At 50.2% G+C, this 61792-nt stretch overlaps 2 protein-coding genes and 1 long non-coding RNA gene across 7 annotated transcripts in view; 1 reads left to right on the top strand and 2 right to left on the bottom strand.

Moving 5' to 3' along the window:
* Window positions 1-2540: 2540 nt before the first annotated feature.
* On the bottom strand, window positions 2541-19054 carry GIMAP8 (GTPase, IMAP family member 8). Of its 3 annotated transcripts, none has more exons than XM_035021372.1 (5): window positions 18922-19054; window positions 12849-13503; window positions 9384-9429; window positions 6590-7216; window positions 2541-4674 (listed from the first exon to the last, which is right to left on the bottom strand). In XM_035021372.1, exons 1-5 carry the CDS (start codon window positions 18954-18956, stop codon window positions 3986-3988), a joined length of 2052 nt encoding a protein of 683 aa, XP_034877263.1. In that variant the 5' UTR covers window positions 18957-19054; the 3' UTR covers window positions 2541-3985. The 3 variants fall into 3 exon arrangements, with proteins under 3 accessions (XP_034877263.1, XP_034877262.1, XP_034877261.1); XM_035021371.1 differs by having other exon boundaries at window positions 12849-13506; window positions 18922-19052; XM_035021370.1 differs by lacking the exon at window positions 18922-19054 and having other exon boundaries at window positions 12849-14468.
* Window positions 19055-19110: 56 nt separating this feature from the next.
* Window positions 19111-30509, top strand: LOC118021239. 3 transcript variants are annotated; one of them, XR_004682146.1, is made up of 4 exons: window positions 19111-19340; window positions 21804-21881; window positions 22826-23105; window positions 27111-30509. It is a non-coding gene; the product is annotated as an uncharacterized LOC118021239 (long non-coding RNA). The 3 variants fall into 3 exon arrangements; XR_004682144.1 differs by lacking the exon at window positions 22826-23105; XR_004682145.1 differs by lacking the exon at window positions 27111-30509 and having other exon boundaries at window positions 22826-23525.
* Window positions 30510-48576: 18067 nt separating this feature from the next.
* ZNF775 (zinc finger protein 775) overlaps window positions 48577-61792 on the bottom strand; it is a 32975-nt gene continuing 19759 nt past the window's right edge. Inside the window, exons 4-6 of the mRNA XM_035020329.1 lie at window positions 55693-55806; window positions 52509-53401; window positions 48577-50828 (exon numbers count right to left, since the gene is read on the bottom strand). Coding sequence (XP_034876220.1) covers window positions 52771-53401; window positions 55693-55806 — 745 coding nt within the window. The 3' untranslated portion in view covers window positions 48577-50828; window positions 52509-52770. The remainder of the gene's footprint in view (window positions 50829-52508; window positions 53402-55692; window positions 55807-61792) is intronic.

Below are 61792 nucleotides of genomic sequence, written 5' to 3'. Positions count from 1 at the left end.
TGAGTTACATGCAGCCCAAGATAGAATGCAGCGACAAGGGCCGCAGTTCATCCTAGAAATCTTCCACTTTTAGTTGCCTCACAGGAAGAGAGACCCAGTGGAACCCTACAGGAACTGGTCTCCAAACATAGATGGAGAAGAGGCTCCGCAGGGAGCGAGTGTGACAGCTACAAAGGTGCACCACTCTCGAAGGCTCTCCCTTCAAGAAAATTTAGTCAAGTAATCTTTGACAAGGAAGCCAAGAATATATGGGGAAAGGATCGTCTCTTCAATAAATGGTGTTGGGAAACTGGATATCCACATGCAAAAGAATGAAACTGGACTTGTATTATTCAAAAATGATCTTGAAGTGAATTAAAGATTTAAGTGTAAGACCTGAAATGGTAAAACTACCAGAAGAGAGCTCAGGGAAACACTCCTTGATATTGGTCTGGGCAATAATTTTTTTGCACAGACAACAAAAGCAAATATAGACAAGTGGGATAACGTCAAAGCAAAAGAAACAACAAAATGAGAAAGCAACGTACAGAATGGGAGAAAATATTTGCAAATGATGTATCTGAGAAAGAGTTAACATCCAAAGTTTAAAAGGAACTCAGACAACTCAATAGCAAAAAAAAAAAGAGCAATCTGATTAAAACACGGGCAAAGGACCTGAACAAATATTTTTCCGAAGAAGACATACAAATGGCCAGCAGATACATGAAAAGATGCTCAACATCACTGATTATCAGGGAAATGCAAATCAAAACCACAAGGAGATATCACCTCACCCCTGTGAGAATGGCTATTATCAAAAGGACAAGCGATAACAGGTGTCCACAAGGATGTGGAGAAAGGGGACCCTATACACTGTTGGTGGGAATGTAAATTGGTGCAGCCACTGAAGAAAACAGTGTATGAATCTTCAAGAAATTAAAAATAGGGATGCCTGGCTGGCTCAATTGGTAGGGTGTGGAATTCTTAAATCTCGGAGTCATCAGGTTCAAGCCCCATGTTGGGTGTAGAAATTACTTAAAATAAAAAAAATCTTTAAAAAAAAAAAAAGAAATTAAAAAGACAACTACCATATGATCCATCAATCCTACTTCTGGGTGTATATCCAAAGAAAATGAAATCAGGTGTTGAAGGATATCGGCACCCCTTACCCTGTTCATTGCAGCATTATTCACGATAGCCAAGACATGGAAACAACCTCAGTGTCCATCAACAGATGAATGGATAAAGAAGATGTGGTATATATCGACAATGGAATATTCTTCAGCCATAAAAAAAAAAAAAAAAAGGAAATCCTGTCCTTTGTGTCAGCATGGATGGATCTTGAGGGCATTATGCTCAGTGAAATAAGTCAGAGAGAGTAAGACAAATACTCTATGATCTCTCTTACACACGGAATCCAAAAAACTCTAACTCATAGAAACAGAGAGTAGGATGGTGGTTTTGGGGGGCTAGTTGGGGGTGTGGAGGGGTGAGAGATGTTAGTCTAAATGTGCAAACTCCCAGCTATAAGATGAATAACTTCCGGGGATCTAACGTACAGCATTTAAAAAAGAAAAAGAAAGGAAAACTTCCACTCTCCTCCAAGGAGGGCAGTTAGCTGGCAATCTCCAGCTGCAACACTTTCAGGACCCACTTCAGCTTCTGGGCCAAAGCCATACCCTTCCCAGGCAGCCCTTAGCCAAGGGCTGAGCACCGAGGAGCCGCCAGCATCCACCCAATGCAGGATATCGTTGCTATGCGTCAGTCTTTGCCCTAGAACTCCCTATTCAGACGGAGCCGACTTGTCGAGGGTGCTACTCTCCCTACCCAGGCAGCACCGGACCCCTTCCCTTTGGCAAGTGTCAGATCTGCATTGCAGTGTGAAAGCTCTCTCAGCCCGATTCTGCTTCCTCTTTAGTCTTTAACAGTCATTACTTCGTCCCCTGCCCCTGGGGAAACCTCTTGCACTCCTAACTCCCAGCCTGTGCCCCTTGGGGGAACTGACACAGCAGTGTTGTCCAGCCCCTCAAGCGTGGTCCTAAAGGAAAGTGGGGATGGATGTTAGGTCCTACCTGGGAGAAAATGTCGCATGGCTTAGCCCACACATCCCCTGCCTCATGCAGGTCCCAATGCCACCTGCTCAACCATGGGTAGGGCACTGGGCTTTGTGCCTACCTTCCAACAGAAGGGAAGCTCTGGAAAGAGGCACAAAATGCCCTCCAGACTTTATTCCTCCCATGCTCCTGGTTCTAATTTATTTGTCCTTGCCACAGTGAAATGCCTGGAGTGGGGGATTCCTGAGCTGGCAGACACCCAGTAAAGAAGTGGCTGTCACCCACTCTGAAGGTCCTCATGCACCAAAGATGCAAAAACCTCACCAGAGTCAGGGTGTCTATAAACATCTGCATGGCCTCTCCATGGAGGCGGGCTCTTCCTCCAAGTCAGAAAAATAGCAACCAGGAGGATGTGAGTTTATAAAATAATTCACCTTTATTATTTCATTCAACCCAATATATTTATACACACATTATCCAGAATTTGTCATATTCAGGGTTATGGAGAGTACAACATATTAATGGTGACAGTCCATGCTCTGATAAATGGGTTAAACTTGAAGGCAATGGATAATTTGAAAAAACAAAAGCAGATTACATAGATCCTGTCCTCAAAGCATACACAAAATGGTTAATAGTGATAACATCTGACCGCGCTTAGCTGGGAGAAGACGCCATAGTTCTCGCCTCGTATATCGCCCGAACCAGGCAGCCCTCAATACCATCTGCTCGGCCTCGGCAGAAACCACCATACCTGGACCCGAGAAGTGATCGTAAGCGTGGAGGCCACACCAGCCTCGGACTGCCTCCCCTTGGACTTCCTGACATAAGACACAATAAGCCCTTAGTGTGGTCAAGACATTATTACTTGAGTTCTATGAGCTTTACCCTAATTTCGAACCCTCAGGGATTAAAAAAGGAGAAAAGTGCAAAGGAGTGTTCTTTTTTAAAAATTTTGTGTACCTATTTATTTAAATTCAATTAATTAACATATAATGTATCATTTGTCTCAGGGCTACAGGTCAGTGATTCATCAGTCTCATACAATACCCAGTGCTCATTACAACACATACCCTCCCCAGTGTCCATCACCCAGTGCAAAGGAGTTTTCGATAAACTTTTCTAGAGGTGATCTAGACTTCTACTTAGAATTCTGGAACTTTGCAAAATGGGCTAATCACCAATTAGCCAACTGGCAAGCACCAATTGGCTAATTGGCCATTTCACCATGTGTCTGATTTTTGTTCTACTCTATTTCACTGCGATGGTTAGCAATAAAGTCTTTTAAAACCTCCCAGACTCATGTTCATTTCCTAAGGGACAAGAAAGAAGAGTAGACTGGGTCCCAATTTCTATTCAGGCTTGGAATAGCCACCCTGTAAGGAAAGGGACATGCTGGCCCTGAGTCCTATCCAATGGTGCCAAGGCAGCCCTGGGGGGAAGCGGGGGGCACGCAGCAGGCCGGGCAAGCAGTCCGGGGCATGTGGAGACCCACATGAGTCTGGCTTCTCCATTCTGCCATGCCAGGAGTTGGCGGGGACACTGCTCACGGCTCTGCTCTCATGGATCCGGATCCCCTGATCCTTGGGTAGGTCTCTGTATTTGACGGCAGGCTGGCCTTGGCCTTGGTCGCAGTGTCTGTCCTGATGCCAATCTACATACACAGGCATGGTGATTCATGTGACTTAATTTTGACCCCCCAAACCACCCAAGCTCTGAAGCTTCTTTCCAAATTTCCCCACCTAATTTCTTCTTTCTCCTTTAGAATCAATCCCCTGCCGAGCCTGATGATTCATTTACCCACAAAAAGCTGCAGCAGCACAGACTGAGCTGCATGCACCTGCCAAGCCTCCAGCGTCCTGGAGCCTCCTCCCATCCCAGCAGTCCTACCACACCCCGTCCCCAAGTGAGGGTGTCTCTACCTTAGAGAGACCCCCAGGCACGTCAGCTGCCTATGATAAAATCTCTTTTAAATTCTTCAGTAAATTGGTGGACTTGGGCTTTTCCTGGGCATTTTTAATGATTTTGCTGACTTTCTCCCATTCGTGGGGGTACCCCTCCCCTCCATGGCTCTTTATCAGCTCATCAGCCATTTTCAGAAGCTCTACTGCCTGGTTTTCCCTGGCTTGGCCCGTTTCTCTGTTATTAAAAGCACAGACTCGCCCCCCACACCTTTTAATGATGTTCTTAAGAGTTTTGTTATCTGTATTCTGGACATAGTCTCTAAGGTCCCCTGACTCGAGGTCCTCCTTCCGAGTGAACAGCACGATCGTGTACTTCAAAACTTCCTCTCCGAAGATGTTCTCCAAGTCCTGCACCGCCCTTTTGTCCTCTGGAGTGAACCGTCCCAGCTGGAACACCAGGACCAGAACCTTGTTCCCTTCTTCACAGCAGGACAAACAGCGTCTGACCTCCTCCTCCAGTGGGAACGGACCCTCCTCGGCACTGGTCATCAGGCAGAGCAAGGGCGTGTCCACAACCACCACCTGCAGCCTGCCCCACATCCTCTTGCTGCTCTGGCACGTCTGGGTGACTGGCTGTGCTTGGAACTGAGAGCGGAAGTCGGGGTTCCCAAGAATGGTGTTCCCGGTGGCGCTCTTCCCAGTGCCGCTCCTCCCCACCAGGACAATGCTCAGGGCATCTGTCGAAAAGAAAGCAGGAAAGATTGGTGGCCACGAGCTGACCTGGGTGCAGCTTTCAAAGTGCTGCCAGACGTCATGGCAGAGGATGCCCAGAGAGCACCCTGGCCACCCTCTCACCCGGCAGCTCTATCCCCAAGCACGGTTCCGGGCACTCGCTCTGAGAACCAGAAGCATGACTTGGACCACCATCTCTGCCCCGTGCTCATCCATGACATGGCACTGTTTCTATCTCTGAATTCACTCCCTCCTTCTGGTAACTTCCCTGACTCCCTGGCACCCTGTGAGTGTCGCTGGCTTTATTACCCATCACCCGCTCAGCTGCGTCCAGCCCCCACATCTCGATGTCTTCCCGTTGCTAGCCAATGCTAACTGCAGCAAAATCTCCTTGATGGATTTGAAAAATTATTCCACAGAATTGACTTTTCATGAAAAAGCAACTACATATATCATTGACAGATTCCTAGTTCCTTCATTTGGATCACCAAAAATTCATTTCTCATTAAAACCACACTAAACTGAGTTGTCTTTCATTGATGAGTCGAAAGGCACCTCGTGGTTGTAAGAATGAAGGTACACTCACACTGTTTTGTGTAGTGATGATGGAGAACAGATGTCCCTTAAAATGGAATGACAGATGCTAGCGACCTTGCAATGGGTGTTAGTGGGGGCTCCTTACAACTCTGCACTTGTACTGTGGTCTTTCTCTTCCACGCTGGCCTTTTCACAGTTCTCTCAATTATACATTCTTTGCCAAGTTACCCATATCCACCTTAAAACAAAGAGGGAGGAAAGCCTACCCTGTGCTCTTCCTTCCAGGGGAAATTATTGGATTGCTTATCCTGAACCCCCAATCTCATAGCTATGCTTAAAGATTCATCTTCCAATAGTCCCATATTTGTCACAATTTCAGTCCCTGCTTCCACATCCTCAGAGGGGGTGGTTCTCAAGAACCTCTGTGATCTGGTCTATAATCCCCATCCCACGTCGGGCAGGGGCATGAACCCTCCATTTCCATCATGGCCACTCCGTTGGCAATAGGCTTAGTCCCACCTCCTTGCTTCCGATTGCTGGAGTATTCTCTGCAACGTCTTCCAGCTTACTGACAGCCACCCAAACCCTGCCCATTCTCCAAAGCCCATTTCAAATTGGGCTTTCCCCACACAGCCTCTCCTGACCTTCCTGCATGTCTATACTTCTTGAGGAGGCCCCCCAGCACCTGGCCCTCCGTGCTGACTATGAAAGGGCTCATAAACAGATACACTCCTTTGAGTCCGTGTTCTTCTCAGGGGAGGGCATTTGAAGTGAAGACAAAGGGGTGAGTCATGCTGACCTGGAAGAATCTCAGCTCAGGGCAATAGAGCGTGTAGCCCTGAGGGCATGGGGACTTCCGCTAAAGCCGTGGGTAGTGTGACTGGGCTAAGAAACCCATCTAGTGCCATGTGAGGATTCAGGCTCCCAGTCCTCATCCTTCTCTCTTCAAAATGGCCTCCCCTCTCCAAAAAGAGAAGAGTAAAGAACCAAGAAGTCAAGAGAGGGAGAAAGAGAGAGGGAGTGTCAGAGCGGGCTTAAAAGAAAGAGAAAATCAAACCAACGGTCCAGAACTATCTATGTCATCACCAGCACTGAGTCTTGAGCCCTGGGCAACAGACACACAGTGGGGAAAAGAAGAGATTGGAAAAAGCTCATTTCCTTCCCTCAAGACCTTCACCATCCAGTTGGAGAGAGGGGAGAAGGGTCAGAGAGAATTAAAGACAGTTATGTGCATGGAAAGGCACATAACTTCAGTAACCTTGGAGAAAGAGAAAAGTTAGTCAGTAGACTGGACCTGTCCTTTCTATCTTCTCTCCACCCTTCTCGTATATTTCATATCTAGTTTCTGAAAGCATCTCGAAAATGGTTTTAGACACCGTGTACCTTCCCCTCTGAAGCTGCAGGGCCTGCCCCCATTGTGCTGCACCATACTCTCAACTGTTTCCAGAAGCTTGTCCACCTGGTGCTGTTCTTCTTCCCCCGTCACTCGGTAGTTGAAGACGCAGAACCGGTCTTTGCACTCCTTGATGAGCTTGTAGAGAGCTTTATTTCTGTTTTTCAGGAACATGTGTAGATCCTGATCCCCTAGGTCTTCTTTCCTGGTGAGGAGAATGATCAGGTACTGCACGAATTTCTCTCCAAAACTGCGCCGGATGGCGTCGAGTACCGCCTCATCTTTCTCGGCGAAGGAGCCCAGAGGCGTCACCAGCAGGAAGGCATGGGGGCGCCCAAAGGCATGTCTCTGGAGCTCCACTTTAATGCCCTTTGAAGACGAGATGTCTGGAGTATCAAGGATCACAACGTTCCTCTCTCTCCAGATTCTGCTCCCAGACACAAACCTCTGGGTGACTGACTCTTCGCTGAATTTGGTCTCAAACTCTCGCTTCCCCAGAAGGCAGTTCCCGACTGTACTCTTCCCAGCTCCACGCCTGCCCACAAGCAAGACCTTCAGTTCCGACGGCCCAGGGCTCGGCTCGCATCCTGGGGCCTGAAGCTGCTCCTCCTCTTGCCCTGGGAGGAACAAAAGAGCAAATTCAGAGTCTCTCCTTGCAGCTGAATGCAGAGATGTGGACAGGTTCTATGCTTTCTCATTCTTGTCCGTTTTTACAGAGAATGCCCGTAGTGTTCTGAGCAGCAGAACTCTAGTCCCAGTCAGAAGCTACCTCCCCGAGTAAAAGCCACAAAAGGGGCCATGAATAAATGAAGAGAGACGTAAAACGCTCCAGATTTCCCAGGAACGTGAAAATGTTAAACTTGGCCTTTAGTGCTCTTGGTCCTTAGAGTTCCTTTCATTTTACTACCAAAGGTAAGTGCCTGGGCCATGAAGTCCATGGGCTAAAGCAGGACAAGGGAGAATCTGAGTTTAAGATGTCCCTTCAAAAAAAATAAATGAATAAAATAAAATAAAATGCCCCTTGGTAGTATATTTATAAAATGTTATACTACTCAGCAATAAAAAAAAAACCAAACCAAAACAAAACGAAAGAATGAGTGGATGAATGAACTATTGATATGCAACATGCATGGATCTCCAAAGCATGCTAAATGAAAGAAGCCAGACACAAAACCACACGCTATCGGGTCCCACTCTATGAAGTTCAAGAGCAGACAAAATTAGTCTATGTTCCCAGAAGTCTGGATTCAGTTCCCTTTGGGGAGACCCAGCAGAAACTTGTGAGGTGATGGAAATGCTCCAGATCTTTATCTACATGGTGATCACATATGTGCAGATATGTAAAAAGTCATTGAGCTAATACACTTAAGATTTGTGCATTTTACTCTGTTAACTGTACCTCAATAAATGGCTGTAGAGACCTGTGCCCCAAAACTATCCCTGCCCTCATGCCGTGGCCCCACCACGTCTCCTCAATCCGAGGTCAGCACCAGACCTACAGGCTGAGCAAATGGCAGAGTCAGCCACTCCAGGGAACATTCAGAGTCTGAGGCATCCTGGGCGCTATGCGCCGCAGGTCTGGGAGGTGGTGTCTGAGCCGTCCCTGGGTGTCTGAGCCGCAGGTCTGGGAGATGGAATGAACATCCTTCAAAGAAAGCCACTGAAACACCAGTGATGGCGCATCCTTCTGCACCTGATGTTGCGCCATAAGAAGGATGCACCATCCTTCTTATGTTGCCTTCAAAAGCTCCGACTTTCCCCCAAATCACCTCATACAAGTCTGCATCCTATCAAAAGTCCCTTCCAATGCCCTCATTCTGAGATACCCTGTGGCTCCCCATGGCATGCTATTTCCTCAGGGCCACGAGGATCATTTGGGGACATAACACGAAAGTTCCTGGAGGTCTTGACTGAAGGACATCAACAGAATTTTAAATCCCTACTTCTGCCTGAGTTCACATATTTCGGGCTAAGTTTACTCATCTGTAAATGAGAATAATGATAATACCACCCTCTTCATAGGGCTGTTAAGAGGAATATATGTGTATGGTTATTATGAGAATTATGTTATATGTGGGAAAGATTGAATTATTTATATATTTTTACAGTACGTAATGTTAATTGTGATTATTATCACTAAAATTGAACTAATAATAACTATTATCATTATTATTTGGGGGAGTTCTATGAGGACAGAGAACTCATCTATCTTATTCACTGCTGAATATTCAGTTCTTGCACAGAGCTGGTCCAGAAATAACCTGAAAGTCCATCAGTAAAGGGATGGTTGAATTAGTCATGTACGCCCTTACCGTGGACAAAATTGCACCTACTAAACAGAATGAGGTGGATCTATACAAACTGACTTGTGCAGTGTGCAGGATGTATCATTAATGGCAATCATTACACGGATCCTGACCTCCACCACTGAATTCTACAAATGAGTGTTATCCATGAAGATGATTACTGCTTTCCCAGGGGGAGTCAACATCATATAGTTCTGGATCCAGGGCCAGAAAGACAAGGCTGAGTCGGGGAAGAAGCCACGAAAAGCGAGCCCACCTCCATAACATTTCAGGGAAGGCCCAGGACACCCACACCATGTCCAGAACCTACTCCCAAGTGTTAAGAGTTCCCTGGGGGATAGGCTGTGGACACCAACCTGAGCTAGGCCTCCAGAGTACATCTTTGTTCCTACTTATCTAATTTCTCCACTTCATTTTGATGCATGATGCATTCAAAAGGATACAGCTGTAAGCTTAACATTTTTAAGGATCATCTTACCATGTGGCTTGTCCTCCTTCTGAGACGTGGCTTCATTCACACAATCCTAGAAAATAAAGGGGAAAATGATGCACAGGGACCTAAAATTTCATCTTTTCGCAAAGTAAAGAAATGGAGATACAAGTATATAATTCAGAGTAATTTGATGAGGAGGCTGTGGTCAAATCAAGGCCATGGTCATGTTCCTTGTTGGCTTCTGTAGACCCGTCCACAATGACAGTAGATCTTAAGACCCCACTGCTGTCACCACAACAGGCTTGCCAGAAGTATGAAGATGGGTCTTGTTCTTGCTCAGAGGAGCCCCACAAATGCCATCTAACCAAGGCATTGAGCCTGAAGCTCCAACTTTCCTTCTCCCCAGTCCCCAATAGTAATGGCAATTCGTTTCAAAGTCTTCCAGAGTTTCTGCTGTTCCTGGAGAAAATCTAGAGGCTTAAGAAGAGCTACTGGACTTCCTGGAAGAAAAAACTATAGCCCACTGGTGTCTGAATGTTCATCTGAGGGACCAGGGGAAGGGAGGAGATTGGGTGTGAAGCTCCCACACACCTCTGGTGTCTTCTGCCCGCACTGCACCTCCAGGATAGAGATAAAGCTTCTTCTGACATAAGAACCAGGGAAATTTGGAACTTTCCCCATCCAGGTGGGCAAGTGGAGCCAAACACACAATTGGTATTCCCTTCCCCTGCCTGGCAAAGCAGACTCGCTCCCAAAATTTAAATTGTCATAGAATCAAAAGAGAAGGTAAAAACGATACACAATCCTGATGAATCTGCTATTCCTAGAAGCTTCCAATACTTTATTTTAACCATGCCAGCCAAGGAAATTTTCCCTCTGCTTTCTTACCTGGCCTTACCCCAAGCTGTGGATCCCTTCCACCATCCCTCTCCCTGGATCTTCTCCTCGCAGTTCTGACCATCAGACTTCTTTCATCTTACCTAGCACAACTCAAATTCTTTCATGTGTTTTAAATGCCAAAGGTTGTTACAATGCAAATATGTACGATCTAAAAATTAATAATTTTAAAATTTCTAACTCACTGTAAAAGGAGCAGCTGCTAATTAACATACACCCTTCTGTATTTTTCTGAGTTTATATGCATACACTCAGGCATATACGAACACACAGGGAGACTTGCTAGGCATCTTGTTCTGCAATCTGCTTCATAATATGTGCTGTACAGCCGTACAAGTCGGTATGCGTAGATCAACACCGTTTTTTTAGGAGATGCTATTTGCTCCACAGCATGGGGCATGGAACATCCTGTACTGATGTAATGACTATCAGGTTATTTCTGGCTTTACTATTTCAAAAGATGCCATGATAAATATCCTTATACATCCGTCTTTATATATGTGAATGTTTTTATTTCTGGGTAATAGTCCTAAAAGTGGGTCAGTCTCTGGGTTGTTAAAGTCCTTAATGCCTCCATAACTTATGTGAACCTTATACACATCCATAACAATACTAATAACAATAATAATGGCAGCTGATAATCACCGAATGTTTACATCTCAAGTATTAGCAAATAACTTTGTAAGCACTTATTTCACTGACTCCTCACAGAAATCTCGGAGATACGTATTATTATCTTTGTTTTACGGATGACAAAAGTAAGATCCTGGGTCAAGGAAATGGGTTGGGTTCCGTCCCTCAAGGAGTCTGTGGTGAGGCAACCACCGCAAGTATATTCACAGCAATCACTTGACTCGTGGGGCCATGTGAGGAGCGCCATGATGGAAGGAAGGGCCAGCAGGGAAGACCCTCTGAGGAAGTGAGCTCACGCTGAGGCAGATGGATACACAAAAGCAGACATGGTACATGGTCAGATGGGAGAGGGGAAGTGTCCAGGGGAAACAAATCACAGGTTGGAACCTCCAGAGTGGACATGAATGCAAGTCAAGGACCACAGGGAAGGCCAGTGAGACCAACACATGAAGAGCAAGTTAGAGGGTGAGGGACCAGCTCAGGTCAGGGATTCTGAACTTGATCTGAGATCAGCGGAGAATCACTGCAGCATTTTAAACAAGAGGGTGTCGTGTTCAGGGTACATTGCAGAGAGCTCATCTTGTGCCCGGATCCTCTCTGCGGACATCCCTGTTCCAGACAGCCTTCAAGAGAGAGACAGATGGTTATAAAGGAGAGAGAGGGAGGGCAGACCTAGGAGATAAGAGAGTGACAAGTTCTCTCACGCCTCAAGGTCCTCACCTGTAGAAGATGAGTACACAGAGTGCTTGTGGAGACTTCATCCGTTCATGTGTCTGGGACTCAGTAGGTACTCAATAATTATTGCCTTCCTTCTCACTTCCATCCTGTTTGGGCTTAACACTCATCAGTTCTCAGAGTTTCACTCTGACCAACACCACCCCCCACGCTGGATTATTGCTTGATTACCTCTGCTGGCACTTGCGTTAAGAATCCTCTGTACCAACATTCACTTACTTACCCTGCATCTGGAACTGTTTTGTGTCTTATGCATGAGTCACTCAAACCGAAGTGTAAGCTCCTCAAAGGCAAAAGCCTGAATTTTTGTATCTTCCTTAGCTACAAATACATTTTCTGTTCAGGTTTAGAAATTAAATAAAATACCACTCTGGCTGTTGTGTATGAAACGGATTGAGGGTAAGGCACAAGAATGAATGAGGGGAAGGTTGTTCGTAAGATAGGATAGGCAAGAACCGAGGCTGGCTTGGACCGGACTAGGGGGGCAGCAGAGATGGAGAGAAGTGGGTGGGTTCCAGGCACCCCGACCCCACAAGACTTGATGACTTCTCAGATAACAGCTGCCAGCTAGTAGGGGCAGCAAAGCTGAACTCTGGGTTTAGGTTCGAAGAGCATGGTGAGCAGCACGACCATTTACCCAGTTGAGAGGAAATCAGAAGTCTTAAAGATTTCAGAGGGAAAACCAAAAGTCTGGACATATGAAGTCTGAGATCCTATACGAGAGCCGAGTGGACATGTCAAATAGCAGTTGGATAAGGGAGTAGGATTCAGAGGAGAGGCCTGGACTGGAGGAATGAATCTGGAAACCATTAGCGATCGACAGAGCTCAAAGCTGGAAGGCAGAGTTGAGGAAAGCCTAGAAGACGCCAGTGTTCAGGAGGCCATGCAAGGAGAGCTCGGGAATCTCTGGAGTAGCCAGAAAGGGCAGGAGGAAGAAAACAAAAACAGTGTAGTTGTATTGAAGCCAAGGGAAGAGAGGGTCCATTTGTGTGTCCAATACTGTGAGGGATATAGTTAGGTAAGGACTTAAATGTATCCATTAATTTGGTAATAAAGTCCAAAGTTCAAAGGCTAATACTCAAAGCACCCTACCGTCTGGTGCCTCATCTTTGCAGATCATGGATAAATATCTCCTTAAACAAAGCCTGTGGTCCATCACACAATACCACACCTCCCTTATCTGTGCCCATCATCCACCACGAGCTCTAGCAAGAAAGATCCTTGCAGACCTTAAGAATGTCTTACCAGGAATCCGCTGCCTTCATTTCTGAAGTTCACGATATATGGTCCTCCATTTTCATCCACCAACCTCTGGACCTGGCAGAGGAGCCCCCTCACCTGACGGGCCCGCTCCTCCTCGCTTGCCTTGTTGTTCAGAGCGCAGTATCGGCCTCCATGGTTTTCAACCAGCTCGGCGAGGTACTCCTCGCCTTTGATGTAATCTTGCAGAGAGCCATCCTCCAAATCATCCTCCCGAGTGAAGACGATAATGATATACCTCTTGGCTTCGGCTCCAAACAACTCGTGGATGCCCCTGACTGCCTGTTGGTCCTCCACCTCATAACGGCCGATGGGAATGACCAGCAGCAGGGCGTGGAGGCTGGGCGCAGAGAGCTCCAAGCAGCATTCGATGTTGTATTGCTTGTCTTTGGCACAAGACAGGGAGGAGAAAAGGTCGGGGGTGTCGATGACCACAACCTTCCCCTCTCCCGTGGCCCCGCTCATTCTCTGGCACACTTTCGTCACCATCTGGCCACTACATCTGGACACAAACACAGTTTTGCCCAGAATCGTGTTTCCTGTGGCACTTTTTCCCGCACCACTGCTCCCTAAAAGGAGAAGCCTCAGTTCCTGCATGGGGCAGCCGGGCTCCCTCTGCTGACAAGGGCTCCTGCTGGTCCTGCTGGACAAAGAGCAACTCATCAGTGTCCACTCATGAACAGTCCAGAGAGGAACAGCAAGAAAATGCATCCTCTTTTTAGTTTCTCCCCAAGGATTGGGACTACTGACGTCAACTCAGACTAGATTAGGATAAGAAATCCTGTTTCCCAGGATCCTTTCTGTGCTCTTGTCTCTGAAATAAATCCGTATTGGTAAGATGTCACACACTGTTGGTTGGCTAAGCCAACGACCCCCTTCTGTCTACATTCATTCCCCACTATACACACTGGGGGAAATGCAGACACTATGATAGACAGAATAACGCCCCTCCCCAAGATTCTCTCTGGAATCTGTGACTATGTTATTTTACATGGGAGAAGGGACTTTGCTAATGTGATTAAGGATGTTGAGATGAAGAGATAATCTTGGATCATCCAGGTGGACCCAATACAATCGCACTGTAAGAGGTCCTTCCAAGAGGAAGGCAGGAAAGTCTGAGTAAGAAAAAGGAGATGTGAGGACAGAAGCAGAGGTCAGAGAGTGACAGAGATTTGAAAATGCTACACTGTTGTCTTTGAACATGGAATAAGGGGCCACCAGTCAAGGGGACTGCAGGCAGCTTCTAGAAGCTGGAAAAGGCAAGGAAATGGATTCTGCCACACAGCCTCTGGAAGGATCCTGCCCAGCACCTTGATTTTAGGACTTCTGACCTCCAGAACTATAAAATAATAACTTGGTGGGCTTTTAGCAACTAATTGTGTGGCAATTTGTTACAGCAGCAACAGAAACTAATACGCTTTTTCTCCCAGCTTCCTTTCAACTGGGAGTGGCCATGTGACCCAGTTCTACCTGATGACAGTTGAGGGAATATTTCCTTGGGCTTTCTTCTTATTTGGAATTTAAATGTGATATCTGGGGGCTCCTGGGTGGCTCAGTCGGTTAAGTGTCTGCCTTCAGCTCAGATCACAATCCCAGGATCCTGAGATCGAGCCCCACTTCAGGCTCCCTGCTCAGTGGAGAGCCTGCTTCTCCCTCGCCCTCTGCCCCCCACTGTGCTTCCTCTCTTGCTCTCTATCTCAAATAAATAAATAAAATCTTTTAAAAAAATAAATGTGATATCTGGAATCACAGCAGATATCAGGAGGCAATGAGGTAACCAACAAGAGAACAAAAGGTCAGCGTGTGCCGTCACACTGAAGGACTGCAGAGCAGAGAGAGAAAAGAATCCCTGATGACATCACTTAAGCTGCCAAAACATCCTTGAGATCACCTTTTTTTTTAAGATTTATTTATTTATTTATTTAACAGAGAGAGAGAGAGAGAGAGAGAGCCAGAGAGTACAAGTGGGGGGAATGGTAGAGGGAGAGTTAGAAGCAGGCTCCCTGCCAAGCAAGGAGCCCGATGTGGGGCTCGATTCCAGGACTCCGAGATCATGACCTGAGCCAAAGGCAGACACCTAACCAACTGGCCACCCAGGTGCCCTGAGATCACCTTTTTGTTAAGTAAACAGCTGGTATTCTAAAGATCTAGCTGTTGCTACTCAAATCGTGGTTCACAGGCTAGCGATATTGTCAATAATTGAGACCATGTCAGAAATGCAGAATCTCAGTCTCCACCCAAACTTCCTGAATGAGAATCTGTAACTCAACAAGTTCCAGGTGCTTCTCACGAACACTCAAGTTTGAGAAGCACCGGTGTAAGCCACCATTAGTTGAAGATCAGCATTCCCAACTGAATCAGGATCCACTTGAAGAGCCGAGTTTCCCAGCACCATTTCTTGAACAGTCCATCCTTTTTCAAATGATTCTGTCAGGTACCATGTGCCCTAATTTCCTCAAGTTTATGCCTCGGTTGTCTGTTCTGTCCATTAGATGCTCTCTCAGTCTATTCCTGAACCAGAAAGCCTTATTTACTAAAACCAAAATGACTTAATATTATTCTACTTAAAATATAACTTTAAGTCTTCATTACATGATCCATCAGGTAGGTCCCAACACCTTGCTATTGTTCAAAATTGTCACACTCTTCTTGGTTTTTTAATCTCCTGTAGGACTTTGAAAATCAGTTGTCCTTGTCTTTAGGAAATCTCTGTTGAAAGCTAGAATGCCATTGCATTGAATGTGTAGCTTAGTTTTAGAACTGACATTTTCATAGCGTTGTTGTCCTCCCCACTCTTTTTGTTGGTCAGTTTTAAACATGTTCTAAGTTCAACCATTATTTCTTCTTGATCCGTAAATTAGGAGAAGAGATTATCAAATTTAAAAATGTGTTGGGAGATTTGCTATCGTTTTATTTATTTCTAATATTATTACTCTCTGGTCAGAGAACAACATCTGTATAAAATATTTGTCACTGGTCGAGATTTACTTTTTAGCCCAGTAAAATTTTTGTAAATGTTTCACGTGGGCTTAAAAAGAATGTGTAACTGGCAATTGGGGGTGCCTTTCCCAATCAGGGACCCCACCTCAATTTTACCACCTAGGCTCCGGGTATCCAGAAGGTCCAGCATGCCCTTCTCTGCACCACTCTCCTGTCTGTCTGGAAAACTCCTCCCCATTCTTTACCACTTAGCTGAAGTGTCACCTCCATGTCAAGCCTTCTGTGATTTTTCCAGATTGGACTGATCATGAGCTCTTTTCTGGACTTCTGCAATACCACTCTCTCTGGTCCCCCTGTTTCCACCCTTCTAGAGCCTATTGCCCATCAACAGCCAGTGTGCTCCTACCAAAACAAGAGACAGATAACGTCCTTCATCAGCCTAAAATCCCCCAATTGCTTCCCACTGACTTGAAGTAACAGGCAAAGCCTTTGCAGTGGTCAACAAGACCCTACCCAATCTGGGCTCTAGCTGCCTCTCCATCTCATTCCCCACCCCTCTCCACCTTGCTTTGTCTGCTGCAGTCACATCAGCCTCCCTGCTGTTCCCCAAACAGGCAACCTTGGGGCTCTGTGCTGGTTGTTCATCTGAGCTAGAACATTCTTCCCCCAGACTTGTGCAAGGCAGCTTCCCTTCTTTTAGGTCTTTACTGTAGTGTCCCTGTGGTGCAGAAGGCCTCCTGCAGTCATCCTATAATTAAGAGCAACCCTCCCTGCTGCATCCCACAAGCATTCCATGTCCCCTCCCACCCCGTTCTATTTTTCTCCCCAGCAACCACAGCAACCACCTTTCACATGGTGCATTGACTTGCTTATCGCTTTTTTTTTTTTGTCTCCCCACCACTGAAAGGTAAGTCCCGTGAGAAGGAGGACTTGCCCTGGTTTGTTCACCACTGCATCTACAGCTTAGAGAAGGCATTCGCTGCTAAGTACCTGCTTGTGACTGAGTGGATGGCTATGGACTTGAAGAACGAAGACGAGCAGCTGAAGGAACTGAAGAGTGGGACAGGAGAGCCCTGCGGCTGGGAGAAGCCGGAGAAGACAGTGCACAGACTCCTCCTCCCCCCGCCCAGAAGCCCACCACGAAAAAAATGCAGTGGACTGAGTGAGGTGCAGAGAAGCTCATCCGGCCACAGATGGGCTGTTCTCTAGATCTGCATCTCTGGATCTCCACAGGATGCAGGAGGCAAAGCTGCCTCGCCTAGAACACACACCTCAGAGCTGTCACACCAAGGAGAAACAGACTTTTTGGTAGCTGAGGTCCAATCACTGTTGGGACACTTCTAAGAGTACCTTTGTACCATGACACAGCCCTGAATGAAGAGACCCTCTCCCTAACTCTCCATCCCCCTTAGTCTCCTTGGCTTTGTTCATGATGCTGTTCCTATCTGATAGTATTTACTGTCTAGCTTCTATGTTCTCTTTTCTCTCTACCACTCTTAGTATGAAACTCCATAAGCACAGAGACCACGCCTGTCTTGTTCTGTGTCCCGAGGTCCTAATACTGTGCCTGGCAGGTAGCATACATTCCCTAAGTGGTGTTAAATGAATGATCATGGGGGAGAGGGGTGACGAAAGGAGGAAAAACAGTTCTTAGAAATGAAGAGGGAGATTGAAGTGATGTCACTTTTTTTTTTCATTTTCATTCTGCTTTATTAGGTATTTATTTTATTTTTTATTATTATGTTCAATTAGTACATCATTAGTTTTTGATGTAGTGATGTCCCTTTGAATAATAAAAGAGAAGTAACTTGGGGGCTCCAGGGTGGCTCAGTCCATTAAGCCTCTACCTTTGGCTGAGGTCATGATCCCAGAGTCCTGGGATGGAGCCCTGAGTTAGGCTCCCTGTTCTGCAGGGGGACTGCTTCTCCCTCTCCCTCTGCCTGCAGCTCCCCTTGCTCGTGCTCTCTCTCTCTCTCTCTGCCAAATAAATAAAATCTTAAAAAACAAAAAAGAGAAGTAACTTTATATTGTATCCCAAGCCAGTGAAGTGGTATGTTTTGTACATCAATTTTTTTTACGTTAAAAAAAAAAAAAAAAGACACTAATGGGTACATAGCTGAAGGACGCAGACACCTCCAGCAGGTCTGAAGAAGAAAGGAATTTATTTCTCACCTCAGCTCCACTGTTTTACATGATTGTCCATCACAGTGACTAAATTAGTCTTTGCTAAATTCCTAGCCAGGCCGCCATATTGAATCAGGACCCATCCTCCTCCATGTGGACAGTTGCCAACCTGTGGCATTTTCTCCCCAGCATACAAAAACACTTTTAAGGACAAAAAGGAGCCAAAACACCCCCTTCCCTCACTCTCTCCTTTACCCACACTCCCCTCGGATCATCTCCCAGACCGTTCGGGACACCCCAGCAGGTTAACGGAGACGAAAAAAGACAACTTGCTCTCCAAAACTTTAGTTGAGACTCTCCAGCAGCCTGCACTTCTCAGGATATAGCCCAAGGGGGCCGTGGCTTCAGCCATCCAAGCAAAGCTCCCAATGGTGTGGGATCTGTCCCACATTAAGGGGCAGTTCACACCCACAGACAAAGATGGCCAGAGAAGCTTCCAGAGCCCAGCCTGGGCAGGACTCAGTCCCAGCCCAGCAGGTCAGTCATCAGGAGGAGGAGAAAGAGTTCAAAGGTGAGAGCCTAGGAGGCTTAAATGCAGGTAAAATCAGAGTCTTGTTTTGGGCAACCACCGGTACCTTCGGTGCTCAGTTAACGGGACCCAACAGTGCACGGGGAGGAAAATACTAGAAAAGTGGACGTGGAAGACCGGAGTCTGAGCTGCCAGCTTCGCAGGGCCTCCCACGGGCTCCCTCCGGCCCAGACCAGGCCCTGCCATCGGCCCCCACGAGGGTTGGGGCGCCCCGCGACGACGCCCTCCCCCTGGAAGGCCGCGACCCGCGCGCCAGCCCTCGAGCCCCACCTCCCGCCCCCCAGGCCGGCCTTGAGCGGCTGGCTGCCCGGAGCCGAGCCCGCTGCCCGCCCGCCAGGGGGCCCCGCTGCCCGCGCTGGCCGCCACCTGCCGCCGCCTCGACCCCCCGCGCCGGCGCGCGCGCACCTCGATCCGGTCCCCGGCAGCGTCGCAGGCTCCATGGCTCTGGGGAGTCCGTGAGGTCCCCGCGGGCAGCGTGGAGAGAAAGCCGCGGCGAGCCCGGCGCGGCAGGGGCGGGACCTGTCTGACAAACTGTACTTCCGCGCAGGAAGAGGTTTCTAGGCTGATGTACAAACGCGACGCCACGGGCCGGCGGGCGGGTTGGGGGGTGGAGCTCGCACGGGTGCCAGGTCCGAGCGACCCGACCCAAGGGCAGGCGGGCGGGGACGGGAGAGCGGAGGCTCGGGCTGGGGCCCAAGCCGAGCTTCGGGAGGGTCCGCAGCGAGGTCACTGTGCAGGGGCTCCCGTCCCCGGGACGGGCGTCGTGCCGCCTGCAGAAGCCGAGGCAGCCCAGTGCGGGGACGGGGACGGCGCCTCCTCTCCAGGTGATCTCCGCCACCCGGGCTCCCAGACCCCTCCCCGAGACTGCGGAAACCGGGAAGCCGCTGATTTCTTTCTCCCTCCCGCACCTCCAACAAATTCCTCACACCCCTCCAGGGGACCCTCCCGCCCGACCTGGGGAACGCTCTGCTTCCCAGGCTAAGAGCTTCCTTCCTAGAGCTAGTGAGACACTTGAAACGCTAGAGCTTCCATGCTTCCCAGTGGTTTATAAACGAAACCCTTTTTGTGAGTGGTAATAGTTTGGGAAAGCTCCCTGCTGCAGAAGGCAGTGGAACACTGAGAAAGACTTATTTTATTATGGCTTTTTAAAAAGGCAACGCAGGCATAACATTACATAAATTTACCATCTTAACTATTTTTAAGTGCACAGTTCAGGAGCCTCAAATACATTCGTTGTTGTGCAAAGAGCTCCGGAACTTTCCCACCCTGCAACAATGAAACTGTGCCCATTAGCCCCTAATTCCCCTCCCCTTCCCCCAGCCCCTGGTAAGCACCTCTCTACTTTCTGTTTCTTTCTTTTTCTATCTTTCTTTCTTTTTTTAAGATTTGATTTATTTATTTGAGAGAGAGCTTGGTGGAGGGGCAGAGGGAGAGGGAGAAGCAGGCTCCCTTCTGAGCTGGGAGTCCCCCATGGGGCTCCATCCCCCAAGGGGCTCCATTCAAGGACCCTGGGATCACAACCCGAGCCAAAGGCAGATGCTTAACCAGCTGAGCCACACAGGCGCCCTTCTACTTTCTGTTTCTATGATCTGGGGGGCTTTAGATACTTCATATGAGTGGAATCAGACCGTGTTTGCCCTTTTGTGACCAGCCTTATTCACTTAGCACAGGTCGTGTCCTGGAGGTTCATCCTTGTGACAACACTTTTAACGGGAATGCAGAAGCTGATGACCCATGGACTTGAGCTCACACTATCACACCAGGCTTGGTCTTTGAAATGTCTGAGGTGGTGCTGAGACTTCCAGAGAGAGACCCAGAGGAGGGGGGGGCTGAGCAGGTTTTGAGGGGCTGCTCCATCCTAGGGGGTCCACCTCCCCTCTGGGCTGGTCTTCATGTTCCATCTCGTTAGGAAGCCAAAGAAAAACTGGAGATACTGGCCCTGCCCACCAAGGACTCGGGTCTACACAGGCTACATCTTGGTGAGAAAAGCCTCTCGCAGGGGTACCTGGGTGGCTCAGTCAGTTAAGCGTCTGCCTTCGGCTTAGGTCATGATCCCAGGGTCCTGGGATTGAGCCCTGAGTCGGGCTCCCTGCTCAATGGGGAGTCTGCTTTTCCCTCTGCCCCTCCCCTCCCCTGCTCTTACTCTCTCTCTCTCTCACTCAAATAAATAAATAAAATCCTAACCAAAAAAAAAAAAAGGCAGCCTCTACCATTCCCCACCCAATCTATGCTCCTAGTAAGAAGGACCTGTTCTAGAAACAATCCCCACCCTCTTTGGGGTGCTAGGTCAATTCACATAAAATCAGTTCATTCAAATAATCAGACAAAAAGCCTTCAATCCCACCCTGTGATCATCCCAGCTGTGCCACTCCCAGAAGTGGAGGTCAGTTCAGAGGCAGAGAGTCATAGCCTAGTGGAATATCATTTCCCCAAAATAGAGAAAATAGTAGACTGAGTTCAGGAAAAGCTCGCTTCTTCTGAAACATTACGCATTTGGGGAGCATTCTGAGTAAAACCACAACTTCAAGTAATTCCTCATTGACTTGGCAAGCTGATTATCTGCTGAGTTGACCATTTTGCAAAATGATCTTTCAGCACATGGGCTTGTGGAAAATTGAATTCTGTGGGGAAGGCTGGTTGGGCTTGCATCTAGGAAAGGATGGGTGTTTCCTGCCCCCTAGTGGCCTTGTGGCTAATGACAGGGGCAGCAAGACCGTTTCCCCAGCAGCTTACTCTCAGAGCGGGTGAGGAGGGAGAGGGCTGGACTTCTAAAAATCATATAAGCCTGCGAGACACAAACTATACAAACAAGGAGGAGTCTCCCAGGCCAGGCACCGTATTAGACAGAGGGGCTCAAAGACCTTCAAGACAAATCTCCAGGGGCGCCTGGGTGGCTCAGTTGGTTAAGCGACTGCCTTCGGCTCAGGTCATGATCCTGGAGTCCCGGGATCGAGTCCCGCATTGGGCTCCCTGCTCGGCAGGGAGTCTGCTTCTCCCTCTGACCCTCCTCCCTCTCATGCTCTCTGTCTCTCATTCTCTCTCTCTCAAATAAATAAATAAAATCTTAAAAAAAAAAAAAGACAAATCTCCATTGAAGGAGATCAGTCAAATGATGGGAAGAGGGACTGAACTACGGTTAAGGAAAAATAGAACGTGTACTGTCATAGAGATGTGTTCAGGGTGCCATGGGAGCAAAGAGGAAGCTCCATAAATCCTACAAGATGAGAAACAACCAAGTGGGGAAACAAACAGAAACAAATCCATAAACCATTCATTTTCTGTGGCAGGTACTGTCATGGAGGACATTATAAGACACACGGGAGAATCTGCACAGTGGAGCTTCTGCCTATCCTAAGTCATGACGGGTATGTAGAAATTTCCCTGCAAAGGACATTCAGGCAGAGGGAGAACGGCAAACCCCACAGGCGTTCAGGTTCAGCGTGCTGTGAGCAGCGTGGGCGTGTGGGGAGGTGGGGTCAGGCTGGAGGTAGGAAGACCAGCTAGAGGGTACTGCAATAGTCCAAGCTCGATGCGCAATGGAAAAAGGAACAGATTGATGATATATTTAAAAGATGGAAACAATGAAATAAATTTTAAAGAGGCTAATTCAGGCTACCACATCAAAGGGAGTGCTGTTCACGACATAGACAATGCCTTATTTCAAAAAGTTGTGTTATATGTTTAACTTCATCAATGGGAATTGTATGTTTACTACAACTTTGGCAGATGGTAGTGAAGTCTCTTGTAACTGAATTTGTATATTTTGACAGTTTTCTGATGGAATGAAAAGTCTTATTCAAACAGAGTCCTTGTCTGTTACAGTAATTATTAAGAAATAATGTGCTTATTTATAAATGTTTCACTTGAAGAAGAGACACAATTTTCTCATTCACATAATGAGGCTCGTGGTCATCCCAGGCCGATTGGCTGTGGGATATGAGGCACTTCTAGTGCCTTCGTGGAGACAGAGCTGTGGGAGGCCCATGTTTGGGAGGGGTGGAGGGAGAGAGGAGCACTTTAGCTCAGGGACACCGGGTCTCGGGCACTGGAGAGAGGGTAAGCAGAGAAATCCCAAAGGTCATGACTGATTCCTCCTTCTCGTGTTATTCATATCAACCCTTCATTGGAAACAACTGAAATTAAGCAGGATAAAAATGTTTTCTTCTGCTCAAAAGCATCCAGGAAGCCATAAAGCAATAAGTAACTACCAGGCCAGAGCAAGAACGGAAATGCACGCAGGAATGCTTTCCCTGCAGCGTGTGCCCCTCCCCCCCACCTTCCCGGAAAGATGAGAACCTTTGCTTTGCAGCCTCCCTGGATCGGAAACCAAAGCCCAGAAGGAAGGGGCAGGGCAAACCTTCCTTGGACAAAGCCACCCCATCAGGGAAGACTGTTCAGGGCTCTGGTGGTGGTCATGAGAGCCCCGCTGCTGAAGGGTTGGCGTGAGCTGGTGGCAAAGTGCTGGAAGACGTGAGGGGGACACTGATCAACGTGATTAGGCCACGTGTGTTCGCGGAGAGGCACCTACATCAGTTAGGCTTCTACCCTCCCACAGAGACTGGGAGATGGGCTGGCATCTCCTTGGATTGGTACGTGTCAAAGGGATAGCGCCCACATCCTTGAGAAAGACAGTTCTGGGTTGTAACACTGGCAGGAGGCTTTTAAAAGATTTACATCTCCAAGGGGCAGAGAAAGAATCTGCAGTTACAAGTTTTCTAAAGTAAATTCTCTAAGAAGGGGGAGATGCCTGGCTAAGCGGCGGGGGGAGGGGGGGCAAAGAGTCAGGCCTGATCAGTCTCAAGTTTAGTCGGGCTGGGGGATGTGAACACACCTGGCTTCACCTGTACCTGCCTGGCCGCAGTGGCTGGCACGGGGGGGGAGGGGGGGCACACCTGCTGGCTGGCTTTTCTTCAGGTTCTTGATTACGGTCCCGGACCCGCTCAGGTGTCGCAGGCCTAGCCCCTCACCACTGCCCCAGCCAACTACTTCCTAGCTTCTCCTCTCTTCTAACACGCCCCCACCTCCCCATCCCCACTCAGTGCGTGACCTCACGTCCTCATTCTTTAAGAAAACAGAAACGTGGGTCCAAAAGCCCCACTGCTGCATCCCCCACCCCACCCCCACGGACTCCACCTGTCTTCCCATTATCTCGACTGACCTGTCCAGACCCCGGCCTGAGCCCAGCTCCTCCGATTGTACATCAACCCCTCTTCCTCACCCTTCTAGGGACCTCGCTCTGGCAAGTGCCCCTCGCCCCGGGCCATCTGCATCCCCTCTCTCCTGGACCACTACTAACAGCCTGCGACCATGCGTGTCCTCCCATCTTTAAAAAAGAAAACTCCCTTACCCGACTCTCCCCTCAGGCTACCACCCAATTTCTCTCTCCTTTACTGCAAATTTTGCTGGTGTAGTATCTAGACTCAAGATCGCCTTGGGAAGAGGCAAACTTTCCAGGCTTTATTTTTTTTTCTTTCATTTTTTTCTCAAGGATTTTATTTTTAAGTAATCTCTACACCCAGTGTAGGGCTCGAACTCACAACCCGGAGATCAAGAGCAGATTCTACTGACTGAGCCAGCCGGCTCCCTGCCCCCAGGCTTTAAGCCCCTGGACATGGGGTGTTGGGGAGGGAGGGCTGCTCCACCTACAGACGATTCTGTCGGCACCTAGCAGGACTTTTTCCGGTACCCCAGGGCATCTTCTCCTGCCCCTACCCCGGCTGCTGGCTGGAGAAGCAGCAGAGCAGGATTTGCAATGAGCTTTCTTCCAACTTAGGGTCGCCCTGGAGCCTCTGGGCCACAGCCACCAACCCCACTCTGTGATTCCCCCTGGGTGCTCTTAATTTGTTTTCTTTCTTGTGTGTTTTTGGTTTGGGGGTTTTCTGAGTGGTTTAGGTGTGGTTTTTGTTTTCCCTGATGCTGCTATTTTTGGTTTGGGTTCCTGAAATCTTTTTCTGTCCCTTCTTCTCCAAAGGAGACTCCGCAGAAGAGGTGAGCACCAGACTGCAAGCTCAGCGTCTCGGCAGCACCAGGCTGACCTTGCTCTCCCCCAGGGAAGCAGGAAGCTGCCCACACTGCCATCAGGTGCTGAGCAGGCAGAGGTGTTTAACAAGGGGCCCCACAGGCCCCGGCAGGCCTAGAAGAAGAACCCCTTCCAGACACCTGCTACCAAAATCCAGAGGCAGATGTGTTTTGCTCCTACTTCTCTACGTCCCAAGGGAAAACAGTCATGGGACACTTTTCTGTGGCCTCTGTTACTGTGAGAACCCCCCAGCCCCCACACTCCACCTCCCCACTCCATGAGGCCCAAGATGGCCTCTTCCAGTGAGCAGGGAGAACGGGGGTGGTCCCCTGCAGTGAAGGGCCATGAAGGGCTGTCCTGAATGCTGGCTGGCTGTGTCTTGTGTTTATTGCTAAGCAAAACAAAGTGCTCCCTTGTTGTTATGGTGATGGTCATTCTGTCTCCACCCGGCTGGCAGCAAAGAAATTAATGAGTTGAATTGCTTCTGGAAGGTTCTAGAGAGACACAGGCCAGGCACATGAGTCCCAGAGACTTGAATCGGCAGCGAAAATAGAAAGTTCTTAAACCGCAAGTAATTGATAATGGTAGCAAAACAGCTTTATGGAGATTAAAAGTGTGTTTGCATCAGACTTTTGAAAGGTCAAGAGCAGTTAAAAGCTAGTGAAAGACCTGATTTTGACGTAAAGAAAGCCACCCAGAGAGAAGGAGGGTGTCAGCATAAAGGGAACGGGGGTTCCTGTGAGATTCTACGGGAGCTTATAGCCTCCCAGAGCCTCCCCTGAGGGGAGACAGCTTCACACTTGTTCTCCTTCCAGAAGTTTCTCCAAATTCTCCAGAGTTGTTCACCTATAAAAAGCAAAGATTTCAGGAGAGGGGAATGGGGAATTATGGTTTAACAGACACAGAGTTTCAGCTTTACCAGATGACCAGTGCCGGGGATGGATGGCGGGGGTGGTTGCAGGACATGACCGTGACCGTGACTGTGTGAATCCTGCCCCCAACGGCACACTTGGGGTGGAAGGGAAGGCTTTCGGCCATGACGCGACCTCCACCCCAAGTTGTTCCTCTGGGGTGTCTGGTTCATTCCCACATCTGCAGAACACCGCTGCGCACGAGGAGAGCTCCCTGCAGGCAAGGACCGTGACCTCTCGCTTCCAGCTGCATCTCCAGCTCCTTCATTCCGGGTCGCTTGACATACATCCCAGGAGTTACACGTTCCTCCCAGAGCCCCCTTCGATAGTGTGGCTGGAGGCACAGAAATTTGGTCTGCCTTCCCCAGGACTTGGTGCAGGCTGACTCTGCTCAAGCACACAAACGGCAGGTGTTAAGGGGACAGCCACCACCCACTCAGAAGACCGTGAAGGGGAGGGGTGTGCTCAGCAGCCTGGGGCCCCAGGACTCGGCCACTGTCTGAACAGCTGGAATCTTCTCTCCTCTCCACAAAGCCTTTCCCTCCAGCGCCACTAGACCTGCTGGGGGAGGGCGGGCATGAAATGAAAAGCCGCCGGGGAAGACGAAGGTCTCTGCCTCTCTGGGCTGGGGGACCTGCCACTGCCAGCGCCCCGGCCAAGCCCGGCTGCAGCTGTCCTCTGGGGAACCCCCTTGTTTGGTGTTTAAAGAGTATGTGTAGGGCCGCCTAGCCGGCTCAGTCAGAAGAGCGGGCGACTCTCGATCTCAGGGTTGTGAGTTCAAGTCCCATGTTGGGTGTCAAGATTACTAAAAAAGGGGCGCCTGGGTGGCTCAGTTGGTTGGGCGACTGCCTTCGGCTCAGGTCATGATCCTGGAGTCCCGGGATCGAGTCCCGCATCGGGCTCCCTGCTCAGCGGGGGGGTCTGCTTCTCCCTCTGACCCTCCTCCCTCTCATGTGCTCTCTCTCTCATTCTCTCTCTCAAATAAATAAATAAAATCTTAAAAAAAAAAAAGATTACTAAAAAAATACACTTTAAAAAACTAAGTGAATACATAAATAAAGAGTATGTGTGTCTCTTCCATAATCCAACCTGCACTTTCCTCAGAGCCCCATAGGTGTGTCCTGAGCCTCTAACCCAAAAGGAAGGAAGGAAGCAGGGAGCTCAGAGTTTGGCCAGCCAGCAGGGCGACGAGGAGAGAGCGCCAGTGCCAGGGAAGGGAAGATGGGTCGCCATGGGAAGGGGTGTCGCCCCTTCTCCCTGTGGATGTAGAGTATCCCACCTGGTCTCCTCAAGGATCAATTCCCCACCTTCCGGAGTATGTAGTTCTGTCTCTCCTCTCTTCTAGCTCTACATCCCAAACCTGCGGGCCTTGCTTGGCATAGCAGCCCTGACACTTGACCCCAGCACCCCCAAAGTTTGGGGGAAAAATCAGAAGGGCCGTGGCTTTGGGGTTTGCTCACAGCTCTGCCACGAGGCCCTCCAGTCCACTGGAGTCCCTGGTACCGCCAGGGACTTGGCACTGAGTGGGTTAAAATGGGAGCGTCTCCTGAACAGTAGGCTCCAGCCTACACACACCTGGACCAGCCTTACCTGCGGCCAGAGTAATGTCATTGCTCCAAACAGCTCAGGCAGCCACTAAATTGTTGTTCTTCTCTCTGTTCCAGAATCTTCTGGGGAGAAGGCATTTACCCGTGGACAACAGGTTCACCCCTCAACTGGAAGTCCCTGAGGCCCCATCAGCAAACCTGGCCTGATCGACCTGCCCTGAGGCCGATCACCGAGTGGCCCAGGAGCTCTGAGGGGATTTTTGTGCGGCCAGAAGCACAGTTCTTAGAGGGGCCTGCTCCTGTCCACGGTTCCAGCATCCTCTTCCTTCCGCTATCACCTCCAGGCTCCTTCGACCGCTGACCTTGGCCAGCATAAGAGCCAGGCAAGAAGATGTGTGGGGCTAAGCAACAGTTTCTCTGTCCCCTGTCGGAGGAGTGACCCTCCCCGCTGCCAAGAGCTGGTCTGACTCCCCACCGACCGCCGCTTCCCTGCTGAAGAAAAGCACAGAACAGAAGCTGGGATGGAGGCATGTTCGGTGGGCCAATGGAAGCAGATGCGGTCAGCACCCTCTCCCTTGCCCCACCCTCCCACCCCTCTTCTGATGCAGACTGCTCCCCCAGTCCTGAGCCAGCTCCCGAATCACTGGGGATGCAATTAGCCACAGGACACTCTCCCTAAATCTCTGCCTCTGGCTTTCCTTGGGATCCTAGCGCCAGGCCAGCTCCCCAGAGCTCCAGACCCAGTGCTGGCCCCACCCCGCTGCACCCTGAGCACTGCATGCAGGGACCCCATGAACACATGCTCTCCTCCAGCACCCCAGCTTCCTAGGCTCCCACCAGACCCTCACCCCTGTCCCCAGAGGACACTTCCACAGCCGTGTCCAGAGCCCCTGCTGCTGGAATCCCTGGGGACTTGTTCTGCAGGCAAGGAAATGGACATCTGGCTCCCGATTTCGGCTTCCTGAGCATATGATGTCTCCTCTTAGGGGTCGTAGTTGGCCTGGCTCCTGGTCCTTTAGTGGGGAACCGAGACTTGAGGAGATGGTGGCCGTGGGACTGAATTCGAGGTGGAGGCTAATGGCCCAGGCCAGCACGCCCTGAGTGCCGGGGAGCCACACTGCCCTCGGGAGGAACTTGGAGGCCTGGTGATGCTCTCCTTTAGCGGGCACCTGGCCCCAGTCAGTGCTTGAGACAGATGCAACTGTCACCCCAAAGTCCTCGGTCATGCGGGGTGCTCAACTAGTTGCTGTTAACAGACACTCAAGAGGGTCCCCGGATCTTGAAAGGAGTGTCAGGGGCCAAGAGCCCTGGGGACAGCAGAGGCTGGAGATCAGGGCAGATTCATGCACCCCCCGAATCTGAACGCCAGCTCTCTCACCACCTGTGTGAACCGGAGCACGTTCTGGCCACTCTGGGTCTCAGTTTGCTCATCTGCATAATGGAGATACAACTCTTACCTAGCTCATCAGTTGTCAGGAGCCAGAGGACCCTGTCGGTATGACATTTAACCACTGCCTGATCAGGGGCCGCAAGACGTTTGGAAATTGATCACTGAATCCATTTCCGCAGCCGAAAAGCTGCCGGAAGCAGGGCTCACGGATCAGGTGGCCGGTGCAGCTGACTCGGGCCTGCAGGGGCTGAAGGGCAGGGGTGGGTCAGACCTCCACAGCTCAGGACTGAGCTCCGCGGGGCAGAAAATGAGCGTCTGGAGGAAGAGGGTTCCGAGAGGCGAGTCCAGCTTTACCCCAAGACTGTGAGAGACCCAGGGGCCTCCCTGACCTCCAGCCTGATGCTCTGCTGGGGAACCATACGCTGAGCCCTGGGCCTCAGCCCAGACACTGCCTGAGGCGTCACATCTACTCTGAGAGCCTGACCCAGGTCACTGCCAGCATCAGGCCCCTGCCCCAAGCACCCAGGAAATGGGTCCCCTCTGACCGTGAGCCCCATCCTCACTTGCCAAGCCCAGACAGGAAATTTTGGCCCTTTCTTTGCTGTGACTCTCTCCACCACAGCCCTGACCCCAATTTGGGGGTGAAGATCGGTGATTTCATGATTGTTGCTCTAACTGCGGACCATCCTGGTGGTTCTCTACTGAACATAATTTCTAGAGGAACCAGAAAAGGCCAGAAAGCCAAGAGACTCAGAACACGTACACAGCGGGTTCCCAAACCAAGCCCGGCAATTGTCAAATGCCAACATGCACCGTGGTAGAAACCGACGCCTCCCACCCCCTCAGCCATGACCCCAGCTTTCAGCCCCGAACCGCCTCACGTGGTCTGTGCCGCAGGTGAGCTCACGGGGACTTTGCGGGGACTTCATGCCGCCAACAGAAGCAGAGGGGCAGAAAGACGGAGGGACTGCTCGACTCACCTCCAAGTGCAAACTGTCCCCCTTCCCCAAGGACACGCTCCCCTTCCTGCTTCCGAACCCCTTCCTGCCCTCTTCTTCCCTCCCCTCTGTATTTTTGACCAATAGATCTTTCCCTTCTCACATTGCCAATTGTTAAGATGTGACCTGTTAATCAAAATCACTTCTGTTTGTGGCTTTTCTGTACGTGCAGACAAGAAGTCAGAAGATGTGAGAAAAAAATCAAGGAAGCGAGTCAGTCATCACTTGTGGTCACTCTTATCCTTTCTCTCCTGGGGTCATCATAATTTGATAATTATATATGTGGCCAGAATGGCATTTTCTGATATCAACCCATATGTATTATCATCCTGGTACCCCCAGTACCAGGGATGGTGGATGGTAGAATCCAGCTCGCCTGGCCACGCAACCCTCCGCGGGGCTTGGGGGACCAAGGATGTGAGTGCGAGCATTTAAAGAACCACCCCCCACGCCAACTAGACGCTACCTGAAGGACAGCTACATCTTCCTCCCTCCCGGGGAATAATCAGGGCTGGGCAGATCGGCAGGCATCTGGCCCTGGGCCAGCTCTGCTGGAGACACACCTCACAGTGTCAAGACCGTTAGCCCGGCTAAAGTGACATCTGCAGCAAATGGTGAGGGGTGGGCATTTACCATACGGCAGAGCAGACAAAGGCACCATGGCAGACCAGAACAACAGCAGGGCCGAAACTCAAGGGAGCAGACAGACCAGCCGCGAGCCAGAAAGAACCTCAGAGTCACTTGCTTCCTGCTTCTCAAACTTGGGTGCTCCTGCTCCGTGAGTTAAGGGCTAGCACTAAGGCTCTGATGGACCAAATATGGATAAATAATAAAGAATCACTCACCGTGAGAAGTTTTGAGCTAACTAAAAAGCCTAGTTTGCAGATGGTGGCCTTGGGACCCCTCGCCACGCCTGTCTCTTGGGCCAAGGACTGAGTCAACCCTTTCTGAGAAGCACAGAATAATCAGATTATATACTTGAATGTTGTTAAAAGAGTAGGTCAGAAATGTTATCACCACACACACCAAAAAAAGGGGATTACGTGAGAGAGGGAGGTGTTAACTAACCTTAGTGTGGTAAGCATCTTACAATATATACGGTATCAAATCGTCACATTGTACACCTGATTTACGTATGTTATATGCCAATAAAATCACAATAAAGCTAGAAAAATATTTTAAAAATTGTAAAGTCCCTTTCTTTTAATAAATAAATAAATAAAGTTAACCACAAAGGTGTGACACCCAGGTGTCCTGACTCCCGGCCCATGATGTTTTCTGCCACACCACACCCGTATTTGATTCCAGGCGTTCCAGAGCATAAGGACTTAGAAGCATCAGGGCCATAAAAGTCTACTTAACGAGACAGAGCAACACAGCCGGAAAGGGCCTGAACTTTCCAGGCAGGTAAAGCTGCACCGAGCCCCAGGTGAGGGGACTCTCTGCTGCCACCTGCTGGCGCTCATCGGTTACACCAACCAGTAATCTTAAATTAGCAACCTTTGGTCAATTACATTTCAAACATACTTCCCCAGCGGGAGTCTGCTTCTCCCTCTCCCTCTGCCCCTACCCTAACCATCCCCCCCCCAACTCGTGCTCTCTCTCTCTCTCAAATATATAAATAAAATCTTAAAAAATAAAGAAATAAAAGATACTTCCCCCCAAAACAAAGACATCACACATGCACACACACACGCACACTCTCTCTATATTTATACATATAGATATATCCACATATACCAATTATACCAATATAACACATATCAATATATCTTATGAATATGGATACACAAATCCTCAGCAAAATACAGACACACAAATCCTCAGCAAAATACTAGCATACCAAATCCATAAATATACAAAAAGAATTATACACCATGAAAAAGTGGGATTTATTCCAGGAATGCAAGGTTGGTTTGACATCTTAAAATCAAGTAACCCGGGGCGGAGCAAGATGGCGGAGGAGTAGGAGACCTGGATTTCGTCTCCTCTCAGGAATTCAGCTGGATAGGGATCAAACCATTCGGAACACCTACAAACTCAACAGGAGATCGAAGAAAGGAATAGCAACAACTCTCTGAACAGAAAAGCGACCACTTTCTGGAAGGTAGGACGTGCGGAGAAGTGAATCCGAGGCGATATTCGGGAGGATAGACGGCGGGGGAGGGGCCTCCGTAGGCCGCTTCTGGCAAGTGATAGAGCCACGGAGCACAAAATCGGAACTTTTAGAAGTCTGCTCCGCTGAGGGACGTCGCTCCAGTGGTTAAGCAGGGGGTGGAACCCTCCGGGACAGTGGGGTCTCAGGACCCTCGGGGTCACAGAAAGACCGGGGGTGCCTGAGTGCGGCAGAGCTCCCAGGTAACGGAGCAGGGAAGCCGGCTGCAGAGGCGGAGCCCAGGCGCGGGCTCTCAGCTCGGGGTCGCCATAAACCGTGATCCGCGGCACCGTCGGGCCCCTGCTCCTCCAGCAGGGACCCCACAAGCGGCAGATCCGGGGAGACTCACCTTCCTCCCCCGGGAGGGGCCGCGAGGGAGTGCACCGCAGGGATCTGCTGGGTTTGGAGACTCCACACGGGGCCGGGTGCCAGAGATAGAGGAGCGCGGTCACAGGCCGGGTGAGCACGGAGTGCGGCCAGAGACCGGGGAGATGGGAGTGACTGACGGCTTTTCTCTGGGGGCTCACTGAGGAGCGGGGCCCCGAGCTCTCGGCTCCTCCGGGGCGGAGATTGGGAGGCCGCCATTTTCACTCTCCGCCTCCAAAGCCGGACGGAAAGCTCGCAGGGAACAAAAGCCCCGGAGAGCAAACCCGAGCAGATGACTTAGCCGGGAGGGGGCAAGGGCGGGGCACTTCCGCCTCCGGCAGAGACATTTGGAAACCACGGCAACAGGCCCCTCCCCAGAAGATCAGCGAGAACAGCCGGCCAAGACCAAGTTTACCGATCAATGAGAACGGCAGAACTCCAGCGCTAGGGGAATACTGCACATAGAATTCACGGCTTTTTTACCATGATTCTTTAGTCTTTCAAAGTTAATTTTTTTTTAACTGTCTTTTTGTCTTTTTATTTCTTTTTGAATTTTTCTTTTTCCCTTTTTCAACCAACATCTTATCAATCCCTTTTTTAAAAAAAAAACATTTTTATTTTTCATTTTTAGAGTCATATTCTATCCCTTCATAGTAGTTACCCATATTTTTAGCTTATATATATAAGTTGTTCTCTCTTTAAAATTTTGAGATGGTTTCTTCTAACAGATTAAAATATACCCTAAATCTCTAGTATATGGTGTTTTCTATTCCCCTGCCTGATCACATCCTCTCCCTTTTTTTTTTCTCTTTTTCCTTTTTCTTTTTTTAAATCCTCTTCTTTCTTTTTTCAAACAACTTCTTATCAATTCCTTTTATAAAATTTTTTATAATTTCCATTTTTACAGTCATATTCCATCCCTTCATCATATCAACCCTTATTTTTGTACATATATAAGTTTTTCTTTCTTTAAAATTTTGGGAGGCACTTTCTTCTAAAAGACCAAAATACACCCCAAATCTAGTGTGTGGCACTGATCTATATACCATATAGATCATATTTGATCACATTCTGGTTTTTCTTTTGTTGTTGTTGTTTTGTTTTGTTTGTTTTTGTTTTTATCTTTATCTTTTTCCTTTTTTTCTTTTTCTTTTTTCTCTCTTTCCCTTTCTTATCCCACTGCTTCAGGTCTTTTCTGATTTGTTTAAAGTATATTTTCTGGGGACGTGGTTACTCTGCTAGCATTTTGTTCTCTCATTAATCTATTCTCCTCTGCACAAAATGATGAGATGGAAAAAATCACCTCAACAAAAAGAACAAGAGGTAGTACTGACTGCCAGGGACCTACTCAATACGGACATTAGTACGATGTCAGATCTAGAGTTCAGAATCATCACTTTAAAGATACTAGCTGGGCTTGAAAAAAATATGGAAGTTATTAGAGAAACCCTTTCTGGAGAAGTAAAAGAGCTAAAATCCAACCAAGTAGAAATCAAAAAGGCTATTAATGAGGTGCAATCAAAAATGGGGGCGCTAAGTGCTAGAATAAATGAGGCAGAAGAGAGAATCAGTAATATAGAAGATGAAATGATGGAAAATAAAGAAGCTGAGAAAAAGAGAGATAAACAACTACTGGATCACGAGGGCAGAATTCGAGAGATAAGCGATACCATAAGATGAAACAACATTAGAATAATTGGGATCCCAGAAGAAGAAGAAAGAGAGAGAGGGCCAGAAGGTATAATGGAGCAAATTATAGCAGAGAACTTCCCTAATTTGGGGAAAGAAACAGGCATGAAAATCCAGGAAGCACAGAGAACCCCTCTCAAAATCAATAAAAATAGGTCAACTCCCCGACATCTAATAGTAAAACTTACGAGTCTCACAGACAAAGAGAAAATCCTGAAAGCAGCTCGGGAGAAGAGATATGTAACCTACAAGGGTAGAAACATTAGATTGGCAACAGACCTATCCACAGAGACCTGGCAGGCCAGAAAGGACTGGCAGGATATATTCAGAGCACTAAATGAGAAAAATATGCAGCCAAGAATACTCTATCCAGCTAGGCTGTCATTGAAAATTGAAGGAGAGATAAAAAGCTTCCAGGACAAACAAAAACTAAAGGAATTTGCAAACACAAAACCAGCCCTACAGGAAATCTTGAAAGGGGTCCTCTAAGCAAAGAGAGAGCCTAAAAGCAACATAGACCAGAAAGGAACACAGACAATATACGGTAACAGTCACCTTACAGGCAATACAATGGCACTAAATTCCTATCTTTCAATAGTTACCCTGAATGTAAATGGGCTAAATGCCCCAATCAAAAGACACAGGCTAACAAACTGGATTAAAAAACAAGACCCATCGATATGCTGTCTGCAAGAGACTCATTTTAGAACCAAAGACACCCCCAGATTGAAAGTGAGGGGGTGGAAAACCATTTACCATGCTAATGGACACCAAAAGAAAGCTGGGGTGGCAATCCTTATATCAGACAAATTAGATTTTAAACCAAAGACTGTAATAAGAGATGAGGAAGGACACTATATCATACTTAAAGGATCTATCCAACAAGAAGATTTAACAGTTGTAAATATCTATGCCCCTAACATGGGAGCAGCCAGTTATATAAGGCAATTAATAACAAAAGCAAAGAAACACATTGACAACAATACAATAATAGTGGGGGACTTTAACACCCCCCTCACTGAAATGGACAGATCGTCTAAGCAAAAGATCAACAAGGAAATAAAGACTTTAAATGACACACTGGACCAAATGGACTTCACAGACATATTCAGAACATTCCACCCCAAAGCAACGGAATACACATTCTTCTCTAGTGCCTATGGAACATTCTCCAGAATAGATCACATCCTAGGTCATAAATCAGGTCTCAACCGGTACCAAAAGATTGGGATCATTTCCTGCCTATTTTCAGACCACAATGCTTTGAAACTAGAACTCAATCACAAGAGGAAAGTCGGAAAGAACTCAAATACATGGAGGCTAAAGAGCATCCTACTGAAGAATGAATGGGTCAACCAGGAAATTAAAGAAGAATTTAAAAAATACATGGAAACCAATGAAAATGAAAACACAACTATTCAAAATCTTTGGGATGCAGCAAAGGCAGTCCTAAGAGGAAAGTATATAGCAATACAAGCCTTTCTCAAGAAACAAGAAAGGTCTCAAGTACACAACCTAACCCTACACCTAAAGGAGCTGGAGAAAGAACAGCAAATAAAGCCTAAACCCAGCAGGAGAAGAGAAATCATAAAGATCAGAGCAGAAATCAATGAAATAGAAACCAAAAGAACAGTAGAACAGATCAACGAAACTAGGAGCTGGTTCTTTGAAAGAATTAACAAGATTGATAAACCCCTGGCCAGACTTATCAAAAAGAGAAGAGAAATGACCCAAATCAACAAAATCATGAATGAAAGAGGAGAGATCACAACCAACACCAAAGAAATACAATTATAAGAACATATTATGAGCAACTCTATGCCAGCAAATTAGATAACCTGGAAGAGATGGATGCATTCCCAGAGATGTATCAACTACCAAAACTGAACCAGGATGAAATAGAAAACGTGAACAGACCTATAAGCACTAAGGAAATTGAAGCAGTCATCAAAAATCTCCCAAAAAACAAAAGCCCAGGGCCAGATGGCTTCCCAGGGGAATTCTACCAAACATTTCAAGAAGAATTAATACCTATTCTTCTGAAACTGTTCCAAAAAATAGAAACGGAAGGAAAACTTCCAAACTCATTTTATGAGGCCAGCATTACCTTGATCCCAAAACCAGACAAAGACCCCATCAAAAAGGAGAATTACAGACCAATATCCCTGATGAACATGGATGCAAAAATTCTCACCAAAATACTAGCCAATAAGATCCAACAGTACATTAAAAGGATTATTCACCATGACCAAGTGGGATTTATCCCTGGGCTGCAAGGTTGGTTCAACATCCGCAAATCAATCAATGTGATACAATACATTAACAAAAGAAAGAACAAGAATCATATGATCCTCTCAATAGATGCAGAAAAAGCTTTTGACAAAGTACAGCATCCTTTCTTGATCAAAACTCTTCAGAGTATAGGGATAGAGGGTACATACCTCAATATCATAAAAGCCATCTATGAAAAACCTACAGCAAATATTATTCTCAATTGGGAAAAACTGAGAGCTTTCCCCCTAAGGTTAGGAACGCGGCAGGGATGTCCACTATCACCACTGCTATTCAACATAGTATTGGAAGTCCTAGCCACAGCAATCAGACAACAAAAAGAAATCAAAGGTATCCAAATTGGCAAAGAAGAAGTCAAACTCTCACTCTTTGCAGATGATATGATACTTTATGTGGAAAACCCAAAAGACTCCACCCCAAAACTGCTAGAACTCATACAGGAATTCAGTAAAGTGGCAGGATATAAAATCAATGCACAGAAGTCAGTGGCATTCCTATACACCAACAACAAGACAGAAGAAAGAGAAATTAAGGAGTCGATCCCATTTACAATTGCACCCAAAACCATAAGATACCTAGGAATAAATCTAACCAAAGAGACAAAGGATCTGTACTCAGAAAACTATAAAATACTCATGAAAGAAATTGAGGAAGACACAAAGAAATGGAAAAACGTTCCATGCTCATGGATTGGAAGAACAAATATTGTGAAGATGTCAATGCTACCTAGAGCAATCTACACATTCAATGCAATCCCCATCAAAATACCATCCACTTTTTTCAAAGAAATGGAACAAATAATCCTAAAATTTGTATGGAACCAGAAAAGACCCCGCATAGCCAGAGGAATATTGAAAAAGAAAAGCAAAGCCGGCGGCATCACAATTCCGGACTTCAAGCTCTATTACAAAGCTGTCATCATCAAGACAGCATGGTACTGGCACAAAAACAGACACATAGATCAATGGAACAGAATAGAGAGCCCAGAAATGGACCCTCAACTCTATGGTCAACTAATCTTCGACAAAGCAGGAAAGAATGTCCAATGGAACAAAGACAGTCTCTTCAACAAATGGTGTTGGGAAAATTGGACAGCCACATGCAGAAGAATGAAACTGGACCATTTCCTTACACCACACACAAAAATAGACTCCAAATGGTTGAAAGACCTCAATGTGAGACAGGAGTCCATCAAAATCCTAAAGGAGAACACAGGCAGCAACCTCTTTGACCTCAGCCGAAGCAACTTCTTCCTAGAAACATCGCCAAAGGCAAGGGAAGCAAGGGCAAAAATGAACTATTGGGACTTCATCAAGATAAAAAGCTTTTGCAAAGCAAAGGAAACAGTCAACAAAACCAAAAGACAACCGACAGAATGGGAGAAGATATTTGCAAATGACATATCAGATAAAGGGCTAGTATCCAAAATCTATAAAGAACTCATCAAACTCAACACCCAAAGAACAAAGAATCCAATCAAGAAATGGGCAGAAGACATGAACAGACATTTTTCCAAAGAAGACATCCAAATGGCCAACAGACACATGAAAAAGTGCTCAATATCACTCAGCATCAGGGAAATCCAAATCAAAACCTCCATGAGATACCACCTCACACCAGTCAGAATGGCTAAAATTAACAAGTCAGGAAACGACAGATGTTGGCGGGGATGCGGAGAAAGGGGAACCCTCCTCCACTGTTGGTGGGAATGCAAGCTGGTGCAGCCACTCTGGAAAACTGTATGGAGGTTCCTCAAAAAGTTGAAAATAGAGCTACCATATGATCCAGCCATTGCACTACTGGGTATTTACCCCAAAGATACAAATGTAGGGATCCGAAGGGGTACGTGCACCCCGATGTTTATAGCAGCAATGTCCACAATAGCCAAACTGTGGAAAGAGCCAAGATGTCCATCGACAGATGAATGGATAAAGAAGATGTGGTATATATACACAATGGAATATTATGCAGCCACAAAAGGAATGAGATCTTGCCATTCGCAACAACGTGGATGGAACTGGAGGGTATTATGTTGAGTGAAATAAGTCAAACAGAGAAAGACATGTATCATATGATCTCACTGATATGAGGAATTCTTAATCGCAGGAAACAAACTGAGTGTTGTTGGAGTGGGGGGTGGGGTGGGAGGGATGGGGTGACTGGGTGATGGACACTGGGGAGGGTATGTGCCCTGGTAAGCGCTGTGAATTGTGCAAGACTGTTGAATCTCAGATCTGCACCTCTGAAACAAATAATGCAATATATTATAAGAAAAAAAAAAAGAAGAAGAAGAAGAAGGTAGCGGGAGGGGAAGAATGAAGCGGGGGAAATCGGAGGGGTAGACGAACCATGAGAGACGATAGACTCTGAAAAACAAACTGAGGGTTCTCGAGGGGAGGGGGGTGGGAGGATGGGTTAGCCTGGTGGTGGGTATTGAGGAGGGCACATTCTGCATGGAGCACTGGGTGTTGTGCACAAACAATGAATCATGGAACACTTCCTCTAAAACTAATGATGTAATGTATGGGGATTAACATAAGAATAAAATAAAAAAAAAATCTTCAATCAATGCAAAAAAAAAAAAAATCAAGTAACCCAATATACCATATCATCGGAATAAACAACAAAAACCACAGGATCATAGACACAGAACAAGCATTTGACAAAACCCAATGCTCTTTGGTAATAAAAACACTCTATAAATGAGGAATGGAAAAAAAAAAATGAGGAATGGAAGGGAACTTCCTGAGCCTGATAAGGGGCATCTACAAAAAATCCACAGCTGAACCTCGGGTCCTCTCACCCCGAAGTGGGTGCGCCTTCCACTGTGGAAGGAGGTGGCAGAAGGTTGCCCTCTGCCCCTTGTCCCCCAGGTGTCTCCTGGCAGAACCCCAGGATGTGACAGCTTGGGGGGTCACGAGAAAGGCCTCTCCCCCCTAAAATCTCTCTCCCCCATGTCCCAAACACCACACTGTCATCGGGCCTCTGGTCTAAGGCATGAAAGGCCCAGTGAGAATGCTAAGTTTATGCAGGAGGGCTACGACCTGAAGCCGCTATCGCTTGCGACCCCTTGGCCTGAATGAACTTTCATGAGCCCTAGCAGGGGGCTCAGGCATGGCTCATGGGATGAGTACATTTTGGTGAGTGGGGGAAGAAGGAAAGCTGGAGCTCAAGGGGCTGAGAGCAGACCAGGTGGGCATTGGGGCCACAGACGCAGAAAACTGGAGGTAAAGCCGGAAGGGCAGGATGGGAACTGAAAGCCATTTGGCCATGTCCGGTGCCACAGGGCAAGGAGCCCTGCCTGCCTGGAGTGTGGAATCCCAGATGGAGAATTTGCTCCGGGAAGGACAGAGCGGGCACTCAAATCTGGTGGGAAAGGGCAGAGAGCCACCAAGGCCTGCAGAATGCTCTGGATCCACAGCTGCTCCACACTGGAGAGCGGATAAGCCCCAGACTGGAGAACAAAGGAGAAAGCCCACGGCTGCAGGAAGAGGCCCGACACCAGCTCTGCCTTCCCAGCTGGGACCCTGCAGGACTTTGTGCACCTGTCCAAGCATGGTTCGCCCCTTTCTAGAAGGGAGGTAAGAAGACCCGCTTCCTGTGTTCCCTGATGCACGCGATGACAGCTTGGTGGATGGAAGTCTGCGTCCTGCCTTTGCTACTTTTGAACCGCACATCCCTGGCCAAGTGCTGGCGCTCTGCGTGCGTCCGTTCTCTCCTACAAAACGGGGAAAGTGGAACACACTTCAGAGCCGCAGGGGAGGACTGAATGAGACCATGCTTGTAAGTGAGCAAGTGCCCATCCCGTGGGGGTCCCTAGTAAATGCTAGCTCAGACTGTAACCCAAGCCCCGGGAGTGGCAAGCAGGCACGGAAGGGCTGGTGAAGTATGTGAGCATCGAATTTGAGGAGTGGGTCCCGGTGCCCCACCAAAGGCAGTGAAGGCAAAGGGCGGAGCCGAGAGTGGGAGCAGCCCTCCCGTCGTCTGCCTCTCTGAGCATTTCTCTCATTTGACTCAAGATCTCTCAGCGTCTCCCGCCAGTGGAACCGCCAGCTCCAGGCTCCGACGGGCAGGTCACCTGGGGCGCCAGGGGACACCCTCCATGCCCGAGCCGGGCAGGGGATCGGACGCTCCCCCCAAACCGCCAGCCGTTAGGGATGGCTTCACGGAGCCTGAGGAAGACGCGGTGCTGGAATGGGTGCCCACCCCGCTACTTGGACCTTCACCAGGAAATTACCATTTTAAACAGACTGCGAGCTGTGTGTGTTGGCTTCTTTACAGTTGCTCTTTTCAAGGATGGCCCGGAGCCTTCCAGAGCCTTCCTTCCCAGTGGCGGGCAGGGTTGAACTCAAACATTTCCTTTCCCCCACCAACACTAACTTTGCTAGCAGTATTAAGAAGGGAAATTTCAAAAGGCTGGAAGGATTGAGTGCAAGCACTCTTTAAGCTGTTATCAGGAAATCTTCTGATGCACAACAATGATAGAATGAAGCCCCAGTTACCTGTCGCCCAACTTCAAATTACCACCCCCTCGGTTCCCACCCCTCGCACCCATCCCCCAGTCCTGGTCCAAGCAAATCCCAGACAGCGTTCCATTCTGTATGTATCTCTGAAATTAAAGATCCTTTATTAACATAAGTACAATAACTTAATTATAACTGAGAAGAAGCTAATAAACTGTATTATCAAATACCCACTAAGCCCTCAAACTTCCCGCAGAGCAGAGCATCCACACTTTGAAGATTTATTTACAAATGCAAACAGCCCACAGCGCTTGAGCGTGTCACTGCTTTCCCCACTCTTATTGCAAGCTTCCCTCCCTCTGGTCCTGAGGCTGGCTCAGCCAGGGACTCAGGGCACCAACCCATATCACCCCTAGGCCCTCTTAGGACAGTTAGACTATCTGGAGCAAACTTTGATTGCTAGCTTTTTTGGCTAATGCTCTTCAGAAAGTGACTCCAGTTTCCACCTTATTTCCTCTTGAAACCCAGGAAGGAAACACACACCAGGTTTCTGTGCTTGGAATTTTTCCTTCTCTCTTCTATTTGCCGTCAGCCTTCAGTTCATCTCTAAGGGGACAACTACTTTGACAAGCCGGCTTTTTTGACTCCGTTCCACGGAGCCTTCCGAAAAACCTCATGGTTCTATTTATTCATTCAAGAAATATCTATTGAGGGGCGCCTGGGTGCCTCAGATGGTTAAGCATCTGCCTTTGGCTCGGGTCATGATCCCAGGATTCAGGGATCGAGCCCCTCATCCGGCTCCTGGCTCAGCAGGGAGCCTGCTTCTTTCTCTGCCTCTCCCCCTGCTTGTGCTCTCTCTCTCTCTCTCTCTGTATCCCTGTGTCTCGAGTGAATAAATAAAATCTTTAAAAAAAGAAAAAGAAATATTTATTGACAGCCTACATGCTCCCTGCCTTGCGCCTTCTAACATGAACCTCGCCCCGGTGCCTTCAGGGAAGCAGCCTCCTTGCAAAGTCCAAGGCACTCAACGTCAGTTCTCCAAACGTGCACTAGAGGGCACCACTCTCCCATCCGCCTCTGCTACGAAAGCGGCGTGACTACGCAGCCTATTTAGGGTTGTTTTCTTACTTAAATACATTTTACACATAACATGTGGAAGTTCAAGATGTACAATGTGTTCCTTGGATATATTTCTATATTTTAATATGATTGCGGTTCTACTGATATCTGTCACATTACATAATTATAGTACAATATTGTCTATACTCACTATACTGTGGGTTAGATCTCTGTGGCTTATTTACTGTGCCTTGCAGGTTTGTACCCTTAAACAATGTCAATCTGATCCCCTTTATCTTATTTAGGTTCTGGATACCTAAGCACATAGTCAGCCAAATGAAGAATCTCACACATCTTGCACCTTAATAAAGAAATAACTCCACATTTATTGGATGCATAGACAAAGAGGGAAAGATAGGAATTCTATAAATTCCCCCAAACAGGTCCATTTATCCATTAGCCATAGGTACAAAGCCTAAGGCTTACGGGTTTTGTAAAATTACAAGGACGTTGAAGACTACTTTTAATTCAAAATACCAAACGAAATCTGCAAAATCGAAATCAATCAATCCTCAATGAAATGTCTACAACCAGCTATGTGTCAACTTTGCTAACTTTGAAATGTAGTCTCAAAAATATTTCATTACATTTGAAACAATTCAGAGGAACAGACAACAGAGGTAACTATGAAAAGATGTGTTTGGGTTTGGTTTTGTCCTGTTTACTTGGTTTTGGTTTGGGTTTTTAATTACAAATGTATTGAATCTTAGCTAAAGCTTTTTCTTTATCTGTTGAGATGACCGTGTTTTTTCTCATTAATCTGTTAAAGGGGTATATTTCTCTAACAGATTTTTCCAGATGTTGAACAACCCATATATTTGTTCAATAAAATCTTCTTGACCATGACATATTTTTCAATAGATTTCAGGATTTGATTTGCTAACATTTATTTTGGATTTGTGGGATTATATTCCTAAGTGACATTGACCTAAAAATCTTCCTTCGTTGTGTTGTCCTTGTTTGGTTTCGTTTTCAAGGTTTTGCTTGACCTCATTAAGAGTTTGGAAATGTTCTTCCCCCATTCTCTGGAACTGACTGTAGATGAAGGATCATCTCTTCGTGAAAGCTTGAAACACCTTCCCAGTTAAAGCTACCTGGGCCTCCCATCTTGATTTGAGGGTTTGAGGGGGGTGTTATAGTTGATAACTAATTCAATTACTCTAGGCTCATATTCAGACTGCTTAAGTGTCTTTGGATAATTTATGTTCTTCTTAAAAATTATTCACTTCCTGTGACTGTAAATTGTCATAAGTTGGGGTATTTTTTGTGATTTTTCAGAATCTCCGCTGTGCCCGTAGCTACAACCTCCTTCCCGTTTCCAGCATCATTTTCATGTGCCTTCTCTATTTTTAGCCAGAGGTTTATCTATTTTATTTGTCTTTTCAAAGAACTGGTTTGGGTTTTATTGAGTCTTTAATAGTATTTTGTTTGCTACCCAATCAACTTCTATCCGTATTCTTCTTCAAGCACATTCTGTTATAAGTTTTCTAACGTTTTAAATTGAGCTCTTCCCTGTTTGGTTTTCAAACTTTCTTCTCTTCAGATGAGTGTGTTTAAGGATAAAGTTTCCCTCTAATTACTACTTTCATTGTACAACACAAGTTGGGTTTTTTTTAAGATTTTATTCATTTATTTGAGAGAGAGTACGAGCAGGGGGAGGGGCAGAGGGAGAGGGAGAAGCAGGTTCCCCACTGAGCAGGGCTCGATCCCAGGACCCGGGGATCATGATCTGAGCTGATGTCAGACGCTTAACTGACTGAGCCACCCAGACACCCCCTTTTAAGATTTGTTTATTTGAGAAAGAGAGAAGGGGGGGGGAGGGGCAGAGGGAGAGAGGGAGAATCTCAAGCAGACTCCCCACTGAACACAGAGCCCACAGCGGGGCTCGATCCACAGCCCCGAGATCACCACCCGAACCGAAATCAAGAGCCAGACACTCAACCGACTGAGCCACCCAGGCGCCCCTGTACAGCACATGTTTTGAAATGTAGTGTTCTCATAACCATCCATTCATAAATATTTTGTCATGTCCATTACATTTTCTTCTGTGATCTGTGAACTATTAGTGTGTTTTTAAGTCCCTGAATGTACAGAAACTTTTGTTATTTTGTTATTAATTATTTCTAATTTTATTGCGTTGAGTTCACAGAATATGATCCTTCAGTGATCTTTGGGGGTTTTTTGAGAGTTGCCTAATAAATGGGACTGTTGTATTTACTGGTCCTATTTCTCAGTTTTCTCATATTGTTAAGATTTCCTGAATATGCTCCAATGATGGCCAAGAAAAGAGTCCCATTTTATAACACTCTCCAGGCAATAGGAGACTATAACTACATACCAACCAGGGGGAGGCAATAGGAAGTGAAAGAAGCTCCCCAAATGACATTTTTGCTCCACCTCCAGCACTATACCCAGAGCACAAATCCAATCGAAGCCACATCAATGCAACCAGGCCATCGACCTGTTCCCTGGGCTCCCAGGGCCAGACACCCCAGTCCCAGACCTGCAAAATTTCACCTGCGTCTTTGAGGGCTTTACACACAAGAAAAGGAACCATCAGATGATGTTCAAACGCTGTCATTGGAGATCAACCAAAAACATGAGAAATTAAATCTTTCCTTTTTAAAGATTTTATTCATTTATTTGAGAGAGAGAGAGAGTAGGGGGGAGGGGCAGAGGGGGAGGGAGAAGCAGGCTTCCCGCTGAGCAGGGAGCCCGATGTGGGGCTCCATCCCAGGACCCTGAGATCATGACCTGAGCCGAAGGCAGACACCTAACCGACTGAGCCACCCAGGTGCCCTGAGAAATTGAATCTTAAGGAAAAAAAAGGCATGAGGCGTATGGGATAATCTGCCAACTGAGGGATTAGCATAGTAAAAGTCGGAGAGAGAACAGAGTACTGGCTGGACAAGCTAGACACCCCACTGCCTGTCAGCTCGCCCCCGTCCGGGGACACGGGCTCGGGCACGCCCTCATAAGCCCCCAGGACTGACACTGTGGCCCCCACCACCCCAGCCATAGGGACAACATCGGCAGTGCCGGGAGAATGGACTGTATCCAAGGGACTCCCTCAAGGGACAGTGGCCAGTCACAGCCAAAGCCACCTTGGGGACTCTGCATGTGAGACAAGGAGAAGGACACACAGGGCAGGAGGTGAGGGAGCCAAGGGCAGTGGCAGAAAGCGACACGAGCAACAAGGCGCAGGCGCCGCAGAGAACACCAGATAGCACGTGGGAAAGACGGCCAGGGTGTCCTCCTTCGCCAGCCCGAAACACGCTTCTTATGTGCACATCAAGACCCAGCCCTCCCCAATCCCAAGAACTCCGTATGGTCCCTTCTTCCTCCAGAAGCCCCATGCCACACATACAGCCAGGGATTTCTGGGAGTGCTCACCCGCGGAGGAGGCTGCCTGTCCCCTCTGTCCCTCAGCCTGTGTTTCTCACCTCCCAGGACCCCCTGTGCACCCCCATGCCACCCACCTCCAGAGCGCCCCTGGCCCCACACACGGACCCAGTTCCCACTGTTCCTAGAAACAAAGGCTCTCTTGAACCCACATGCTTTAAACCCACTGTCAGGGGCACTGTTTGTCCCTAGCAGGTTTCCACGTGCCAGGAGAAGGACCAGCTCGGCCCCTCACGAATGAAAGAATTTCAGGTCCTTCCCACATTTCAGAGGCCCCTATCCCCAGGAGCTCTGCCCAACAGTAGCCTTTTAAAAATGATTATTATTATTAGGGGTGCCTGGGTGACTCAGGCTATTGAGCATCCGACTCTCAGGTCATGATCTCAGGGCAGTGAGATCATGCTCCAGACTCAGCACACGCTCGCTCTTTCTCAAATAAATAAATCTTAAAAAAATAAAATTAAAATAAAACAAAATAAAAATAAAATAAAAAACAGCTAACATGCTGTCTTGAATCATCTGCATTTGAAACGCTGCCCAAGTCCCAGGCTAGTTTGGGATGAGCAGTGAGAATTTGTTTTACATGGGTTTAAACGATGACCTTCCAGAAACAAAGGTCTGCTCCAAGGTGTCTTTCTGTCTCTGCCGCTAGAAACTGCAGTCGTCTTGCCTAAAGAAAAAAAAAAAAATTAGTTCTAGTTCTACAAGCATCTGCTCCGGAGTAGAGAAAGGTGACAGCTGTAGGAAGGAGCAAGGCTGAGTCATAGGAACAGTGTTGGGACCAAGGAGGAGGAATGCCCTCCTGAGGGACACAGCTACAGGGCCTCCCTCTCATCTCATGAGGCCTTGCAACACAGAGTGGTCTCTGCTCCTTACAACCCCAAAGAGCCCACACAAGCAGTCAGGAAGCGACTATGGAACTTCCACCCTAAAAGAAACTTCAGGGGGTGGCTCGTCTACACGGCTCATTTCATGGATCAGAACTAACTGCGGTTCAAAATGGTAAGGATCTTGGGAGGCCTGGGTGGCTCAGTGGGTTGAGCATCCAACTCTTGGTTTTGGCTCAGGTCACGATCTCAGGCTCCGTGCTCAGCGGGGAGTCTGCTCCACATTCTCTCTCTCTCTTTCTCCCTCTTTCCCTCCCCTGGCTTGCTCCTGCTCACTCTCTTTCTCAAATAAATAAACAAATCTTTAAAAAAAAAATTTAAAAATGGTAAGGATCTTGGTCAAAGCCACACAGCTATACTAGACCCCAACCCTTGACCCTTGATCTAGATTCTTGGGCCTTGTCTCCAATTGAGAGGGGCCTTAGAGCAGCTGGTGAGGAACTGCCACACCAGCCCTCGGGCCTCTGGCCTGGACCCTCACGAAGGAGATGGCCACCCCAAACTATTCATCTACTGGCAGTTCTTCACTAAAAACCTATGGGTAACTGGCCCTACACAGAACTGAATAAAGATACTTGTCATGATCTCTTGCATGTGCAAAGTGCTTTAAGCCTGTAGTCAAGACATTTCCTTAGTCTGGGATCTTCCTAGAAGCAGAGCCTGAGACAAGGATTCTGTCCAAGGGGAATAAGTACTCTTGTGAAGTGCTCTCTGGAGAAGGGGAGTGGGAAGAAAGATCGGGCGGGGAAAAGAGCCAGTGATGGGGTCTTGGCTGGAAACTGGTGTCCTCTGATCCCCCGGGGAGTTCTGAGCCCAGGCTGCGCTTCAGAGCTGGCCCCCCTTCCCACGTCAGCCTCAGTGGGGTTGGCTGGGGCAGACCCCACAGGCGACCGGCTGTGAACCATTAGCAGCCAACACTCACAACAGTTTGGAAAGGTCATCTGGCGAAGCACCAGCAGCATCCGTGTTAGATTTCCTCTCACTTGGGCATCATTACCGTGAGGACATTGAGGCTTGGCCATGTTCGGAAGGGGCTCCGACGGAGGGGAGCATGAGCGTCGGTCTACCCACCTGGACCCCACTCACTGCCTTCTCCTTCTGGTCGTCCCCTGGTGAACCGTCCCTTCACTCGCTGGCAGACCACGGGCTCCAGGCGGGGCTGACCCCTCGGCGGCAGTGTGGGCCAGCCCTGCCCATTCCAATCGCTGCCCTCCACCAACTGGCTCGGACCTTTAGGGGAGGACCGAGCCTCAGCAGGCCGAGGGCTTCTTCCTGCCATGTGTGCGAGCTGAGGAGGCAGCCCCCAAGAGGGAGGCCAGAGCCAAAGACGGGCTGGAGTCCCAGCTGTCACCATCGAGTCACTGCACAGCTGCCCCACGAGCCCACACTTCCCCATTGTGGCATTAGCCAATTTGAGTTGAACAAGAGTCCTGCCTGATTCGCCCCCGATAGACCCAGGTTCCAAAGTCCCCCCAGGACCTTCCTTGGCTGATAAAAACAATTGATGCAGCCCCAAATCTGACTCAAAGAATAGGACACAGGTGCACCTGGGTGGCTCAGTCAGTTGAGCGTCTGACTCTTGATTTCTTTTTCTTTTTTTTTTAATTTATTTATTTATTTGACAGAGCGAGAACACAAGTAGGCAGAGTGGCAGGCAGAGAGAGAGGGAGAGGCAGGCTCCCCGCCGAGCAGGGAGCCCGATGTGGGACTCGATCCCAGGACCCTGGGATCATGACCTGAGCCGAAGGCAGACGCTTAACCGACTGAGCCACTCAGGCGCCCCTGACTCTTGATTTCTTTTCCTTTTCTTTTTTTTTTAAGATTTTATTTATTTATTTGAGAGAGAGACAGAGATAGCAAGGGAGAGCATGAGCAGGGAGGAGAGGGAGACCAACGCAGGGCTCGATCCCAGGACCCTGGGATCATGACCTGAGCTGAGGGCAGACGCCTAACTGACTGAGCCACCCTGGCGCCCCTGACTCTTCATTTCGGCTCAGGTCGTGATCTCAGGGTTGGGTGATGCCAGCTCCACACGCAGCAGGGAGTCTGCTTGAGATTCTCTCTCTCTCGCTGCCCCTCCCCTCACACTCTCTCTCTCAAATAAATAAACCTTAAAAAAAAAAATAGGACACAGAAGCAAGGTTCTGGGGTGAGCCTTGGCCATGATCAGGGCCAGCGCCTCACCGACAGCAGGAGGGATATCACTCACCCCCGTCTCGGCCACCCGGTGGCAGACCTGACCTGACATAACTCTGCCCTCCAGGACCTTCTGCTCCAGAAGACACCTGGGCTGTGAAACCAAGGGGTCTGCTGCCAGGTCCACCTTCAGCCTGAGGACAATGACAGCAAACCCCTGCCTCCACATTCTCCCCAGAATGTGCAGAGTTTATGCACATTCTGATTCGACTCTCACAACTCTGAGGTAGGAGGAGCACGACAGTCACGGATAAGGAGACTAAGCTCACGGCTGGCCAAGCCCCTGGCGGCGGGGGGCACTGGAGCACGGATGGTCTTCAGCTGGAGCACCCCCAGCAGCCCACCTCTCAGTGGGTGATGGGGATCACCACACAGCTTCTCAGCAGATCCGGCCTCACTCTCAGCTGAGCAAGCAGCTGAGGCTACTTGAAGGGGCCCCAGTATCCATTACCCAAATCCAAACAGCAGTCATGATCTAGACTGGGGGGGGGGGGGGGGGCAGCAGCTAAGCTATTCATTGTTGTGAGGCTGTGCCTTCTGAGCTATGCTTTCCACAGCCTTTGGCAACCACGGAACATAACTCCTCGAGACAGGATGGAGGCAGAGCTAGAAGCCACCGCCCTGCTCCCGGCTGAGCCCCAAATGAACCACAGCTCACTCCAGCTGATGTCGAGAGAACATTTATTCCACTTGGTCAGCCCCGGCAGGTCTCAGTGACCAACGGAAATATCGAGCGTGGACACCATCCCCACGCACTCCTGCGTAGCCATGTGGGGGGTTCCCTCCTGTCCCACTGCCTGAGGGTTCCTACAGCCATTCCTGCCCCAGGCGAGCCAGTTCATGGCCCAGGCAAATGCACCCACGTGTGAACTCACAGGCCCTCTCCTCCTCACCACCAGTCACCCCACAGCCTCCAGCACTTGACCCATCAGCTATTCGACAAGTATTCCTGAGTGTTATGAGCCCAGCCCTGTGCTGGACCCTGTTCGGGTTCAAGAAGACACGGCACATCCCTTGCCCTCAGGGAGCTCACAGTCTAGCTGGAGACTCAACACACACACATGCACACGCGCACAGAAAACCCAAGTACAAGGCTGCACGTGCTACCCAAGGGTGAGTTGGCATGGTAACACAGGGACTGTTCGGAGGACGAGGATGGAGGGCCTGGCAGAGAAGAGAGCTCGGCAGGGCAGGGGAGGGCCACATTTCGGAGCAATTCAAGGGAAGACAGAGAAGGCAACAGCGGATGTGGACCACACGGTTACAGGGAAGGGAGGAGATGAGAGGACAACCACGGAGAAGGGGTGCATCTGCGAGGCTCCCTCCAGGCAGGCCAAGGATCAGAGCACGTGACAGCTTCTAGAGTGCAGATTGTTCCTCTTCCTCTGATCTCCCCCAGAGCGGTTTGGTATTCCAGGACGAGGCAGATGGCAGACAGCCCATAAGAACCTCTGCACCAAACCGCATGGGAGACAGGACCAGCAAGGTCCCGGGCTGGGAGCCGGGAGGCCTCCCGACAACCCTAACCAAACCCCAGCTTGGCCCTGGGACCTCCCACCTAAACAAACTCCACTGTGCCCCCCACGACTCACATTGCTGGGCTTTGATCTAAATCCCATGTCTATAGGCCTCTCCCCACCCCCAAGGGTTTCACTAAATATAACCTGCAACATGACGTCTGGGTTGTCATCAAAAACCCATCCCAGCCCTACTCGGCCACACCTTTTCAGATTGAGTGGTTCATTCTGAGGAGGCCAGTGAGCCCCAGGCCAACCTGCTCCCACTGTCCACGCACGGAACACTGGCAGGCCCCAGGAGCGAGGCTCGGTCTTCCTCCCCAGCCTTCCCCACACCATGCCCGGCTGCGGCTGAATCCTGGTCTGGCAGGAGACAGCCCTGCTGCACTTGGCTGCTGGAAGCAGGATCCCTCCCCCAGGTAGACTGGGCCCAGGCTCATGCTCACCCCACATCCACAGAAGGTCCAGCTTTCCCCTCACCTCCACGGTGAAATCGGAGTCCAGGCTGCGTGGTGAAAACCAGCAGCCAGGTAGCCAGAGCAAAGCAGCCCCAAACCAGAGAAGAGCAAACCCAGCCCAGGGAGCCTCCAGCAATGTCCGCGGAAGGGAGGAAAGGTTCCAGAAGCCTGATGCACTGTCAGGCCCGGGGGAAGAGAGTGACTGGAAGGGTCCCCTCCTCAGAATCCTTTATTCCTGAATGAGGGAAGGAAGTTCAGCCAGGGGAGGGAGAAATGCTACTTGTATGGTGGCCCAGGATCTACGCCAGGTGAGGAAGGAGTGACGGGTTAGGTCCGAGAGCTCTGAACTTGCTTGTAGATTCTCATGTCTACATGAGTATGCGTGTTTTCCTGGTGAGAAGGTTCATAACGTCTGTGAGATTTTCAAAGGGCTTCATGCCCCCCACGCATTAAGAACCATCGCTCTGAGAGCGAAGCCTGCTGCAGGTATGGGTCACCCCTGGGGCAAGGCTTTGCCTCTGGAGCCTGGTCTGCCACGGACTCGCTGTGTTCTCTTAGGCCAGTTACTCCCTGTCTCCGGTGAGCCAGGCAGGTGCAGAGAAGCCGGCTCTCCACGCAGGCACTGTCCCTGCGGCCACAGGAGAGTGGACTGTGGCCGGGCAGCCAGGACGAGCTCTTCTCCAGCTGTCACTCCCATCGGGTTTGGGGAGTTCTTCCACCAGGGCACAGAAGCCGCCTCCAATTCCAGGCTGCACAGGTCCCCTCTGCAGGGCACCTCCCGAGGTAGGTCTTCTTAGGGGATGTATCCTCATGCCAGTGGGCAGGCCCCCACGGGGCCCCATTCCTGGGCTCTGTGCCCAGATGTGCCTGACACACCGCCCAGAAGGCCTGCCCACTCCACATCTGTTCATGGAGACAAAGAGACCAGGGTCAGGTCTGGGGCTCTGACATGGCCCTGCCCAGCCCCTCCTCACCACCCCCCCTCCCGGTGGCTAGGCAGGAGCGGTAAGCTGGGCCACCCTGCACTTGTCTGAAGCTCTGAGCCAGTCCTCTTAGCCCCCTACCAAGCACTCCAGGATTATCAATCCCATTTACCACTGAGACAACTTGAGTTCAGGGCATTCGAGCTCCAGATGTCCCAGGTCCCAGTTAATCTCATCATCTCTGCCACTGGGTACTCGTCCACAGAGCAGCGGCCACATTGCTGCAGCCACCTAGTGGCAAGCAGAGGGCCACCGACCCCCACGGAGCCCCAAAGCTCTAAGGAGGGGCAGAGGGCGGGGACAGGTCTCCAGCACCTAGCAACGTGGTGGCACAGGCTGGGCACAGAGCAAGGGCTCTGTAAGTGCAGGTCGCCTCCAAGCCCCCAACTCCCTTCCTCCCAATCCACTACTGTGGATGTCATGCCCGCCGCCAGGCCCCCACACCACCCAGGGGTACCCCTGCCCAGGATCCTACCACCTGGTCTCCAGTCACATTCCCGCATCCTTGACATCCATGTGACATCCATCCTTGACATCCCACATCCTCCCACATCCATGCTCCCACCAGTAAGAGCCTCCCTCACAGGCAGTGTGGTAGGGGGCCAGGCTTGTACTGTTCACCACTAAGTACTAAGTGAGATTTGGAGCAAGCTTGGGTGAGCCTCAGTTTCTTCATCTGCTAAATGGCTGAAGAAGCCTGTGCTTTGGAGTACCAACGTGGAATCAGGGGCCTGGGGGCCAGTCCTGGCTCTCGCCTTGGTCAAGCCCCTTAGCCAGGGGCCTCATTTTCTCTTGCCCAGATGACCCCACAACCCTTGAGGTTCCTGCTCATCCCACTTTGACCTGTCCTCACAATGCTTCCATTTCTCATTGAGCCGCATGTCTGAGATCACCATGCTCTCCTCATTAAACATCTTGGTGTCCTCTCTCCCTGGCCACAAAGTCTTTTGTAGGACAGACCTGAGCCTCCTCTATCTAACTCCTGCCTCAGAGACCTTGCACCTTCACTCTCCCTGGAGCGCTTCTATTCATCCCCAGAACGCAGTTCAAGCCATCAGACTGCCTTGGGGACACCAATCCCCTACCCCCACCTCCCAGCGCACGTTCTAGTCTGTCCCTTAGGATAGCCTGCATCCCCTGGGGAGGTACCAAGTGCCCCCCGCCCAAGGTTTTGTGTCTGTACCTCCTCCCAAGAGCACCGCACTGTGCACGACACACCGGGGTGCTCAGTAGATGTTTCTGGACCAGTGAAGTCACCCTCTCTTATCTGGTAATGTTTAACTACAATCCTCCCAATATCCCAGGGAGGAGTCCAATGTTAAATGCAATTCACAGGTGAAGAGACTGTCATGAAGTGAAATGACTTCTAAAGTACACCAGAAGTGTTAAGAGCCAGGAGAGCTTGGCGGCTGAGGGCGGCCTGGGCATTATGGAGAGTGGCCCTGTCCAGGTGGCTTTCAACTCTGACATTGTGGGAATGAAGATCTAGTAAGAAGCGAGTCATAGACCCAGAGCTCAGGGCACCCCTCCTCCCCTGCCTGTCCCCTCCCCAACCCCTGCCCAGGCCTGAGAGGGGCTCCGGCTGGCCCTTGGGTCTCACCTACTCTAGGCCGGGTGAGCCCGAGGAGGAAAACCAACGCAGGGGCCCGGAGCAGCTGTGGGCGGCCAGCCAGAGGGCGGAGACACGGAAGGAGGCGTCCCAAGCCGGGCGGCGGCCCACTCCTTCAAGACCCCAAGCCAGCCCTCCGCGTCTCCAGGGATCGCATCCAGAGCGGGGGCCGCAGCCCAGCGCCGTCTCCGTCTCCGGGGGTCATGGACGCGGCCCCGGGCCGGGGCAGAGGCGGCCGCAGGCCCGGCGCGCCTCAGAGCACGCGGCCTAAATGGGCCGCCGGGCCGTCGGGCCCGTGGCCGTGGCTGCGCTGGTGGGCCTTGAGCGAGCCCTCGCGCGCGAAGCTCTTGCCGCAGCGGGCGCAGAAGTAGGGCCGCCGCTCCCCGAACACGCCGGGGCGGCGCGGGTGCGGCGCGGGCATGCGCGCGTGCGTGCGCTGGTGGTTGAGCAGGAAGCGCGGCTCGCGGAAGCAGCGGCCGCACTGCGCGCACTGGTGCGGCTTCTCGCCGCTGTGGATGCGCTGGTGCGTGAGCAGGTTCTGCTTGAGGCTGAAGCAGCGCCCGCACTCCGGGCAGGCGAAGGGCCGCTCGCCGGTGTGGGTGCGCTGGTGCACCTCGAGGTTGTGCTTGACGCTGAAGGCCTTGCCGCACTCGGGGCACACGAAGGCGGCCGCGCGGCCCACGCCGGCGTGCGCCTTCTGGTGCCGCACCAGGCTGGGCTGCTGCGAGAAGGTCTGGCCGCACAGTGGGCAGCGGTGAGGCTGCTCCTCCGCGGGGTGGTGGATGACCAGGCCTCGCTCGTCCCCCAGACCCTCCTCCCCGTCCCCCGCAGGGGACCCGCCCCCCGGGGACGCCAGCTCTGTCATGGGCACTTCCAGCCGCAGTCACCAGCCCCTGGGGAGGCAGAAGCAGAGAGAGGAGTCAGAAGGGGGGCGCATCCAAGGATCAGCCGGCCCCCAACCGCAGGGAGGACATTGCCCTGGCTCCCCACGGCTTCAGCATCTGCCCCTCTGCAGTCTTGTTCAAGCCAGTGTTTCCCTGCTGGAATGCCCTTCTTTCTCCTCTACCCCTTAATCACAGCCTGCCCCTCCTTAAGGCCTTTCTCAAGGGCTGCCTCCTCCCGAAAGCCTTCCCTGAGCCGTCCAGCCCCTCCTGAGCCCTATGGCCCAATCCTACGACCCTCAGTCATCACATGGCAGGTCAGTCGCGCCACCTCAGTCTCCTGGCCCTGTGCCTGCCTTAAGGACAGAGCTGTCTCCTTCTCCTATTCCCAACACCAAGCACTGTGCCTGCCACACAAAGCATTGAATAAATGACGATAGGTAATATTCAGGGGCTTCTAGTATTTAAGTTAGCCTGCCCCTGGATAGGTCTTATCTCTCCAACCAGAATCTCAAGGACGGGGGTGCATCCCAATCTGGAGGGAAGGGTGGGGTCACCTGGTGGTTCACAGATATTTTTGAAAAGCTTAAAAGAAAAAACAAAACAAAACCCTGCACACTCTAAAGCAATCTCAATTAAACATTAAAGCAGCAGCTCTTTATCAGAATGAGGCATGCCCGTAAAAGGTTTGCAAATCCCTGAAACAGAGTGTGAGCTCCCAGGAGCTGGTCTCAGCTTGATTCCTCTTGGCATCCCCAAGATACCAAAGCCTGGCCCAATGCTCCACAAACACCCCCAAGTTCAGCTCCATCCCATTCATGCTGGTTCTGCTGAGGATCCTCTCCCCCAGGGCACTGCGTTCCTCTTAAATTGTTTCCCATTGTCCTCACAGCAACCCCGGGGAAGGAGCAGGCCTTACTGAGCCCTGCTTTATAGATGGGGTAACTGAGGTCAGCTTACTTGCCCAAGGTCACACAAGGTGAGCCAGGACTAGGCCCGAAGTTTCCTGACTCACTGGCAAAAGCTCTTCTCAGTGTACCAGCTGCTCATCAACTAAATTCCCCTCAAAATACACACACACACACACACGTACACACACGTACACACATACACACACACGTACCCACATACACACACATACACACACAAGACCACCACCGCTATCCTGACCACCAGAGTTAGAGACACCCAAAGCACCACTGCTCCTGGAGGGCACTGTCTGCTGCCCCCACCTCCTTGCCCCCCAAAAAACCTAGGGCCCCTCCTGCTGCAGAGCACTGGGGCCTGCTCCAGAGTCGGCTGAGGGGGCACTCCCCTGCAGTCCTCCATCCCCATCAGGGACCTAGACCTCCATGCAGTGCTTACTACAACCTCAGTCGACCTATCTGCAGAGTGGGATCTCCGAGATACCCCTTTTGTCTCCACCCTCCCCTCAGGCCAGGGTGGGACACACAGCCACCCTGGAGAAGGGGCAAGTACTACTTGCAATAGACCCCACCCACGAGGCTTTCCCCAGCCAGCTGCACTGACATTTGCAAAGACAGACCATCACTGTCCCTTGGCCAATCTCAGCCTGGCCTTGTCTCTGGACGGCCTCCCCGCTCTCTCCAGCTATATCCCTGACTAAGGCCCCGACTACGGAGAAGGTCTAAAGCAACGGCCCCCTTTTCTCCCCCAAGTTCCTCCATCCCCTCCCGCACTCACAGCCCAGGCTGCGCCCCCGTTCCTCCGGTCTCCAGCAGTGGCTCTTTCCTCTAGAGTCTGCGCTGCCCAGCGCAAATACGGTAACTCTCCCGCAGCGCCTCCCGCGCCCCTTCTCCCTTGCCCCCATAAAGACGGCCAGCCTCCCGCACCGCTGTTTTTATGAAATAGCTTCATGAATCAAAACAGCTGACCCCACCCACCCGACCTCCGCACACAACCGTGCAAACTCCCGCGGCCGGAGCGACCCTGGAGAAATATGGTAAACTCTGCGCCGCAACCTCGCCCCCACGAAAATACGTAGGCCTCGCACCCTGATGCCGCAACCCACCCCACCCGGCTGCAAGCCCCGGCTCTCTCGGGGCGCGGACGCAACCCACCCCCAGCTTCCGCAGCACCCGCGGGAGGACCGCGCAACCCTGGGTAAATACGTAATTAAGTCGCGGCGCTCCCCGCTCCGGGAAAGGGTCTGCGCGGCTCCCGGCAAATACGGTAGCGCGCCCGCAGTGACCCGCCCCCAAGGGTCCGGCACCGGCCTCGATAAATACGGTAATCTCCCGCCGCGGCCCCAGCCCCGGCGGCCCCGGACTCACGTGGCGCCGCCTCCCGAGCCCCTCCGTCTCCGCCGCAGCGCCGCAGTCACCAGCGTCGCCGCAGCCGCACAGCAGCCCCGTGAGGCTGGGAGGTCTAACTCGCCGACGACCTGGCTGGCGGAAAACGGAGGGCTGTGAGCGCTGCGCCCTCCCGGGCAGGCGAGGGAACCGGGCGGGAGCCGGCTCGCGAGCAGAACGCCCCGCCGGGCGGGACACCGCCAAGCTCCCCGGCCCCCGGCCTCAGCCATTCCCGTTTCAGGATCGTCAGGGGCCCCCAGCAGGCAGTCAGAGCCTCTTCCTCCCCTCCCTCATCCTAAAGCCGCGCTACCCCGGCCAGGCCCACGGACTGCCCCCAGAAGCAGGGTGTGGGGGCGCAGGCGGCAAGCCTTTCCTTGCGAGAGAGAGCAGCGGGGGAAGGCCGGAGCCCCTGCTGCGGGGCCTCTCTGAGCGGGGTGTCATGGGTGCGAGACAGCCAGCGAAGGGGCAGAATCAGAGCTGCCTGAACTAACCGTGTTGCGAAAGCCTCCCCCCCCCCCACCCCCACCCTCTGGCCCGGTTTATGCCCCCAGGACGGCAGGGGACAGGGAAGAAGTGACACCCCAACTGTCCCCGCCTCCTCCGAACTGGACCCATTCCGGTCAAGCCAAAGATACCCCAGAAAAGATATCCCATAAAAGAGCCACCTATAACACCTATCACACCCCCGTGGACAGGGCTGGGCTGAATTCCAGCTTTCAACTGTCCTTCAATAATAATACCCCTTACCTATACATTACTTGTCTTTTTACAAAGCTTTTTCCCATATATTATCTCGTGGGAGCCTTCCAATAACCGTGTGCCATCTAGGTTGTACAGGTATCATTATCCTATTTTATAGATGGGAAAATAAAATAAAATTGAAACACGGAGCAGCTTCCCCGGAGACCCGCAGCCCTAAGTGGCCAAAGCCAGATGGGAAGGCAGGCCCACCAGCCGGCTCACTCTCCCCGACACCATTCTGGTACCTAGACCCCCAAACAGAAACAGGGTGTGATGATTGGGACTGGAAATAATCATGTCCAGGGTAAAAAAGTGCCTCAGAATTTACACTTCTTAGATAAAGAAACTGAGGCCAAAAGGGAAAGTGATTTTTTTTTTTAAGTGAAAAGTGCTAGAGGAATATCAAGTAGCCTTTTTCTCTGTGGCCCCTGGTAGCTGCCAGGTGGGCCCAGGCAGAGCTCCTTACAACAGATGGTGGATGTGGCTGCTGGGGCGGCGCCATCCCTGAGGAGGGGCTCTAGGAGACGCAAGCCTCCTGGCCCCATGAGGTGGCTCCCGTCACTCGGCAGGTGTTCAGTGTGCCCTCCTGGGCAGTGTACCATTCCAGGTGGGGCCCAACTGGAAATACACTCAGTCTCTTAGTCTCAACACCAGACCTGAAGATCAGCCCTGCCTGCTATCACATCCCGCTCTGTGGACCAGTCCATCCCAGCAGGTCCACCTCTGGCCCTCTCAGCCTCTCCAGGACCCACCCCACTCCCCACCCCATCCATGCTGCTCCCGTAGCAGCGCATCGAGCTAAGTGGGGCTTCCTGAGCTAGACATCCCAAGGAGACTGGCACTTAAAATAGAGGCACCAGGGAGGGAATTCTGGGAAGCCAAAAGAAATGAATCCATCAGGACAGATGTTCCCATGACATTGCCAAAAGGACCCCCTAACCACTGATGGCCAGGGGCTGGAGCTTTGCTCAGAGAACAGCCACACCTCCCACCTGTCCAGCTCCTGTTGCAAAAGTTGTCAGCTGCCAGAGCCACGGGCCTCCATCCCTTCTACAGGCTATAGGAGAAATGGGGACACTTAGGCAATGACCAGGTTTTTCAAAAGCAAAACCAACAATGTACCCGAGGATGTCACCCATATTTTTAGCAGCATTTTCTAAGTAAACTGTGCCAAAGTGGCAAGGCACACAGCTGGGGGACAGGTGTGGGAAGGAGGCGACACCCCCTAAAACCCACCCCATCTCAGTGGGCGATGCCGAGGGCCCGGGGCTCCCGGAGGCCTTCGTTCTTTGCTCTGCCAATGAATGAGTTCTGCTGAGTCATTTCATCTCTCTGGTTTCGTACACATGCACCCCCCCACACGCACACACACATTCCCCCCCACCCCCGCCACGGTTCTCATGTGCTGTGGTGAACACTACAGAATGGAGATGGGGAGAACTTCTGCAAACGAAGCCATGCTTCTTCATACAGGCAGGGTCCGTGGCGGGCATGGCAGGCTCACCGCCACTCCACAAGGCGTGGCCCCCTTGTGGGCGGAGGTGTGGACAGCTCAGCGGAGCCCTGCCCAGGGCCCTGCACTGCATCCCTCCCACTCGCCGGGGTCGTGCTAGATGATGGGCCCCCCCCCCTGGGGCCCCCCCCCCCCCCCCCCCGCCAGCCCCAGGCCGCTGCTCCTGCAGATCCCAGCCTGGCCTTCCTCCAACTCCTCCTGCTTTGGGCTGCATCCCCAGGGTTTTCCTGCTCAGCTGGGCCACCACTTCCCCCCTGACTCGCTCCTCCCATCTCCCCGAATTGGACAGCGATCACTACATATTCCCTTCCAAACATCTTGTGTTGACTTCAAATTGGGATTTAGCACACCTTTGTTCTCCCACCAGGTTGTGAGCTTCAAACGCAGGGGCTGTGTTTTCGGCATCTCTGGATCCCAAGTGCCCCCAGCATCTACTAGCCCCGCAGCCGATCTCTAGTGAATGAAGGAATGCACATCCGTAAGCCACAGCTGCTAGCCATGGAGGGAAGATGACAAGCAAAGCCACAGCCCCGGCATCGAGGACTGGGAGACACTGCCGACGCCCCGTTGGATATGTGGGGCTGTAGGTGCAGGGTCTCATCTGCTCCAAAGTTCCCTTTCCTTGACATTAAAACCCAAGATGTGACCTAGGGTCAATTCAGCCAAGCTCTTAAACCTGCAGCTGGCCTATTTAATACAGGTGGAGACTTCCTCCTTATGGGATGGAGCTCTGTTTGGGGAAAACCCTGTTCTTCTCTTTCCATTGTAAACTTGCACTTGTATAAATGCTGTGCACATAGCCACACATGGGGCTTGTTAAAATAATGATGGTAACTGCTATTTATTGAGTGTTTGCTGTGTCCCAGGCGCTATACCACAAGTTCTACATGGGTGACCTGCACAGGGTTCCACAGCCTACCCGGTAAAGCCAGAATTTAGCCCCATAACTATCTGACTCTATCCATGACTCCCAACAACAAGAGAAAGCTCTTTCTAGATCTGAGTGGTGGCAGGGAGAGAGACGACATTTCTACTTCTTAATAGGAGCATTATTCCTAGAGCTATACTGTCCAATAGCCACACGTGGCTTAGTTAATTAATTAAAATTAAGTTTTAAATTCCGTTCCTCAGCCTCACACGCCACATTTTAAGTCCTCAGTAGCCGCATGTGACTGGTGGCTACGGTATTGGATGGCACAGTTATAGAACATTTTCCTCATTCCAGAAACTTCTACCTGGACAGTGCCTGTCTAGGGCCCCACCCCCTCCAGATCTGAGTAACCTAGGAGACACCACTCCCTTTTTAACCCAAGGGACAACCTATAGGATGGCATTCATTTTCTTCTCTGCCATGATCCAGTAAGAGCAGTGACATGTGAGAACATACTATTTCCGGCCCCAACACTTATCCTCTTGTCAAAAGGTCAAAGATATATATATATATTTAACCAAACTACTTAAAGAATAAAAGGAAAAGGTCTCAGAAGCACCCCCCCCCAACTCCTCCCAGGTGCTGTCTGCCAAGTCCCTGCTGGTCCCGCTCTCTCCCTGTCCGTGCACCTGCTCACTGGCCTCCCAGCCTCATCTCCCTCCGGCAGCTCCCCGGGGCCCGGGCTGGGCAAACAGGAAGCCCAATCCTCCTGAGGAAGCTGCCAGCTGGCTGGCCGACTCAAAGCTTAGGTTGCTTGCCAAAAAACCACCATTGTCCCAGTTCCTAGGTCATTTTTATTAGCTCCCAGCCTGCTTCTAACAAAGGAACACAAGGATGACGCAGGCAGTTCCGGGAACCCCAGCTCCACCAAGCTCATCTGGCCCGTTAGAAGCTTGGCTGTGGGTCCCCACCCCAGACCTGCACTTACCTGGAGGTGGACAGGATAGAAGTCCTTTAAGATCTTGATCTGCTTATGGTTGTTTCCTGTTCACCTGTGAAACCCTTTTATCTCGGCATGCTCTCGAGTATGTGGGATTGTAAACCACTAAGATAGATCTGAGCTTCTTGTCTGATTTTATGACATGCCTCTTCCTAAGCATTCCCTGGCCTAGTTTTATTATTTTACACTGAAGGAGGATGAAAATTGAAGTCGACAATGCCAGGCCACCCTTGGAGAAGCCGGTGATTGTGGCAGTGGAAGGCTAACAGGAGGCCTGGGATCTGCCCTTTGTGGGGATGTGACATGACCTGGTGGGCCATTCTCACCACAGCATCCCCCTTCCCTGCATTACCGCCCTGCCACGGTCACCGACTTCACGGTGAGACTAAATGACAGAGTGGACAAGAAAGCTTTTGTCAGGGAGCTGGGGCTGGGACAATTTATTCAAGAGCTGACTGAGCTATGGTGTATTAGTGATTTCCCATGAAGGTGCATGAACTCCTCAAGGATAGGGACCATGGCTGCTATTGGCTGAATTGTGTCCCCTCCAAATTCATATATTGAAGCCCTGAACCCCCCCCCCCCCCACAATGTGATGGCATTCAGAGCTGGGTCCTTTCGGGGGCAATGAGGTTTCGATGAGGTTATGAGACTGGGATCTTCCTTGATGAGATTAGTGTCCTTACAAGAAGAGGAAGAGATACCAGAGGGCACGCTCCCCGCTCCCCCCTCCCCCAGCCATGTGAGGACAGAGGGAGGTAGTGGTCACCTGCAGGCCAGGAAGTGGGCCCTCACCAACAACCGAATCTGCCAGCACCTTGATCTTGGACTCCTTTCCTCCAGACTGTGAGAAATAAACGTCTGTTGCTCCAGCCCCCAGTCTGTGGTACTTCGTTATGGCAGCCCAAGTGCCTGGCACACAGTAGGCTTGTTAGTCAATCAGTGAATGCCATCCCCTGACCTGGCCAATGGGGTGTACGTCTCAGTAATTCTTCGCTCTAATGGATGTGGCCCTGTCCCCCCCTGTGACCCAAAGAACCCATCTGTGAGGAACAGTCACCTTGGGTTAGGGAACAAATCTTCTCATGAATTTGCATGGGGAAGAAAGCTGCGCTTAGGCCTCATTAACCCCAAGTCCTACCAACACAGCTGTTGGATTGGCTTGATCATTAAACAGAGGCCATGTGTGGATGAGGACACCTTGGATCGTACAGAAAGTCCCACCTGACTGAGATCTTCAGTGGCTGCCTGCACCACCCCTCAGGCGCCTGATTCCACGGGGCTCCAGGGTCTGGCAGGTCCATCCTTGCAGACAGCAGCTTTCCAATGCAGGAGTGGTACTCTGGGATGCCTTCCTGGAGGAGGCGGGCTTGCTTGACTGGGTCTCAGGATTTGCTAAGTGGCAAAGTGGAAGAAGCAAATGTCCCATGTGTAAAGTAGGTTTTTCTGAGATCCAGGGCATTGGGCCTCCCTGAGCAGGCCAGGCTGGGAGAGGAGTTACAGGAGGGGGCGGGCATTCCGGGAAGGTAGGAGAGCACCTAGGGCCTAGAAAAACCCCGCTGGACTGAAGGCCCAGCTCTCACATGGGCGGCAACCACCAGGCACAGCTCGCCCAGTGGGAGAGTTCACACAGCAGGGTTTGTGATGCAAGCAAGACCTGGCCCAGGAGTGGGCGGCTCAGCTGAGCGCTAACCATTCCTGGCTCTGTGTTCCCTGGGCAAACTGGATCACCTCCCTAGGTCTTTCTGTGATGCTACAATTAGAGCCCCTGCCAGATGAAAGGAATTCAACAGAATCTGAGAAAGTGGTGACCGACCAACCAGAAGCCAGGTGAAATCCAGCAGCTCCTGGAGGAGGCAGCACTTCCCTGAGTTCAGAGAAGCCGTCGGGCCCCTGGGACGCAGGCAGACACCGTTCCTCCTCCTAGAAAATGCTACGGTCCCCCCTTTTTCCTCCC

This window comes from Mirounga leonina, unplaced genomic scaffold (assembly GCF_011800145.1).
Source record: "Mirounga leonina isolate KUSES-001 unplaced genomic scaffold, KU_Mleo_1.0 Mir_174, whole genome shotgun sequence".
In the NCBI taxonomy this organism is placed as follows: Eukaryota; Metazoa; Chordata; class Mammalia; order Carnivora; family Phocidae; genus Mirounga; species Mirounga leonina.
The sequence above is the reverse complement of the archived record's forward strand: the minus strand, read 5'-3'. Positions and strand labels throughout refer to the sequence as shown.

Bases quoted from the DNA above. Each gene is read 5' to 3' on its own strand.
- GIMAP8 (XM_035021370.1), bottom strand. From the start codon at position 13,574: ATGCATTTTCTTGCTGTTCCTCTCTGGACTGTTCATGAGTGGACACTG. The intron at 7,217-9,383 runs GTAAGATGATCC...TGTTCCTCCCAG, and splicing joins GAAGGAGGACAAGCCACATG to GGCAAGAGGAGGAGCAGCTT. The intron at 4,675-6,589 runs GTACACGGTGTC...TCTTTTCGACAG, and splicing joins CTGCAGCTTCAGAGGGGAAG to ATGCCCTGAGCATTGTCCTG.